The 72089-nt window shown below is 43.8% G+C and overlaps 1 protein-coding gene across 2 annotated transcripts; it reads right to left on the bottom strand.

Annotated features, from left to right (window-relative positions):
* Positions 1 to 32106: 32106 nt before the first annotated feature.
* On the bottom strand, positions 32107 to 71740 carry TAF4 (TATA-box binding protein associated factor 4). Of its 2 annotated transcripts, XM_010302501.2 has the most exons (16): positions 70922 to 71740; positions 67904 to 68992; positions 49682 to 49848; positions 49016 to 49135; positions 47116 to 47235; positions 46249 to 46371; positions 45130 to 45219; positions 43741 to 43992; positions 42206 to 42350; positions 41732 to 41846; positions 40914 to 41083; positions 40182 to 40312; positions 39417 to 39542; positions 37652 to 37708; positions 37451 to 37570; positions 32107 to 32983 (listed from the first exon to the last, which is right to left on the bottom strand). In XM_010302501.2, the coding sequence occupies exons 1-16, from the start codon at positions 71235 to 71237 to the stop codon at positions 32816 to 32818; spliced, it is 3309 nt and encodes a 1102-aa protein (XP_010300803.2). In that variant the 5' UTR covers positions 71238 to 71740; the 3' UTR covers positions 32107 to 32815. The 2 variants fall into 2 exon arrangements, 1 of the variants encoding a protein (XP_010300803.2); XR_012838004.1 differs by lacking the exons at positions 32107 to 32983; positions 37451 to 37570; positions 37652 to 37708 and having other exon boundaries at positions 40182 to 40310; positions 40911 to 41083; positions 70922 to 71267.
* Between the last annotated feature and the right edge of the window lie 349 nt (positions 71741 to 72089).

The raw sequence follows: 72089 nt of genomic DNA, 5'->3' as shown, positions 1-72089 counted from the left end.
CGGTAAGTCAAATAACGGCAGGAACCATGGAGAGCCCAGACCCGTCTGAGCAGGGGAAAGGGGGGGCTGCCCAAGCTGCTCCCGCAGCCCCTGGCTCCCCGCAGCCCCCGGTGCTGGCCGAGCCTGCGAGCGGCTCCCATGGCCGGTCGGCTCCTGCCTCCTCCCGAACAGCCTCTCCTCCTCCTCCCGCTCAGGGGAGGTGGCTGCCTGCAGAACGGCCTGGTCACGGAGCAGAACCTGCACATCCTGTGGGAATTCAATATTTAAAGCAGCAGCAGCTGCCATTAGGGGCATGTTTAATTGTTAAATCACTCTGTGTAGGAGGCTCCTGATATGTTTTCCTTGGTGAGCAAGATCTGATGCCATGGACTTTCCTGGTGCCAGGTGCTAATTTGTCATTTACACCTTTAAAAAAAAAATCTACCTTCAGAGCTGATAATAGCAATATGAAAGAATCATCACCTAACACTCGGCAGCCGTTAAACCAGGCAGCCCCACGCAATGCTCGGGCTGCGAGGTGAGACAAGAAGGATGGAGACCAGGGCTGGCCGTGGCCAGCCAGCATCATTTCAAACTAGTTCAAGCCTACCTTGGTTTGGAGAATTAGGTTTATGCTTATCCATTTTAGCCTCCAAACATTTGCAAATATAAATCAATGGCTTGACACCCACCCCAAAATAGCAGTTTTTTTCCTCTGAGAGACTAAAGTCTCTCTCCTTCTGTGCTGGAAGCTGCCAGAAGTGGCTTGTCAAAAATCCCTGGGAGGCTGCAGAAGGAAGAAGGAAGAATCGAGTCTCTGTCAATATTTCCATTCTTAATAAACCAGATTTATAATATCCGAGGCCTCATGGAAGCTTTATCACTGAGTACACAATGGCCGCGCCATTAACCTGTGCTATCTGTAGCTAAACTCATTACTTTATGAAGTACTTTGAGTTACCTTGGAGTACAAAAGGTGACACAACTAATCCTGGTCTGTGAAAACCATATTGATTGGAATGTAACCGCCAGGTAATGCGAGGAGCGTTCGTAGCCCTCTGCAGAAACGCGCTTTGAGCGCTCGTTGCTCCGCGCACAATACCCAGCTCTTTGCGTCGGGGTTTGCCACCCCGTCACCCGGCTTCAGGGCACAGGCAAGGCGGGGGGAGGTGTCATGCCGTACCCCAGGCTGACGTGTGAGGTGAGGTACAAACCAGTGCCAGACGGCGCTGCTGATGTCTTGTGCCAGGAGATGTCGGTGCTGTGCAAGTGCTTTGGGTTCGGTCAAAGGCAAACACTTGGCTGGTTGCTTAAAGCTGTCGGATACATTTTATGAGTTGCAGACACCTTGGTTTACAGCCTGAGCTTCCCAGAGCGCACGCTCTCTTGCAAATGCCTATGATGAAGTTGCTAAGGCAGTCACTCATCACCCAATTACTACAGCTGGCGTATCAGTAAGTGCAAATTAGACATATAACTGTATACATTTGTGTATAGACTCACTGGTCCGTGCCTTCTAGCTGTTCCCAGTTGAGGTCCCTGGCACCCAGGGCACAGGCTGCCGTACATTTATCATCATGAATCTCCTTTCACGTTGCACCTTGAGAAGAACCAAGTACCTTGCTTTAATATAGTGCTATTGATCCTGAGAGCTTAAAACAATAACCATTGTATAATCAGAATTCACAGGTTTCCAGGAACTGCGATTGAGTTGCTCTTAGCATTTTGCAGAGACAGAAAGAAACTCAGTGCCATCCCAAAAAGGCGCATGAGACCCCAGAGAGGAGAGGATGCAGGAATCCAGCCCCACAAATGGCCCCAAACCCCAGACCTTGGACAAAAAGCAAAGTATGTCAAGAAGGCAACACATCACATTACTATAGTACTGTATAAAATATTTAACTTTTGAGTACATTATCAAAGTGGTTTCTTTTGACATTACATTTGTGTCCTTGTAAAAGACACGGAGCCGAGAGCAAATATCCATCCCGGAACAACCAAACATCGCTGCAGCGCAGCGGCCACGTTGGCTCGGGGGACCCAGGACAAGGCTGACACGAAATCTGCATTACCTCCTGCTCCCGAAGAGGGGCCGTCCCAGGTCTGCCAGCGCGAGCTGCCACCACCACCATGTGCAGTGCATCATCACAGCCATCGAGCCCTGGCTGAGACACACTCCTAAGTACATCAGAGCAGGAAAACGCGCTTGTACAGGAGACTTCTGCTATTTAAGTACCTCTGATCAAAAGCATTTTATCATCTTCCTTGCCTTAATGCAAGGAAAAGTGCAAATAGAAAGCAAGGCTTTACTGCAGGTATTCAACCCTCTGCAAGCAGGCAGCGCCTCGCTTCCAAACCTTATAATAAATAGAAGAGGAACAACCTTTTCCTTGCTCAAAATGGTTCACTAAATATTTCACTGAGCATCTTCGTTTTCCATTTGTCCTGCTTCGGTTCACTGCTTGTCTCTCCCATTTGTTCTTATACTTCTGCAGCTGCAGAAGGACCCTGGTGGCACTGAGGCAATTGCACATGCAACAGGAGAGGGGACCCGCTCAACTTGCCATTTTGCAGAGAAAGCACCATTTCAGCACAGCAACCTCTTCACAAAAAAAAAAAAAAAAAACCAAAAACCAAAAAACACCACAAACCACAAAACCAAGCACCCACCCCCCCCCCAAAAAAAAAACCCAGCAAAACAATTCTAAAAAAAATCCAAAACAAAAAAAAAAACCCCAAACCACTTTTTGACGAGACTTAGGAAAGAACCAAAAAAGTGAGACTTCAGATAAATTGGAAATGATGTCCAGTCATTGGGAGCACCCCTGGCCATGCCACCCCTCTGCAGATGGATGCTCAGTCCCCATTGTTTGGGCTTCCTCCTCCTCAGGGGAGGCTGCAGTAAACCTACAGACTTCAGCCCAGGCAGAAGAGAGTTGGTTTTTTTGGTGTGTTTTTTTTTTAAGAGAATCTCTCCATTTCATTGCCTAAGAACAGCACAGATGAACAATGAAAGGGCCAAGGCCAGGCTCAGCCTGCCTTCTGCAGGAGTGTATCAGGGCAGGGTCCTCAAGGATCACTTGTCTCAAGGCATCCTAATAAGCATGGCTGAACAATGCTGAGGCTCCTTTGCGGGCTGAGCATGGAGCAGAGGGCAACACTGGATTCATCTCCAGAAAGGAGATGTCTTTTTAGCACAGTTTTTTAAGAAAAAGCAGCCTTGCTCTGCTTGCATCCCCTTCTCCTGCTTCCCTTCTGTTCCACACAGACCGTTGAACTCATTGACAGGGAGCAGCTAAATTGGACAGAGCCAGAAAGATAATTAAGTCCCTGCACCTTTTGTGAAAAATAAGGGGCCAAAGGAGAGCTTTGTCAGCTCAGATGCTTCATTCAAGGAGCAGATAAAGCAGAATTTATATAGGCAAAAAGAAGTCTCCATGGCAAAGAGACCTTAAACCTGCCCGAACTGGGATAAAACCTCCAAGAGGACTCACAGCCAGCTACAAGGAACCACAAGGAACCCAACGTCTCTTTGCATTGGCACTTGTGAAACAACTTGTTTCCTACGAGGTCACCATCCAGCATCCCACCAGGTGCTCAGAGCGCCAAGTCGCTGCTGGAGAAGCGAGCGAGACGCCGTGGCACGGGGCGTCTGGAGGAGCAGCGCGTTGGTGGGCTCGGTGGGATGGGGAGGCAGGGCAGGACCAGGCAGGGTCGGTCATGGCCGGGCGCCTCCTGGTTTCCCAGCTGCTCCCCAAGCTGTCAGAGGGCCCAGGGTATTTCAAATGCCCCGTGCTTCTGAAAATCATCCCATGCGCTCCATCCTGGTTATTTATAGGAGCTTATTCTTGAAAGTTTTGGTGGGGACTGGAGCCCTGCTATGCCAGATCCTGTACAAAGACATATTAACAGACCCCAGACAGGGCTTGCTTCTCGAGTTGTGATTTAAAGTCCATACAGAGATGGCAAGTCCGAAGCAGTTCTTCCCCAGGAATGTGCTGCAGACCTTGAAATATTCATTGCTGTCTGTGTTTTGTTGCGGGTTTATACAGCTCTCTTCAGAGCGAGTTCTGGCCTAGGCAGGGTGATGCCAAGGCATCCAAGGAACACACTTGACGGCTGATAATGTAATCTCTCTGCCCAAGAAATGCAGTTTCCTGGTGAAGACAAAGCGGCCGGCACTGGCTGGGTAATCCTGCACAGGCAGTGCGCAGCTGCCCGCTCCCGGGACAGCCTAATGCTGCTACTTGCAGACAGAAGGTCTTTCGGACTGATTGCATTATAATTTAATCCATCCTTCAGCGATTTTAGCTCTCAAGATTGTTGTTATTTTACACCTCAGCAGAAGTTCATGAGGAACAAAATGAGGTTGCAATCCTCTAGGGGAAGCTGGCAAGAGTCACAAATCCATCTTTGTGGAAACAGATTTAAGCTTAGGTCCAAATAATTAGTTCTTTACCCAGGCCTTAAGCTAAGGAGATGTTGAGTTCATCTGCAGAGGGTGCAGAATAACTTCCTGGAAAGCTGCGTTACGCTCACGTTTCTTTTGCACAGTCATTTATAAAGCGGAGGTTCGGAGCGGGGCTGGACTCAGCTCGTGGTTGGGAGCCACAGCACGGTGCGGGTGGGAGGATGACCCAGCGCTGCTGCCTGCATTGCCAGGAGGGGCTTTTGCATGGGGACCAGAGAGACCTCTGGCTCCACATTGAAGATAATTTGGATAAAAAGCTTTTTTTTTCCCACCTTCTGTCTTCTCTGGGCAGCCTCGTGCTGCCGTAGCATGGCGGGGGGTGCCTGGTGCCATTGGCTCATCGGAAAAAAGTGCAGCAGGGTGGGAGGAGGGAGGCTGCACGCACAGGGAGCCGGGGAGATCTGACTGCATTCCCAGCACCAGATCTCCACCTTTGGAAACTCAATGGCGAATTAACAACATCTTTGGCACTTCTAATCAGAGACACAGCTAAGAAAATTCTTGCCGATGCAAACAGCATGAAAGCCTTGGGAGAGAGAGAGTGGAGTCATTCCCGTCCTCCCATGAGTTGCTCCCTGCTCTGGCGTCTGGATAACCTCTTTATGGAGGAGTCCATGGTGCAGAGCCGCTGTGGACCAGTGAAATGCTGGGCTTTAACTGGGCTTTAGCCTATTGCCACAGCATCCCGGTTCCAGACATAGCCAAAGCAAAGGCAGATCTGAAGGATCTTCATGCACCAGCTGTAGTAACAGGTATGTGCTCAGAAAACAATTTTTCATCATTGCTTTCCTCCATCACAACAGTGACCAAAGCTCTTTGGGGCGGAAGATCACAGTGAAATGGTGCCGAGGAAGGAAAAGAGGAAGGAAACCATCTCCTGAAAGCATGCAAAAGGGAGGAAATCAGCCCGAAGAACAGAAAGTTAGCTACAGAAATTTCTCAAACTCACAAAGCAAGGATAAAGCTCAAACTTCCTGTAGGCAAAGAGTAAAAGGATAAAAACAGTCCCATTACACTGAGCCACTTAAAGCCATTTGAAAGATAACAGCAGTTCCTACCCGTCAGATGGCTGCTGCACGGGTGGGAATTCCCCCTCGCATTGACTGAACCTTGCTCCAGGACCACGTACTGCAGGATTTCAGCTTGCGGGGCTTTTACCCCTGACTGTACATATGTTTTTCCCTCTGCGCAGGAGCGCTGCTCGGCTTCATGGGCAGTTCCTATGGAAGGGGAAGAGCTGGACCCCTGCAAAACTCCTCCTGTACCACATGCAGACTTGGAGAGCCCCTCATGTTGGCCCAAATTTAAGGCCAAACCTTTGGTCTTGAGCATCAAGCCTTGCATCATCATGGGGGAGACATGGGCTGAATTTACCTCTCCCCACCCCAAATCCTAGGGAAGACCCCAGCCCCCCTATAGCTGGGGAGCTGCTGAGCCCCCCCAGGCATCACTGGGACAGGGGGTGTTTGCACCCATGGGCACACTGGGGGAGTGGACTGGGCCACCCAACAGCCTCTGATAGCCCTTTTGCAGAGCGCTCTGCTCCCCCCCCCCAGCCCCCAGCTGAGCCCTTCCCCTCCATCGACACAGCCAAGTCCTGAGAGCCCAGAAGTCCCTCCTTCCTTCTCACCTTTCCTCAAATCCAACCAGGACATGTCCCACCTGGACCCCCCAACCTGCCCCCCCCCCAAAATCTCCTCTCAGAGGCTTTCCAAAAGGGTGGAAAATAAATCCGTCAACCTACACAGGAGCTTTAATTCTCCCCTTGCCAGGCTGCCAGGGAACATAAAACCACCATGCTCCCCACATGGGCTGCCATGCCGGCCAGGGAGTCTGCTGTGAGCTGCAGAGACCTGGCAAATTTGGCTCATGCATCATCCTTTCTGCTCCCCCCATGGCCCAAACCCATCGGGAGGTGTTGGGAAACCCCAAGCCTCCACTCTCCCAGCTGCAAGGAAGGGGAGCAGCAGCTGCATGGTTTGGGGGCCGTGGGGACACCATGGGGACGCATTTCTCACACTGCTGCTGCCGAAGCTGCACTCGGGAGGAGTGATGGCTCTGTCAGCTTCCCTCTGCCCACAACCAGCTGCGCCTTCTCTTATTTATTCCCCACTTTGAGCTGCGGTGTGTGGCTGCAGAAGCATTTGGAAGTTTGTGTAAAGGTTTTATTGCTTCATTTTTAACCTCTGCACAAATGTCTACATCATTAGCTTGAGTTTTTTCCCCTCTGTATCACCCTCCCCTCCACACTTTTCTCCTCCTGGCCATCTTTGTGCTCCTGCCACCTCTCAGGCAGAGCGGGATGGGGAGCTGGGGAGGGAGATTTATTAGCGCTGAGGTTGTTTTGCTGAAGGAGGGAGTTGTTCCAAAGTTTTTCAGTGCCACATGCAAAGATGTAGACCCACAAGGTCTGGTTCTCCGCCATTCACTTCATTCCCGTGTCTTGACCCCTCAACTGAAAACAAAACCATTCTGGTCCGTCTCCCAACAGCCCATGTGTCGGTGCAGGGGCAGCAATGCAAACTCATCGCTTGCACACCAGCCTCCAAAACCTGCCCACGGAGTGATACCTGGCACCGCAGCCTCATTTCACTGTGAAAGCACCAAAGCCTGGCCTGGAAAGCCAAAGCTGTTACCAAGATCACAGCCACCACTTCCCCGCTCTGTGCCTGTCCTACGGGGCGAGGGGGGCTGGAGGCCAAGGGCATGCAGTTGTCCTTGACCCACAAGGACGTTTGCTGGAGAGCAGACAGGTGGCAGGCCATAACTGAGTCCCAAAGCTAACAAAGTGACTCGTACAGTGCATTACCACTTAATTACAATAAACCGCTTTGAATTCCCACCAGCATGAGGTTGTCCACCCGATGCCACTTGGCTAATGACCGTGATAACCCCTATGGAGCAATGAGCCTACCCTGGAGCTGGGCTGTCCCACCATCGAGGTGTCATCACCAGCCCTGGGGAGAGCCAGGGCCCCCCCCCCGAGGAGGAGCTGTGGGAGAGGCAACCCCATCTCAGCAGTGAAGAGCCTGCATCGCCTTCTCGTGTTTCTCGTGTAATCCAGAGCAAAGTATACCTTCGTGCCTAGTGCAACCGAGGGGTTAAGAAAACGCAGGTGCTGCAAAATTTATCATGCCCTGGCATTCTCGTCTGATCTCTGTGCTTGTCCACAGGCGAGAAAGAAGCAGCAGAGATTTTTCTTTTTCTTTTTGAAGATGCGCTTCTGCAGCCCTGGGTACACACATTTGCCGTTTCACCCTCACCCTGGCTGGGCTTGGTCCCACCTTTCTGTAAGGAAAATGTCCTGTGTCTTCGTCAGCAGGTCCAGCCCCGCAGCTGGGCACACAGCACGTCAGGACACGACAACTCGAACCTCGGCGCAGAACGGGCTCTTCCCCTCGCACGCCGGCAGTGACTTGGCACACCAATAAGCTCTTGACACCTTGGACTTCAGAGGCCAGTTTGCTGCCACCGACGGCAAAACTCACCCCCCAGGAACAGGGTGTTCGGTGTTTCAGATAATTTCAAACCATATTTTCAAGGTGGGGGGTAAGATATGCAGAGCAAAATTCTTTCAAAATAAGAATCCTGCATCTGCAAATATTAGTGATTCAGGCATCGTATCAGAGATTATCCACCGTCATGGCGTGTAGAGGGAAGATGGATTTCAAGATGATAATAGGAATGACACACGTTGCTTTTTCTCCTTTTCTGCTGACACACAATTTAGCAGTGACTGCAGAATTTTCTTCCCATTTAAAATTTCCATTTAATAGCCAAGAAGCTCATGTTAATTCAGATGATCTTTTCCACAGCGTGGTAAGGAAGGGTGCCTCTTCTAGAAGTTTTTTTTGAGTCTCAGTGGTTGTGTCTAATAAAAAAAAAAAAAAAACCAACCTCCTGTGGCTTTGCAAAGACCAAGGAGTACATGTTCTTACCACGCTGTCAAGCGCCACTTGACCCAAGGTTGGGCAGAGTCAACAGTGTTTAAAAATGAGACTCTCCTAGAAGCATCTCCTCCTAAGTGGTGTCCATGAAAGATTTCTTGATCCATTTGCAGGACTGATGGGGATTGAGGTGAGCGTCTGCCACCCCGTACCTGAGGCAGGACCCCATGGGACACAGGGCTGCGGGGCTGGAGCACCCATGGGTGCCCCCAGCTCAGGGCAGACATGCTGCCCCAGCCTCTGCTGCAAACCTCACCTAGGAGGATTGAGCGATGCAGTGTATATTTTAGCTGTGCTGCTTTTTTATTCCAACTTTCACATTTCCCCTTACCTGTGACCGTGCCCCAAACCAAAGCCGTGCAGACCATTGGAGCTGGGCTACCCCCAACCAGACAGCGCTGGCCTTACCAAGAGGAGACAAGAGCAGTGCGACGGCCCCCCGATACCCCACCTCTCCCCCACGCACTGGTGAAGCCTCTGTCTTGGCAGCTTGTGCCAGCTGGGAAATTGCAGCTTGCTTTATTTATATATTTTCCCAATGAAGTGTAGCTTGCAGTAAGGCTAACCCACCGAGTTAACTTCCTCCTCAGTTAAACAAACAGCAAAATCATTACAAAATTATCTCCTGTGCATTAGAGTTGCATATATTCACTTATCCTATAGAGCAGAAACACAGGGCATTGCTTAATTAAAGATGTGGGTGTAGAGGCATAGATTTAGCATGCAAATCTCCGGGCTGTAAGCATACAGCCAGGATACATACAGAGCATATTAATGTTTTGTGCGTCGAGCCCCGCTGTTTAAAAAACAGTGGCTAGACCTAGTCTGAAGGAAGGAGTGCCGGCGCTGATTAATCCTGGGCTCTCCGCTCTTGCTGAACTTTATTTATTTACCTAAAAACATCCCACAGACAGAGCTGGAGAAGTGAGGGCATCTTCACACCAACCTCGGTGAATAGCATCCCCCATCAGAAAGCCACTCCCTCATTCCTCTCCCTGCCCTGAAATAACTATATAAACCCGGTGTTTCCCACTTCTTTTTTGTACAACATAATTCAGGTTATTGCCAAGAACTGCAAATTGTTTACCAGTCTCGTGCAAACAAAGACTCTCGATCAGCCACAGAAGCACAGCCCTGGGGCTTTCCAGCAAGTCTGAATTCTTTAATTACTTAACAAAAGCTCAGTCTTACCTTTTTTTTTCCTTTCCTTCGGTTGTTACCTTGGAAAACCACAATCCTGGATGCCTTCCATACCGCACGCTGCTAAAAACCTCATTTAACGATGATTTTGCCAAAGTAGTTCCCAAGCTGAGGTTGAAGCGGGACCGAAGCCGTGCTGCGGCGGGGAGAGCTGCGTGGCACGAGGACGCTGGCATCGGCATAAACTTGCCTGCTGGTAAAAGCTTCTCCTGAACACACGCGTGTGCTCGTGCACACACATCCCTGAGAATGAGCATCTCCTACAGCTGCAGACCCAGTCTGCCAGCTGCCCCGCGAGCACCCCGGGGCATTTCTCTCTAATTTTATACCTTGACCTTTGCTCTTATCTGGTTTTGATCACCAGGACCCCAAAAAGTGTCTCGATGAGACGCAGACAAATGACTTTTCACGGGTGTAAGTGGAAAGGAGAGCGCGGGCAGTGGGAATGCACGGGGCGGCTCTCGCAGGCAGGGCGAGCAGTCCTGCAAAATCCAGCTGTCCTCCAACAGCGAAAGGAGTGAGAGCGGCACCTGCCATCCTTCAGCTCTCTCCCAACATCTGCACTTTGCCACGGGAGTTAGGGAAAAGCGAGGCAGGTGGAAGGTAGAGTTTACTAAAATTTTTTAAACATGGCTTGTTTTATCCATCTCGGAAAAGCCTCTAGCCTCTTTCATTGAAAAAATAATCTGCACATATTTAAAAAAATCATTTTTTAATAAAGAGGCAAAATTTGCATTGCATTAACTGAGTAGCAGTTCAAGGTGCAGAATAATTCACTGTCAATCTCAGGAAGGCGTCTGTGGAGGGTAAATAAGCCTCGTGCACAGCCGGTTCGGTGTAAGCTGTCATTGCAGCCAATGCATCAGTCAGGAGAAAAACATAACGTTGGCGGATCTCTGAATACATAAATAAAACATGCTTACCACTTGCCATCAGCAAAAAAATTTAAAAAAAAGTAAAAAGACTGCCTTTCTAGCTCCCCCCTTACCCCTCCCTTATCTATACCACTTTGCTTTGTAGCATAAATTCAGTTTTCAACATCTCTGTTTTCAGACATCCAAATGGGCTCTAAGGAAAGGGGGGCGGGATGGAAAACAAAGCCAAAAGTTTGGCAAAGCTGAGAAAATGCCAACTCAGCACAAAGGGACCGCTCCAGCCTCATCCCACCCCAGCCCCTGCTAGCGATACCCGGGTTTGGGAAGAGCAGGAGAGGCACGGCGGGGGCCGGCTGGGGTGCGCTGAGCCCCCAGCACGCCGTGAGAGTCATAGTTTTCCAGCCTGGACCCCCGGACAGCCGTAATGCCGATGGCAGCGGCATCTCCCAGCCCTCTGGCAAATAACCCCGTCAATTCTCAATCAAATCCCTGGCAGCGCAGATGTCGCAGTCAAATGCAGTAAATTGATTTGCCGTAGGTCATATTTTCTGTCTCAGCCATAAATGTGTCAAACCCAATCTTTTTAACTGTAAATAATGCCAGAAATTCTCCCCCCCCCCCTTTTTTTTTTAGAAGCCTCCACTACAAAACCTCCAGCAGAGAATGGAAGTGCTCTACTAAAGTGTGGGGGTGTTGAGGTTGCATTTATAGAAGCGATCTGAACCAGACAAGTTTTGCTTCATCCTCTGGGATGCACCACAGCCAGGGAAGCCGAGCAGGAGGCAGGACGATGGCAGCTGAGGGATAACGCCAGGCTTCGCGCTGGAGGAAGGTACAGGTGAGACCCCCATGCACAGCACTCCCCAGCTCTCCTCTGCAAAGAGAGGAAGGTCAGAAGGGAGAACTGATATTAATTATTTTGCCTTGGGTTTATTTGTTCTTTGGGTCTTGGGGGAATTGCACACTCAGCACTGCTATCAACAGCCACGAGCTCACAGATGCCTGATGGTTTTGGGAGGATTCAATAAAAAGCACAAGGCAACTGGCTCCGAGATGGGCTGCCAGCACCTGCCTGCTCTGTCCCCATGTCCTGAGTGTGGTCAGTCCTTACTTCCAGAGCTCCCTGCAGCTGCTGGATCACTGCCCCACAAACAGGGATTTGGGCAGCTCGTCCCTCACTGAGGCCATTGCTTCCAGTTCGTTCAGTGTCTTAGTTCCCACTAAAGCACCCGGAGCACCACCAAACCCAACACACTGCCTAATATTCTGCTCTACATCACGTCTGCAAATCAAACACCTCTGTCTCCAAAACACACTCCATGGGCTGCTGCGAAACCAAGGAGAGACAGGACTATAGTAATTGATGTCAAACTGTCCTTTCTGCCAGCGTTTGGGGGGCTGATCTGACGATACTAATGGAAATTGCAGCTTATGTTTAAGAGAAAGCTCTTCCTGAGGAGACTGACCTCCCATCCTCACCCTGCCTATTTGAGCAGCAGTGGGAAACATCTGCCCCCGCACCATCACCTCCTCCCAGTCTGCCAGGAGCATCTTGGCAGCGCTTCTCACCTCCCCACTCTCTTCCTCACACTCTTCTTTTTCCATCACTCTTTGCTGACAGGACCAAAGCTCTCCACCAAAACCCATCCAGTTAATCACAGACAATCATCCCCATTTCCATGGAATTACACAAGAAAATCAGGGTATGCGGCCGCGGGAGCAATGCTTCCCTCTAGCACGTGGGTAAGGCCACTGGTCCCTTCCTCCAGCCCTTCCCAGCCTCTCACTGTCCCACCATGGGCATCACCTGCTGAAGCAGCACATCCAAATCCATCCCACCTAATGACACACATGGCTGGAGGTAGCGGGTTGATAATGAACATGGGTTACACCATCTTCTCTTCCAGCTTTCTGCAGTGGCAAGCTCAGCCCACAGCCAAGAAGACCTCTACCTTCATCACAGGGCTTTGCCTCCAAGGTCACTGGTTGATCCCACTCCATTGGCTCTGCATTGCACATGGAGCTCACCAAGGCATCCATCTGGAGTTCTGTCCCAACCACCGCCCATGGCCATCGCTGCTGGCTGTCTCACTGGGCTGTCCCACCAAGGCTTTTGTTCTCACTGGCAAAAGCCACCTCAGGACAGGGTGACCTGAAATTTCCTTTCACCTGGCACAAACTCGATTTCCTTGGGCATAAGGCACGTTTTGACAGGATCTGGGTTTCTCCTGCCGTTACACAACTGCTGAAGCAAAGCCAAGCTTCTGCTGTAAGTGCAGGAGATGCTGATGCCACCACGCTGTCCCACAGCACGGGCAGTGTTTGTGCTGGAGCGAATGGTTGCTGTAGACATCAGCATTTTGGTGCCTGCCTGACCCTCCTGCCTGCCCCAGAATTTGCTAATGCACCATTGGGGAAGAGCTGGTGGATCAGGCGATACGGTGGTGGGATTGTTGAGCACAGCAGGAGGGTGAACGCACCAGATGATGAACCATAGCTTTTTGCATGCAGATTTGTAAGCACCATCCCAATGCACTTTACCACCGGCAGCAACCCCAGTACAACACCTTCTTGCCCCCAAGAGTCTGCTTTAACACCCCCATCACAGCTTTGCAGCTGAACCATCATCCATCCTGCAACCTCACTGCCTGGCTCTGGGTTCCCACCATGTTATTAAATTGCAGGAGCTGCAGATTGAAAAAATTCACACTGGAAATCAGAAATAAGGGCATCGTTTTGTGAACTTCCAGCTCGCTGGTGCTTTCTCTGATCATTAAAAGCCTGCATCCTTTCAAGCCAAGCACAAACCTCCCACTAGCCACGCTAGAAACCAGAAGGTGCACAACGGAGACAGCAATTAGGAGCAATTGCTGCATAGACAGAAAAATAATTGATCGGTACTTCTTCGGATGAGCCCAGCACTGGGAAAGCAACCAAGCTGGGGTGGAATGGGCTCCCTGGCCATCCCTGTGATTTGGACATTTTTCAGTTTCATACTGGGATAGAATTAAATAAAAAAGTGTCTCTGTTGGGTTTTGTTTGCTAAGTATTGGAAGGTGATAAGCAACAGAAGCCTTGGGAAAGAGCACTCACTCCAGGTGGGAAGGAGGGGGTTTCTCTGTGGTAAGCAGACGGTAATGACAGTTTCAGTGGGTACCTCCCTCTGTAAATGCCACCTCTAAGTACCTGAGATGCTGCTCCAGTGGGGCAAGCCAGGGCCTGATGCATCGTTTATTTATTTTTGTAGCAAGTTTTCCAATTTGTGTTGCACTCAGCATCTCCTGGGGCTTTGGCTGGGATGTCAGCGGCACAGCAGACTTGGGGGGTCTGGCCTCCTCAGGAGCACTCGTCAGCATGGGATGTCCCTCACCTGGAGCGAGCTGGCTGCCCAAATTACAGGTTGCATATGCAACAGCAACACTTTGTCTCCTGATCTCTAATTTACTCGTGGTCTCTAGTGGATCCTAAATGGACTTGGAGATTTTTAATAAATGGGACATTGATATTCCCTTGGTTTTCCACATTCAGCAGTGTCAACATGTTTCTAGTGCAAACCCTTTGGCAGAGCTTCCCGATGAGCCTGGTCCAGGACACCTCTCCTTGAGTCAACACAATGCCGGATCTTGAATTAATCTTCCTGCTCTCCTCTGCTGCATCAGACTGAAGCCAGTCTGCCATAGCCAGCCCTGCATGGGAGGGGTATGAAACCCCAAAAAAGCTTATGCATTAGATCCTCACAAGAGCAAAGCCTTTCTTCAAATCAAATAAAGACGACAGCCCCTTCCTTCCATCCGCTAGCAAAGTTTAAACTACAAGGATAACGTTTGTCACCAATTAAAAAGAAAAAAATGTCCTGTGCTAAACGATGCAGAGGGGAGGTGGATGTAACATAGCAGTAAGGGAAGAGCGTGCTTGGACGCTTGATTCAATTTAGACTGAGAATTACACGCATATCTACACTTTTTCCCAGCTAAATGAAAATTTCATAGCTTTTCACAAGTGGCTCACGGACGGTTACCGAGGTACCCGCTTCCAGCTGACCCTGACAGCACCGTGGGCAGACCTGCAGCGGGGCAAAGCTTGGGCTTGCTCAATTCCCAGCTCAACGTGGGCTCATGGGTGCATCATGGTTCAAGCCACCATGGAGCCAGAGGGCAAGGACAAGATCAAGCGGTTGTCCTGTCTTGATGGCATCTCCCAGGAGGAAGAAGAGGAGAGCTGCAGTCCCTCCTGCCTCCCTTGGCACTCCCGCACCTGGAAATGGCCGTATGGCTGAGAAACAGCCTAATGCGAACACTAATTACTCTAATTCTGATACAGTCTAAACTTCCTGCGCTTGGCTTTGTAACGGTAGCGTTTCTTTTCCATCATCCAGTTGGGTGTGATTCTATTTAAGAGAGAGCGAGCACAAGAAAGCGTAGCCAAGCTGTGTTAGAGGCACTGCGTGTGTGAAGGAGTTAATGCATTAGAGGCTCCTTTTGTATTATCTTGCCCCTTAGTCACTATATAATCAGACATAAATCCAATATGTAAAAGAGGCACTACATAAAAAAAAAGCACTTGAATGTTGCTTATAGTTTTGTTCCATACAGACAGCATTGATCTCTGAAAACATGGGCATTTCAAGGTGCAAATGAGCCTTTCCTGCCTCTTACAGGCTTTTCTAGCGCTTTGACTTCATGTAAGCGAGGTTAAAGAAGGTGTGATAGGCATTTAATTACAAACACACCAAATTCCTCTGACAAGTTCAAATGAGAGTTTGCCTAAGCAAGAATCATTTCAATCCCAGCGCAGAGCCACCGCATGCTCTGAACCATGCACGAGGAGGTGAAGGCAGAATAATTTAAATAAGAGTCAGGGAAAACAAATCCTTTGACTGCAAAGTTCAGCATGGAGAGTTGCTGTTTTTATACAAAGCTACTGATATTGAGGGGGGGAGAGTGTGCAGATTCAGTGAGGGAGAAATGCAGAAAATTTGCTCAGAAGTCCGAAACACAGACTCAAATTAATAGAGTGCGGGAGCTAACGCTTGGGTGAGTGCTGCAAGAAATAGCCGCTGAATTTTGAGCCTGAATTTTTAAATGAACTCACCTCATTTAGGCTTGTGCCTCTCTTCGCATTCACTTCCCATGAATATTCAAGCAGAGCAGAGAATTCGCTGGCAGGAATATTAGCGAAAGCAGTGCCAATATCAGAGCATATATTAGCCGGTACTGGAACGTATTCACAGGAAAGTACATTTCAGAGCCGTAATTGCACTCGACGGCGCCCGTTCAGCAAGGCCTGGCAGCACCCTGCCCGTGCTGGAGCTGCCACCGTGCGAGGAGCCAGGCAGCCCCCGCGGCCGAGCGCCGGCACCTCCAGGCACACCGAGCATCCCCGAAGATGGGGGCTGCGTCACCCGCGGGGCTGGCAGCCCCTCTCGGGGTTAGCTACAGCCAAAGGGTACAAAAACCAAGAGGGGGAAAAGGAAGATGCGAAACAGAACTGGGGAGGGACTCGTCCTGGGGTGGGGACACTGGGAGAAGAGCAGGAGACACGGTCCCCACCGTGGGGACAGGAGCTTGATGGCCCCATTGAGACATTGCTAAAATTGATGAAGATGAAACCTGGCAGGTCTTTAGCAGATCCCGTTCTCCTCAGACAGGAAGGGAGCACATTTGTCCCCCCATGGCAGCAGTGACTTATTAATGCCCTTAGTGCCTTTCACCCAACACACTCCAATTTCTTTACCCAGCCGAGTGCTACCTGGAAATGCAAACTGAAAACCATGAAAAACATTGAGTGGGACAGGGCTACACCGAGGGCATTGCGTATTAGATTAGCTGGGATGGGCAGAGCAGGACTCAAAAACCCAGCAATCCTGGGGGTACCAGCAAACATGGCAGGAGCGGGGGCCAGGCAGAGGCACCCGCTCACCATGATGGGGTGGCAAAACCACCTCTGCGGTGCGGCCATAAATCTCCAAATGGTGAGAGATGCGGAAAGCCGCGGAGGACCACCCACGCCAGCCAAAGTGTTATCCTCGCAGCATTCACAGAAAGGGGTCCGCAGAGCAAAATTTAGGGGACTTGCTCATGAGTGGCATTTAGTGGTTGCCCATCAAGCCCACTCCCACCCCACCTCCTCCTCCTCAGCCATCTGAAAATGTGTTTCTCGCTGCAGCAGGAGGAGGGTTTGTCCACCGCTCCCTTTCTTGGCAATGTCCATATATCTCAGGAAGCCTATAGCCAATGAAATACGTGACACACCGAGGGAAGTGGCACTGAACATATGGCTCTGCGGTGTAATATATTCAGAGAAGTTTGATTTAAACGTAGCAGAGAGGTAGGTGGAGGTCCTACAATCTGTTTAGGGGCAGCCGTGCCCTTCAAAGGATTTTGAGGTTATTTGTGATGAAATCAAATGCGACACCAAGTCAAACTCAGTGACACTGGTGCTGAGAGCATGGGGACAACATCAAAGAAACTGTGGGAGATGCACTGCTGTTTGGGTGTTTCTGGACCACTGGGCTCAGACTGGACTTTTCCGCCGTTCAGAGGTCACTCCACAGCAAGGTGCCCTGCTCCTGCTCATGCTAAAAGGTTGGGTGGATGCCGAGCAGCTTTCAGGGCCTTTCCTGAGCTCCCAAATCTTAACACAAGCATCACAAGAGACCGTGTGGAATGGCCCCATGCATGCTGGCTCCTGCTCTGGAGCAGGAGGGAGCTGATGCTGACACCCCAGCCTACAGCAGGGATGTGCTGGTCTGACACCAGCTACTCCATGCAAGGTTTAAAAAAAAAACTATTAGGTAAAGTAGTTTAAAACAGACACAGCAGCATCCTGCTGGTCAGATGACCTTGATTAGCCTGTAAAGTGGGGAAAACATTAATAGGAAATGATGCCTGCCTGATGAATAAAATGCATTGATCTCTAAGTACCAAGCTGGACACTCTTTGGAAGAAAATATAGGATTAAAAGTAGTCCAGATGTAAACATAGCACAGCCCCTCATTCATCTGCTGTAATACAGATTGGTCCAGCTGCACGGAACTACAGGTTGGTTTTATACAGAAGCTTGGGATATAATTGTCCTTTCTGACCCCAAAGCTTGAGTTTGTGCAGCCATCAATGTCCTGCTGTTGAGGCGGAATGAGATTTCCTTGGGAAATCCCATTTGAACTCACAGACGTCAAAACAGGGACGTCTTAGCTCACCTGCCTGTATCACGTATATATTGCAGCTTGTGTTAGGAGCAATCTCAAAAACTTGACGCAGTTCCTCACTGGTAGAAATGCAGCCGCTGTTTTCTCAGTGCTTTTATTCAAGTGGCCTCAAAGCCTGGAGGGTCAATGCAATGTGCCAACGTGCTTCAAGGGCACCTGGGGCTCGATGGAGCCAGGTATCTAACACTTGCACATTGCTAGCCTGGCTATAAACTGATCCTCTGCAGAGCCAGGAGTTCATTGCTGGAGTTGTTCACTACAATTACGTTTTCTAGGGCACGTCTGTGAGAATGAAGGTGAATCTCTGCAAGAGCAGGAGAAAAGAGGGTTTCAGCGCTGGTGCATCCCTGGGGCTCCGCAGGTGGCTTCCCCAGCGCAGGATGCTGGCAGCAAAGCACACGCATCATCTCCTTCATCCCACACAGCGTGGCAATGGATTTCCCCCTCAAAGCCCTTAATGGTGCTGCAATGGCTGGCAGCATCCGCACGCCGCTGCCCCTCTCCATACGTGTCCCAGGGGAGCATGCATTGGTGGGGAGGGGGGTAAGCAAGCGGGGAATTTATTTTGTTGGTTTTCCCATTTAAGTAAAGCCATTTTCTCCTCCACACAGCTGAGGAAGTCATAAACTCTTGGCAAAATGAGCCAACAGCGAGCAGGATCTCCTTCACTGTTCAATATGTATGCCGTTGCCTGTATTCACAGGGGGTTTTGCTGGCCCCTTCCCTTCTCATTTCGCGGTTTCCAGTGTCCTTTTACCTGTCCCTTCCACTCCTGTGTCTCTTGCAAAGCCAGAGGAAACCTGAAATCACCCTGCACCCCGTACCCCAGCGTACAGGCTGAGTGCCGAGAGATTGGCAAATACGGCATCGACATCCGACTTGTGGGCTACAGGCAAGGAACCCGGACCGGTATGTCCATGCATGTGTGCTTTCAATCGCTCACATCCCTCCTTTCCACCCAGAAGTGCTTTCTTTGAACTGCAGTATTGTTTTTACACAACACGTGCTTGGTTTAGGATGTCTTTTAAGGAAATTCTCTGCAGAACTATATATTACATTTCTTTCCAATTCCTGCTCGTTTTGGTATCAGAAGCGTGTTATCATACACCAGATGGAGCTAAATAAAAATACCACGAGTGCTGCAGTATACTGATGTGATAGATATATAACAATTAGGATGTGCTGTAAAGCTATTAAGGCTGCAAATCTGAAGTATCTATTATATTTTCTCTATTTCTATTTCTACAACATTTCTCATAGCACGGTGACAACTAGAAATGTTAGCAACCAAATACATCTTTTTAAGACATACACAGACTGTAATATCTGCAGTATTTATCCTGGTGTGACTCTGTCTATCTGATAACAAGAGAATTAAAGCGAAGCCCTCTCCCTGCACAGGAGACAACAGCAGCGCTCGGGTCTGGATACAGCAGACCTCACTGATTCCTCCTGGTCGGTGGGTGTGGGAGCAGCAGAGTATCCGCGTTGTAAGGATGGGCAGCGACAGCGCTGGGGTGTCCGGGGATGACAATTCTGACTGTGGAAGTGTCCCCGCACACCGGCCAAAGGTTTGCAGAGAAACCAGCGTGGGGACACTGCTCCCTGCTTGCAGGCAGCAGGAAGACAAGCTCCGTGCTGCCGCCTTGCACGGGATGCCAGCGGCTGCTCGTGGCTTCCTCAGAGTTGTACGGCCCGTTGCACCAGCACAGGGAGGCTCAGCGGGAAGTGAGTGGAGATGAGGAGGAGGCAACGAGGGGCAATGAGCTCCCTGTCTCCAGCAGGTCCTCTGGAAAGACATCCCTGAAACGTCGCACCTCTTCCGCATTTTCCCCTCCAGTAGCCCTTAAACGAAGGGAGCAGCACCCCCCAACCTGCTCCCGATGGCTGGAACAGCAACAGCAGCGGGGTGCTCAGGGGAACAAGCTGCCAAAATATTTACCCAACTTCTCCGGAGAGACGGCAGCTGGCAGGGAATGCCTTGGCCGAGGCGGCAGCTCCAGAGCACCCACACGATGTGCTTCAGTGCAAACCCACCCGCCACTCGTGGTTCTCCTCTGCTCCCGTTCCGCTCAGGGCAGCTCACCCCACAGGCACGGGTGACGTTGAGCAGGGGAGAGGCATGGCCACAGCTGTGTCCTGCACATCCATCCTGCACACCAGAAGTGCCCAGACTTGCACTTTCCTGTGCCAGAAACGTCATCACCCGCTTCACTTCTCTGTCCCTGTTTCCTGGCAGGAGGAAGCCAGGAAGCTTCACAGCCCAGGTTGGTGCCGGGCACCAGCCCCAGCGCAGCCCCCCCCACCCTTTACCCACCAGCTTTTCCAAGTGCCTGGGGGCTGTTGCGTTGGTGTTTCTCTCCTGAAACACTGGATTTTATAACTACCCTGTCATCTACAATGAGTGGAGTCTATTTTTAATTTCTATGGTATTCAAATAAAAACATGCCACCCAAAAAAACCCAGAATGAAAAACCCCACAGAAAGCCGCCCCAGGAGCACCGTACCAGCACCACGCAGCGCAGCAGCCAGTCTGTTCACCCTGAGCAATACACACCAGAGCCCGCTGCCTGGGTGCCTGTGCCCCCACCACCCGCATGGCCTCCCTGGGACTGTGGCAAATACCGTTTTGCAGATGTTTTGACCGGTTCACCCAGTCCTTCCCACCTTCCCAAATTGTTTTTCTCCATCTGCACGGGTGGAAAAGCCACAGCCAAGCCCCTGCAGCCACGGCGGCTGTGTGGGGAGGGTGTGCTGATGCTCAAGAACCGCTGGGCTTTGGGCTGCGATTGCCAGCCCGGTTCAACCCCCTCTGCAATTGCTGCAATCCCACCGGGGCCACTGCCGGCCCCCCCGGGCTCCTGCCCCTGCAGCAGCGTGGCCCCATCCCACCTTTCCCAGATGGACAGGATCCATGTCAAAGCCCCAGGATGGCCAGCGTGCAGGGAGGGGTGACGGAAGTGCCCGCAAGCTGCAGTCACACCTTTCCAGCCGCGATGGGAAACAACCGACCACCAACCACTGCTGACACAGCAGCTCCAGCCGCTTCGCTGACCCAGTGCTTGGCGGGGCCGGATTCAGCCCAAGGGACAGACGCCTGGGTTGGTGGAAAGCCGGACAAGCGGGTGGCTGCCGCAGGGGACAGGCATGCAGAGAGGCAGCACAGACGGAGCTGGGGTTACAGGGCTGCAGCCATCGTTTCTCTGGAGCTTTCGTGCCATGCAAATAGCTTATGTGCGCGCAGGCTTTCCTGGACGCAGAGCAGAATATCCGTATTACACAAGCCAGTGATTCCCCTTTCCTCCTGCACTGCCCTCCTGGATTTGAGATGAAACTGAAGCATAAGGAAGGGTTTCCTTTGATTTTTAATTTTCTAATAACTTGAAGCACAGCGATGAACAGTGGCTCCCCCAAGACAGGGCTTTGCCGTGTGAGGGACGTACAGGGCGAGACGGCCCTTCCCAAACAAGACCACAGCGTGATTCAGGTAGGAAGACAAAGATAAGAACAAACAAGCACAAAATCATAATTTTCAGGTATGTCTCATCAGCTGCTTTTTGCTAGTCCTGCCATCGGGGCTGCAGCAGGAACGGGGTTACAATCTCCAAAGCCCACCTAAACCCACCTGCCCACCTCCCTGCTCAGATAAATAACTGGCCATAATTAGCTTGCAAATGGCCTCAGCTCTAACTCACACACTTGACCTCCTCACGCACAGCAATCTCCAACTATTTCATTATTCCCCAAGATAGTTCAGTTTGACCCCCCAGTTCACCCTGCCGTTACCACATTAACGTCAGCGAGACGAGACCTCCCCATTTCCGCTGGCCCCCTGCTCTGAGCTGCTAATTAACAATTTTTAGCAAAAGTAAAGCAATGTGACACAATTCAATTAAAATGACAAAAGGAGGGTAGAAATGACATGTGTTTCCCTTGGTGATTTTTTCCCTCGGTCTAGGCAAGGGATGAGCCCGTCCCTCCGCAGCGTCAGCGCCAGGGATGCAGGAAAGCCTTCGCGTGAGCGGGGCTGGCGGTCACCCTCTGTCTCCCTGGGAAAAAAGCTCTTGGAGCTCTCTGCTCTGCACCCCCAAACCTCTCCTGGGTTGTAGCGGGGATCCCCCAGTCCCACTGGAAATCCCCCAGGTCTTTTCCCCCAGGTGGGGGATAGTGTGCCGGGGAAGAAGTGCTGACACCACCTGTTCTGGAAGCGGCGGATGGAAGGGTTTTTTCCTACCTGTTTAATTAAACATGTTAAGAAACTGCAAGGGGGAGTTTATTGGATTATTTTTCCCCCCTTTCAATGCACTGAAGCTCATTAAAAAATAAAGGGGAGGAGGGGTGTTTGCTGCAAATACAGCTTTCAAATAAGTCTTAATTTAAATAATTAAACAGCCAGCATTTATTTTTCGTGTTGTTTTTATTTTCCTACCAGCTTCCTTGTCAGTTTAGCTCAGATTTAAGGTGCTTTGCAGCGGCAGGGCGGGTGCATGCCTGTGCGATGCTGTGGGCTCTGAACGCTGAAAGACGCTCCAGGAGCTCAGCACAGCTGGCCAAGACCCATCAGGATGGTCCCACCCCACCTCTCTCAGATGATGTTTCCGCCCTGGTAGGACACATCCGACATCCCCCCTCGCTGCCGGTCTGCAGGGGCTGTGCCGAACCAAGCAGCCGTCCCTTTCCCCTGCAACTGCAGCCAAACCTCCAGAGTTTGTATTTCCAGTTTTTAAAGAGCTTTGGGATACATTAGAGAGGATAAAAATTTTATAAGGGAAACATTAGACACTTTTATATGTATAACCCTCATGTTTCAGGATAAAAGGCACCTTCTAACTGCCTGGGGTGAGTGGGAAACTCCTCCACTGGGTGCATTAGAGTCTAATTGTTTGTTATGGATGTTATGTGTTGCCCTGTAAGTTTTTACTAAATCCTCCAAACTTTCCTGAACACGCACACACACACACAAAAAAAAAAAGAGACTGATTTTTCATACTCCTGACTCCTGCCTCAGCTGGGACTTCCCAGGGGACGTGGCTCTGAAAACATACCTTCCAACATCTTCGTCTCCATCTCCTTGCTCGTCCCCACAGCCACGTGTCCTCAAGCTGCCAGGGCTGGCACAGTTCCCGCTCGCCTTTGCCATTTTTCCCTCCTCAGCTTCCATCACCGGTGCTGGCAGGTTGTGCCTGTGCAGCTCTGATGGCCCAAGCACGGCATAACCCACTCCGAGAGCCCCAGAATCAGCAAACAAGCAATTCTCATAAAAGCCTAGTTATTTTAGCACCAGCTCCTTACTAACAGCAGCCAGTGGATGAGAAATGTGTGGTACGGAGATGGCTGGTGGCCATCCCAGGCACCGGGCTGGGACAGAGTCCTCAAATCCTTGTGAGAGGGTGCCAATGAGCCGCTGCCCCAGCAAATAGCACAGCCCTGGGACTTTGGGACCGTTCCCCCAGCGGGTCTGTGGAGGCAAGATCTCAGCTCCCACAGAGACCTCCAGGGAGGCACCTGAAGCCAGCAGGCTGCCCCTGGACCCTCACCTGCAGGCACAAGCCCCGCTGTCCTCTGCCTGCCCGCAGCCGGGGGGGAGAGCCACCACCATTTCCCTCTCCAGTGACAGACAGAGCCGGGGGGGGGTCTTTCCTTTGGACCATTTCCACTTTCAAGAGCATTTCCTCCTTGCTGAGACACAAGCAACCTCTTCCTTCAAAGAGGTGATTCCTCCACACCTCGTCCTCCGACGCAGGTGACCCTGCTGCAGCAGCTGCCCTCGGTGCCACGGCAGGTCCTGCCCACGGTGCTGCCGGCTCCTGCCCGCACTCCTCCTCCCCCTGCCCTTGCTCTCCCCGGCTGCAGCCTGGTCTGGTTCTGCTCAGCATGGGCTGACCCTGATGGGATGACAATCCTGGTTCATGGTCTTTGGTGTTGACCCAAGACAAGGGGTTCACCCAGTGTCGGTGTGAATCAAAGTGAGTAGGAAAAGCAGAAGATACGCTGAAGGCGAGACACCATCACTTGTCTTTCCCTGATGGAAAGCACTGGTTGGTGTTTTATAACAAAGTGTTGAGCTCCTATGGAAAAAAAACCCCTCTTTTGACATCACCTTCATGAAATTAATCTCTTCACTCTCATGGGACAGGAGACATGGGCTTGGCTCATGGTAGACATCAGCCACAGTGGCCTGGAAGTGACTGCCCATGTGCCCAGGAAAGGGCTGTGGCACTCGCTTGGACATGGTGGAACCAGGAGTTGGAGGGGCTCAGATGGGCTAGCCCGTCCCCGACATCCCAAGCAGGATGCATCCCCACCGCAGGGAGACGCGTCCCCTCCCTCTCCCCAGGTAAGCCCCCTGCCAGCCTTGCCAAACAATAGCGTCAACTAACACGTTTACTTTCGAATTGTGAACGGTGTCACATCCCCTAAGTGTCTTAAAGTAATACTTGATGATATTCTCTCCTTCAGTAAACATATTGATTAGGTTACAAATAAGATTACCACTAAACACGGCCCTTCGCAGAGAGCAAGGCAGCACCTCTGCTTCCTCCTGTCAAGTAGGTTCGAGTTCATTTGTTACAGCAGCTCTTGATTATTGCGATTTAATGCAACTCTGCTCTTCCTCCCTCCCAGGGGCATTGAACAATTAGTGGCTGCATTTTGGGGTGATTATAACACACCTTAGGGGTGTTCAGGAGGTAAAGAACTAAAGAGCAGAGGACTTAACGACCTAGAAACCACAGCAATTCCCTGACACGCTGCTGCCCGTGGGGCGGTTTGACCTGGAATCCGTGTGGCAGTCAGGGCCCGGACACGACAGTTCTGGCAGCCAGGGCTGAGCCAGCTCTCGAGCCGTGGGGTGACAGTGGAGTGTGGTTTTGGGAGCGTCTCAGAGGTCTGTGCTGACCCAGCCACCCAGGGGGATGGGAGAAGGGGCAGGCTTGACCCTTCGCACGCCGCCAGCAGCGTGGATGGATGGGATGGAAGCGGGGTCACCTCGCTGCTGGCCCTGCACCCACCTCTCCCCATCACAGCATCCCCCAATGATGGATGAGGGGGAAATAATCCCACCACTGCTCAGCTCAGCACAGAATACCAGGAATTTTGGGCCAGGAGCCATAGGGAGCCCGGCTGAAACCTGGGCAGCAGGGAAACCCACACCAACCCTCTCCTCCATGCACAGAAGTTGTCCTGCAAAGGCAAGAATCAGCGGTGAAGCTAATCGCAACAAGAACCAGGACAGAGCCTGCTCCGCAGCAGTGTCCTCACCACCCACAGACCTCCCAAAGCACATTCCTGAGATATTTGGGATTTTCTAACTCCAGCAGCCACAGGTCCTGGTGTCAGCTTACCTCACCCCTCTTCAAACGCATCTCCTATTTAGCCTTATAGATTTGTAACTTGTAGAAATCACAGCACTTGAAAGAAGGGGGAAAATTAAGAAGCAGTGGTTAAAATGTTGATTCTGTGTGTACCATGCTTTTTGACACTGATTTTCTTACATCTTGCCATCACCACAAGTTCCCTTTGAACATCGGTGTTCTGTTTTGTAAACATTTCTAATCAGCAGCTCCCTTTCTTCTGCACCTCGACTGATTCCCGTGGCTTGTACCTGCCTTTGCACTTGTAAGCTCACAGACATCTGCCACACTGGGTGACTGTGCCCTCCAAAAGGACTTAAATACATAAATAAATAGTCTGGGGCACCCGCTCTGATCAAAGTCTGCTGAAGTACACAGGGCTGTCCTCTTTTTTTGTCTTTATTTTTTCTTAATTGGAGATTTGGTTTTCCCTACCACATCAACTAAGCTACATCCCCCTTTCTCCCCTTCCCACTTTCTATTATTCAGCACTCAGCAAATGAATAATTTATCCTTTGCATTAAGCAGAGAAGCATTCCCCCACCACGGCCTGTGATTTCAGCAGGACTGTATTTCACCGAGGAGGGATGAAGGAGGGATGGAGGACTTGGTCGCGGCGTAGCTGGGCTCAGAGCACCATCTGCCGCCCACCGAGCCGAGCTGGCTGCCGGTGCACGGCTCCCTGCGCGGGGAGAGACAGATACGGCACCGTATGGATGAAATAACAGCAATTACGGCGTGTTTTCCAGCCGAGGGTTTCCAGGAACTCAGCTGAGGCAGGAATGGGATGTGGTGTTAATCCCCTCTGACAGGTGAAGGCACAGGACAGTGAGGATCAGCCGCCTCCATGACCCTCCCAATCTTTTTTTTTTTTTTTTCCCCTCCCCAGAAATAATTATTTTCTTCTCCCTCAACCACAGGGCAACGAAACCCTAGGGCTGACGTGTTTGCTCCCTCCCACCCGACTCCACCCTGACCACAATTTTCTGCCATTAAACTCATGCTGAGTATTGAACTACTTTGCCGACACTTTTTTCCCCCCCTTCAGCTTCTCAGACTTCCCCTTTCGTCCCCTTCCAAATTCAGCCACAAGATACTCTACAACAGAAATGTCCACTGGTTACAGAAAAAACGCAGTAGATTTTTCTTGAAGTAGCACCCCTGTCCTCAGAGCGAGCATCCCATCGCACACACCTTTCCTGCACAGGGTGAAACATCAAAGAGGCTCCTTGCTGCACAATTACAAAATGATTCTCTCTTAAAGCAGCTTTGGGTGACGACTTACACGCCCCGATTCTGCAAAATCGGCTTTGGGCAGGAGCAGAGACACAGGAGACCTGCTGGGTGACAGAGCCAGCCCCGCTGTGGGGAGAAGGGAGCTCCCTGCAGAAGAGACTTTTATGCTTGTGAGCAGACCTTTTAATTTTTATGTATGTATATATATGTATGTAGGTGTATGTATGCATGTATATATATGAATATATATTCAAAATATATATACACACATATACTATATGTATGTATCTATATGTAAATAACTAGAGCAGGCTGGGAGCAGGGGGAGCCACAAGCCGGGCTGCGGGCAGCGGCTCGCTGCAGCCCATGCCATGAGGAGCCCAGCGTCACGCAGCATCTCCCGACCTTCCTCCGTGCTGGCAGAGCAACTTCATAAACTCACAGAAGAATCTGTCTGAGCCTCCCCAAACCAGCAGATTCACATCTCAGGGATGGGATGCTGTCACTGGGCTGGGAGGGGAAGCAAGCAAGCCCTCTCCTCGTCTTCCCCAGGGCTGGGCCCCAGCTCACCCATCACACACAACCCTTCCCCACGCTCCCTGCCTGCTTCCGTTGCCAAGGAGATGGAGGATGCTCACACAGACCTGCTTTGTGTTGTGTAGGTACTAGGTACCTGGTTTAGCTATTTTTTAAACGTACAGGCAGCCTCAGGCACGGTCCCATGGGATGAAGCTGCTCAGAGCTTCCAGCTCGCCCATCCCCGCTGCCTCACATCTCGGCTGTCCAGTCTGCCGACGAGGGTACAGCGCTGGGGAGAGGGGAAGGTGTCTTGTTCCCTCCTCCCAGCCACCAGCTCCTGCTCTCACCTCTACCCACACGAGCTCTCGGGCGTTTTGTATCAGGGAGCTGAGGAGTTTTGGGGAGTTCTGCTGGGTTCAAGCCGCAGCACAACTGGCTTTGCAGGGGCAGGGGGCACAGACCCCCGCTGGGATTTAGGGCAGGAGAGCAGCTGGATGGGAATGGTGCTCACCTCTGCCGGCAGGCTCAGCTCTGCCAACACAACTATTTCAGGGCTGTGCTCTAAACGGGGACCCCAAAATTCCTGCATCAAGAATAAGCATACATACACAAAACACATTCTTACCATTCAAGAATAAGGAGGATGAAGAAAAGCCACTGTATGAAGGAAAAAACCCCACAACATCAAATCACACACCACTGCTGTGCATCAGTATGAAGAGTGAGAACATCTAACTTTTTTTAGACACTTAACTCTTATTTCTCAAATGAGAATGACCAATCCCACCAACCCCACCACTGGGTGAAGGGCCTTACCCACAACTTACCCAGATTTCTCCTGTGTCCCTCTCAAAGTGGAGTAAAGTAGTCTGGGTACTAAACGGTGGCATGCCTGAGGTGACGTTAGGATTTTCATTTTCTGTTAAAGAGGCTGTTTCTAAACATCACCACGTTGGTCTCCTGGGAAATTAGATATATTGTTCTTCAAAGCCCAATCTACAATAATCGGGCAACGCTCCAATGTCTTTGCTTGAAATTAGAGCACCAAATACATCACAGTAAACTAGAAAGCACTTGCAAATTTTTTTTTTTGGCAACTTAATTTTGGTATTGGATTGAAAAGTACATAAGCACTCAAGTAAAACCATATAGTACTTTTACAGTGCAGTAAAAGCGAGATTTGTTATGCATTTATTCAGTACTTTTACAGAAATGCAGTACATATCACAGACCAAATGCTGCTCGTGTTGTTTTTACAAGTCGTCTATTGACTTCAGAACAGGGAAACTCCCAGGAGGAAACCAAACAGGGTGCAACCCAGCTCCTTACAGAAAATAACAGTAAATAAGCCAAGCAGGAAAACAAAGGGAAAATATACTGTGTTTCACAAGGAAAGCTATTTCTGACGTAGCAGAACAAAAGTAAAATCAGGTAGTGGCTGTGAAGTGCGAAGCCTCCCCCAGCGCTCCTCCTCGCACCCCCACGTCCGCGGCAGCACGGAACAAGTTTCTGTCAGGAGCCACAGGAATACAAGGACCGTGACTGAATTCCTAAAAGCAAGTTTTAAAGAACTGACTTGCTTTCTCACAGCTTGGTACGTCATTGGGTAGTAACACCACCACAGAAAGTAAAGGAGTCCTGGCTTGCCCCGCTTGGTCTCTGGTACGAGGATGGTGATGGGAGAGTCGAGAGAGCAGGTTTTGGCCACAACAGCTTTGTAGGGGACGGACAGATCTGTGCCATTAAAATGCATTAAAAGTACAGTCCCGGTTTGCAGCCTGTGGGATATTCTAACTGGGAAGACTTGGACACTTGCCTACAGAGGCAGCACGTATAGGGGAAATTAAAGGTAGGTCAGCAAGGCAGAGGAGGTGTTGGTGTGCTGCCCTCCCTACTTACCCCTTCAACAAACAAGTATCTCCCAAATTGATCAGCCTGGCAACTTTCACAAACAGGGAAGCATCACTTGCTAAATATCCCAAAATCTTGAGAAGCCAGCGTTATACACAGCACTGCTTGCGTGACATTTCCAAAAATCTAACAATTAGGATCAACCTGTAGTACCTTAAACCTTTTCCTCTCCACGCTTTATACCATATTTTAATACAGCTGGTTGACTTGCACTTGCCTAAAGCCCTGACGTGTAAAATTCCTTGCACACAAACACTGGAAGTATTTAAAGAAGGGACTCCTCCCACCTTCAACTCACAAGCATAAGGCTTTGCATGCTTACCTGGACACACGGGTCTACGTACACACTCCAGGGAAACAACTACTGCTGAAATCATCACTACAGTTGTGTACCCAACCCAGCCGCCATCCTACCTCACTTATCCCCAAAATTAAGACTCTTTTCTGCAGATGGACAAATAACTGTAAATGTAAGAAAACGGTCATCACTGCATTAGACATCTCATACCATTATTTTTAATTTAGACAATCCCAGAAATACGGGAAAACTTCTTGGATCACATTAAATTCTCCAATAAAATCTTAATTACTGTGAGTTTGATGGCATTTATCGGAGCATTCATGCATGCATCTCTATGTATTTCAGTAGGTTCCCTGAAAATATATCTATTTAATTATACACCTGTGAAATATGAAAATCAGACTGAATTCAGACTGCCTTATTATACACTATTTGTTCTGCTGAATTTTTGTGCTAGAAAAAGAATGCTGTCAATAGTTCAGGAACATTACAGCTACGCACAGTCTAATCAAAAGTGTTAAAATATACGGAGACATCAAGACTCCTGTAAAACAGGGTAGGGAGCCCACCTCTAAGTCACACATACAAATGCTGGTAAGAGAGGCAAGAGAGAAGCAACTGTCCCTGACATGGGGCTGAAAGTGTGATAGAAAAGGTATGATAAAACATCAGAGTCCCACGCAGAGGGAGCCTCCCAGCCACAGCAGTCTCCAACACCCGCACCTCTGTTTTTGAGGGCGCTACAAAGAAGGTGCATCACTCTTTGGAAGAGGGAAGGGACAGTCGTTAACCCTTGCACATTGACCTTCGCTCTTTGGTGGAGCTGTGCAAGCTTGGGGCCAGGAAAGAATGAGTTTCTCTCCTTACAGGTCACTAACACATGAGAGAAGCGCTGCTGTACACATGCAGCGCCCTGTAACTGCCACCCCTCCTCAGTTATGACTTTGCTCTGAAACGTAAAGCTGCTGAGCAGCTTCAAAAATACCTACCATTTTTATCATTTAAAAAAACCCCAAACCCACAAAGTCCACAAGTGATCTGCCATGAGAACATCCCCTCAGGAGTATGCCCACTGCCACATGGGGCTGTGTTCACTCCAGCACCAACAAGAAAGTAAAGTGCCAATGTCCCACTCAAAAACTACATGAATTTGAACTACTGGCGGGAGATGGACACGATCAGCTTTTCAGACTAAAACTTTTAAAAGCTGAGAAAAATTATATGGAGCAAAGGGCTGACTGTGCACTTAAAAATCATGTTATTTAAACCAAAACCAAGAGCTACAGTCTTACAGATCTCTCCCTCCTCCCAGCTCCCTTGGCCTCTCCCGTGTATTTCTAAGCTACTACCTCCACTGAAGAGGGAGTGCAAAGTACAGCACACTGTGTCATACCTTTGATTTTTCAAACATGCCTTATCCCCAACTTGCTATTGAAAATGACACCTGAAGGTCAAGCTCTTCCCAACTTACCTGCCACGGCTCTGCAGATCCAGTGCTCCATCGCTGGTCAGCCAGTGGCGATTGACATTTACAGCCAACACTTGTTAAAGGAAGGCTACGACAATGTTTTGGCTAAAAGTCAGAGTCATTTCTTTCCACTTAATAACATTACACAATTTGAAAGACAGTTTGGAGTTCACAAACAACTAAAATCTTCAAGTAAGCGTCACACATGGTGTCAGGTGAGTACATCACTTCAGGAGCTAATCCGTTTGTTCAGAGACAGCCGGTCTCCGCACATGGACCAAGTCAGCGCTGGGCTGGGTGCCAGTTCAACAGTAGTGTGCCTGGGGCAGCAGCCTGTAGATAGATTTGTCTGTATGCAAGAAATAATTATCGAATTGATGTGATTTTTCTATTAATCTAATAGCAGGATTAGGCCCTCACAATTGTGAATTATTATATTTTTAAGTTGCCCATGACAGGGTAAATTAAAAAACAACAACAAAACAAAAGCTAAACATTCAGTACAGAGCATCAGAAATACACCTTCTCAGATTTTCATGTTAATAATCAAAAGCGTGCCCCTGATTATACTCTTCTATAGTTGTGCTCCAAATTCTGTGATTTATGTCACACCTTCTTCTGAAAACCATGGCAGTTAATTGTGTTTGAGGGAGCAGGTTGCCCTCAGGGAGAGAGTGTTTTATTAAACCTTCACTAGACAAAACCAAAACACTTCTAAGATCTCTTCAGAAACTTCCCCTGCTTAAAAAACAAAACAAAACCCACTATCCATTGATCTTTGTCCAAGACCCCTAAGACAATGAAATTTCCAGATTCCTAAAGTTACACACCTCCAAAACACTGACAAACCAAAACAATATAAAAACCCCAAAGTGCATCTTTAGGAAACAGCATCCCCTCAGGTAGACTACGCTTTTACCATACCAAGAAAAATAAATTCAGGAGAAGAAAAGATTTAGAGAGGAAAAATACATTAGCAAATACAGATAAATTTGTTTTTAATAAAGGAGTTAATTTTCTTTCAATCCTATATAAAACAATAGCAATTAAAAACTTCATTTTTGAAAGTAAAATATTTACATATGAACAAGTAACTGTGCAAAATTTACATGAAAAAAAATGGAAAGACAGGATTTCCTAAAAGACAAAATAAAAGGGGTGTAACAGTTGTCAGGTATTGATAAAAATACTGATCAGCATTCAGTTTACACGCAAGAGAGTTAAATTCTACCATGAGAGTTCACACAAAGAAAGCCAAAGTATTTACAGTCATAAAAGTACTATCAATAGACAATTTAATACAATAACCTCTGAAAATATAAAGAACCAATTAGTATATTTGTAATAAAAAAATAGGTACAAAGAAGGGACTTTGCTCTGGACATCTTTAAAGTAGGCCCACAGCTTGCATACAGTCTTTTAGCAAAATAATTATAGTTTACATAGCCATTTTTATGTTATGTGCCAAAAATTATGTACAATTACTGACAAAATACACCAACCATTTTTCAACACTTGATTCACACTGAGAAACAGTCTTTTGATGATTCCTCTCAACTTTGATTTTATTTAATCTAAGCTTTCACTTTAGCTAAAAAACACAGTGCAAGTAAAATATATTTATGCTGAAAAGGTTTCTCTTTTTTTCCTTTTTTTCCTTTTTTAACTTTACAGCTTTACAAACTATAGCAAATAAAATGCATTTTTACAGATGCTGCTAAAACATTCAGAAGTAACCCTCCTTTATGGGATTTCAGGGCCTCTAATAAGCAATAATGTGATTAAAATTGAGGTTATGTTTAAAATTAACTGTATATCCCTCTAGATTTTGAACATTTTGGGGAAAGATAAATATTCTTAAAAAAAAAATCAGTTTGCTTTGCTAACTGACCATTTTAAAAAAAAAAAGCTAAATGAAATGAGGTCATCTGCTGTAGACATATGCCTATATAATTGATTTAGTTGAATAAAACTGAACTAAAATGCACAATTAATGTCGAAACTGCTACAGGGCTGACAAAGGGTAGCTAGTTATTTGCTAAACGATTCCATCAGTCTTTATATATGGCTTGTTTGGCAAGAAGGCCACTCAATCAAAAGATGAGTTAAAATTTAATTGTCCTTTTATAGTATCCACAGGCCTTGTAAGTATCCTCACTGTTACAGAAATGTATTTCTCTTATACTGAAGAGTTTATTTATAAACAGGAATATAAAACTGTTCCATGTAAAGAGGTGGTTGTTTCTTAAACAATATCCCATTTGCTTGTTACAAAAAGGCGTAATTTGCAAATATATAAAAAATGTCCTCAGGCATCTCTCCGTCAAAAATACCTTGATCTTTTCCATTTTACTTAAGGAATGCTTTATATAGCAATAGTGAATGGCTTGTCTCTCGCTCATTTTCTAAACAAAATATGAGGTCCCTGAGGTTCACCCGCGTTATCCTTTGTCGCGTAAACTGTCTGGTTGTTCCAACTCCAGAGCTGCCTGGGACTGCTGCACTTGAACCAGATCCCTGAAAATGAGGAGAAAAGATAAATCAGAACATGTCAGCACCCCCAGGTATTCCACAACTTTTCAGAGAAAACACGCAAGGTAAGAACTAAGTGACTGCGTGCAGGAAGCTATCAAACTGTATGCTGTATGCTACCAGATCAGAGATTTCTTTTCAATTCTTATTTATAAACAATAGTTGAACAAACAGAAGTTTTCGGTGACATTTAATATGGACAAAAAAACCCCTAAAGCACTGCTGTTATCTTTAGGAAGACACTAACAATAGGCAATCCCAACAACCAAAAAAACAGAAGGGACAGTATTCTTCGCAGCTTCAGCATACAGATCCCAAGGATAGCCCTGGAGCTCCTGAAGAACTGGGGAGCAGGCCTATCCCCCTGGATTGTGAGGTCTTGAATAATGTCCTAGACCTCCCCCCGATCTTCATGGTAGGGTGTCACGAGCTTTCCTTGTGGTGACAACAGCTGTAACCAAGAGCAGGATTAGATTAAGAAGTAGCTATCCTAGATGCAGTCAGATATTCTCTAATGATCTCTGAATTTCTCTCCATCATTCAGCAACACTTATCCTGTGGTACACACTGGTAGTTTTCCCACAAGTAGTATATTATTACATTTGTAACTTCAGGAAAAGCAGAAGAAAAAAAAGTTCAATATCTTTAGATACACCCACATCCTTCAGCTGTTTAGACATACATGCCTGGGAAGTGAGTTATAAAGCAAGTCTGCTGGGGCTAACTCCAATGCATTTTCACTTGCAGAAAACACAGTTCTGATAGGATATATACCATTAACGCAACTCTTCAATGCCTGTTACGCTTTCTTTTATACAAGCAAGGAAATTCTGGAGTGCTTTAAAGTCATCAGCCATCAGAATTGGTTACTATCCAGTAACAAGGTGCCTGTTCCAGTGAAGACTGGGATTTCATCATGTCCTGTAAGCACGCACCAGAAACAGTTCGGTAGTAAGAGGGGTGCAGTCTGGCCTGAGGCTGGCGGAAGGGCATGGTCCAGCAAGGACAGCCGAAGAGGCCAAAGAGCAGCATGGCTCAGAACAGCAGCCAGCAGAACCACCCCGAAGCAGCCTCCCTGCTCCTCCTTGCCTGTGGCAGCACTGAGGCGCAGTCACCAGCAGATGGCACGCAGAGACCAAAAAGCCAACTTTCACCTCAAATTTTAATGTGGGGAATCTTTTTGGCAGTTGCCTGTTGCTGATACCTTGCTCTCTATGTATTTATGTAAATAATGAAGGTGTTCTGAGTAATTAGGAACAGGTTATATTTCTGAGGCTCATCTATGGATTCTTTTTTTCCTCCAATTTTATTTACTAAAATAATGTTTTCTTTTAACAGAACTTCAATACTTAATGACATCAGAAGGTACAAACACACTCCACTAGTGAATAAAGATTTATCTGCGTGAGAGTTTGGAGAAGTGAGAGTTTGGAGAATTTTAAAAGACTGTTCTAAATAAGAACACCCCAGACTTGAGAAAAGCCAAAATTTGTAGTAGTACAAAAGCCACGTGAAGAAGCTGCCAAGGCTCACGCTAATACAGTCCTCTCTACATATGAAAGTAGTATATTTACGACTGGTGTACATTATTAAGAAACCAATCCAAACTTGTGCTGGAAATTACCATCTCTGGGTTAGTAGTATACTGCGTTCACTGCAGGTGTTCTTGCTTCACCACACTACTAACAGTGAAGTCAGACTTTTGTTTTGCAAGCAAATCACCTCGCATCAAATCACTGAAATCTGTAGTTAAAATGGTTTAAAGGCTGGATTTTCAAAGGATATTTTAACTTAGGTGCCTAATTTCCATCAACTTCAATGGAAATTAGAAGATGCAGGAGAGCATTAGATGGGAACTAAATTTTCTCAAATACAAATATGTGACAACTAACAAGACAATAGAAATAATGGTTGGAAGGGTTTTTAATTTTTGGTTTTTTAAATATTCTTTAGTAGAAGCTCAAGCCTGATTTTATTATGTAGACTATACTTTAAATGCAAAGGTAGAATTCCAGGAGTCTTTAAAGACACAGAACTACGCCACTCCTGTAGGCATGGAGTAAGTTAACAAGCTTTTGGTAACTCTCAATAAAATCACATGGATATAAAACCCTAAAACTGACAGCAACCTGTTTTGTTGAATTTTGAAACAAAACAGTACAATTACTACTTAGAAGTGATGTTACATATAATTAAGATTCAGCATTCCTAGACATCAAAAGCTTACATTTACAAATCTGTGTCTAAGTAATGACAAACCTTATTTTCCACACTTCTTGTAATACGCCTTAACTACAAACTGCATACAAATGGTGACAAGTGGAGCTCAATTTAAAAATGTCAAGTGACACAGCAGCAAAAGCACAGCTGTGAGTCTATCAGATCAAAAGCAGCTGGTTCTTAATTTAACAGACAAAAAGATTAGATTTCCAGGGAACCTGTAGTTAATTGGTTAACCAGTAAGTGATTAATCTAGGATAACTAAATTAGTCAGATTTAGATGAAATACAAACAAGTGTTCACAGTAGATGTAAAATACATTCCATAACCTAAGTGACATTAACAGACTATTAACGTTGCACGGTTAAGCATGCATAAGTAAGTAATGCCAACATTAACGCAGCATGAGATACTTCAGCATATTCCTCAGAGACAACTTCATTTATATACACATCTATCTCTGTAAAAGTGCCACATTCTGCAATTTTTATAATTTTAAACCACATTCATAAACCCTTAATACAGTAATTTGTTAACTTATATGTCTTATCAGTAACAGGCATTTTAGTAAATTTCAAAACTCAAAATTACTTTAAAAGATACTCAAGAGGCTTCATTTTTTTATAAATAAAAATAACTTTTACTAGCATTCAGATCGCTCTCTAACATTTTATATCAAGAACATGTCAATTATTGCTTCCAACAATTCAGGATGAAACAAAGTGACTTCTTTTGAAACAAGAGGCTTTTCTACAGTATAAGTGCTTTAGCACTAAAAATTTTGAATGCTCAGGGAGTAATAAACAGAATTATTAAATTATTACTATCATGTAACTTGCTATCAGATACAAAACTCTGCAGGGAAAATCCTCAGATTATGAAAAGAGCTTTTGCCCTGTAAATGACAAGTTTCAAGAAGATTTTGGGTTTTTTTTAAACACTACAGAAATCCCACATTAAATGCATTCCATGAAGAAAGCAATTTTATACCATTTCATGTTTATTAACTTGTTTAGAAATACAGCAGATAACCTACCAATCTACCTGAATTTAACTTAATATTGAGCTAATCAGATACTGAACATACAGATACTTAGTCTGCAGAGAAATTTTTAAAAGACCAGATTGAACAGTAGAATATACAACACAACAACCCCCTGCAACGCTACAGTTTTGGGGAAGAGTGGCTGGAAAGCTGCCTGGCAGAAACGGACCTGGGGGTGTTGGTCGGCAGCCAGCTGAACATGAGCCAGCAGTGTGCCCAGGTGGCCAAGGCGGCCAACAGCATCCTGGCTTGTATCCAACATAGTGTGGCCAGCAGGACTAGGGCAGTGATCATCCCCCTGTCCTCAGCACGGGGGAGGCAGACAGAACTGGGTTGTTAGCCCGGAGAAAAAGGAGGCTGAGGGAAGACCTTATCGCTCTCTACAACTACCTGAACTGTAGTGGCTGTAGCCAGGTGGAGGTCAGTCTGTTTTCCCAAGTAACAAGCAATAGGACAAGAGGAAATGGCCTCAAGTTGCACCCAGGGCAGGTTTAGATTGGATATTAGGAAAAATTTCTTCACAAAAAGGGTTGTCAAGCACTGGAACAGGCTGCCCAGGGAAGTGGGGGAGTCACCATCCCTGGAGGTATTTAAAACATGCATAGATGTGGTGTTTAGGGACACGGTTTAGCGGTGGACTTGGCAGTGCTAGGTTAATGGTTGGACTCAGTGATCTTAAAGGTTTTTTCCAACCTAAACCATTCTATGATCAGATGGAATTGATGAAACTGGTCTGCTACAAAGATACCAGAAGTAAGACAAATTAACAACTGAAGAAATTAGGCAAATTCCTATAACCTGAAGCTCCTGCTAAATCCTTAGCCACGATTCAATTCTACCACTGCACTCACCTCAGCGGCATTGCTCTGCACTCTTTAGTTAAGATTGGCTACAACCACAATCTTCTCCCAAACTCTGGAGGTCCAAAAAAGCAGAGACTTGAGAGAATGGCAATGGCTTTTTTAAGCTTCCTCCAGTTCCATGAATTGGGGAACGACAACTCATTTTATTCCCTATGCCACTACACAGACACTAAAAATTTATTCTGGCCTTGGAGCAAGCAAATCTGAACACAAAATACACTTCTGCCACTCAGAAAGCTTCCACAAACTAGGGAAGAAGCTCTGAACAGAAAGGTTTTTACAGAGGCTGACACAGCAAAGCCAAAGATTACAATCACACTGTACCTCCGTCCCTGATCCAGATCCCGGTGAATCTATTTTCCTTTTCTTTCTGGGACCAATCGCAGCTAATGCAGTCAAGTTGGCATCCCTCTGTCTCATCTGTGCTAGCTCCTGTTGCTGCATCTGCATTTGCCAGAACAAATACAGTTAAGTACTTTTCTTTCAATTTCCAAAATAAAAGTTCATGTTAAGGTGAACACTTACCTCCTTGGCCTTCTGTTTCAACCTAAGCTGTTCTGGATCCTCTTGTCGAGATCGAGACTATGTTGATAAAAGATGAATGTGGAATGGTTGAAGAAAAAGAAAAAAAAATCAGTTAAAAAAAGCAGTTAAAGATCACAAGTTTTACATAGCATATGAAAGTTCTTCTCGAACTTCAGCAGGAAGTGGAGAATACCTACCACTCCTGGAGAGGGCAACAGGGGAAAATAATTTTTAGAAACAAAGAAATGGAAAACTGCTTTTAGTTTCAGGTATCTATTTTCGAAAAAGCATCCCTTTTTGAGCTTTGTTAAAAGTAGCAAATGAAGAGCTAAGCATTTATGCCTTAAATAAAACCATTACGAGACACAAATTACACAGATCTGAATTGAAATACCCACACTTTGCATATGAAAAAAGGAATTAGACCTGTACTTTTTGGAAAAATTCCTTCCCTGGCTGTATAACTATGCACTTACTAAGAACATATCTTTCTGCTACACCAAAACATACAAGTCAGACTCCCATTTGAACAAGCTGCAGCTAACTGACCAACAGACCATTTACATTAGCATTGTGCATTTCACTTAGGCACCTACAATTACTTGTGCATATCATACTTTTAGAAGTAACAACATATAATATCAGCAAATTTTATTGTCTAATAATATTAACACACATCTGCCAATTAATTTTTTTTTGCTACATGTATCAATTCTCTTAGTTTCTTGTTTTTTTCCAAGAAGTCGACAAACAGAAAACAGGAAGAACTTCAAGACAGTCTTTCATCCATACTCTCACATAAGGCAAGACCAACTATATTCAAACAAATCCTGACTGCTGTTAATCCCATACATTCTTTAGACAAATAAAAAATAGCAAAAATAAATTATTTTAATTCAATGTTCAAGTACCCTTAAAATGTTAAGCTTTTCCTAATGACTAACCTATGTCTTCCCTGCTGCACTTTAGGTGCAGCAAATGCAGGGGATTATATGAATATGCAGAATAGTCATAAAGACTTATGTCTCACCCTAGTCTTTTCTCTTGTGAAGTAAATGGATTTACTGGCTAATCTTACTTCATAGGTCACATTTTCTAGACCTTTAAATTGCTTTCCTTCTGAAGTCTACTTGGTGTAGGGCCCAGAAACTGGATAAAGTATTCCAGCTCAGGTCTAACAGGAACCAACTGAAATGAAGGTGTTCGCTCACAACTTACATGCGAACGTTACACTACAAAAATTGGATTTTGACATTATTGACTTATACCAGATCATGCACCCAACACAAACCTCAAGTTGTTTTGTGAATTATTTCTAGAGTGCTCCTGCCTAGTTAGTCGTATTTGTTCTGTATGCTTGCATTTGCACTTACATCAACTGCTTCCTATTTATTTATTTCTCCAACTTGCAAAAATCTTTCTGAATTCTATTTCTAGTCTCCAAAATACCTGTAACCTCTCTATTCCATTTAAGAGTACCACCAAGCTATAAAATGCATCTTTTTCACAATGCAAAGTGCAAAACCTAAGTTTTAAGACCCACTTTAATTTGGGAACATGCAATGAGACAGATGAAGAAGCTGTCTCACATGCTTTACCATGAAAAGCAGAACAGAGTTCTAGCTAAAGAACATATTCATCAAGCTCTATCTTTGAAGATTAGAGTCTTCCCCTCCCCTGCAAGTGCTTTAGAATGAAATGAAACTCTGCAGTTTTGACGTCAAAAACGACACTTTGCAAATGTGTGTGAAATCCAAGCACTTGCCTTTGCTGCGCGCATTAGAATTTCCCTTTCTTGTTCATCTTTACGCTGCTTTTCTATTTGATCAAGTTGTTCAAAGAACTTGAGCTGTGCCCGAACGTCACTTGCTTGTTCGTATCTTTCATCATCCTGAAAACACGCAAATATGTTTCTCATTACATTTCTTAAAAACAAAGCTGTTAACTTGTACTGCACCATAGAAGAACATATACATTTAAAGCTCAAATGTTCACTTTGTCCTTTTCAAACAAATAGCAAGTGTATATTTACACCAGTCAAACCAGCTAGAATTCTTAAAAGCATTTTGTTCTATTCCATGAATCATCAGATTTTGACTTCTAAACTAATATCATCACAGCTTTAACCTCACAAACATATTTCACAGAGCTGTGTGGTTTTTTTAAACGCTGTTTAGGCATTTGCATCTATGAAGAACACACATCTGTCAGATAGCAGTCTCTTCAGAATTCAAAGCAGTGCTTTTATCTGCCTGATTGTACACTCACTCACTCTAAACATTTTTCATAATAAATAAAGGGGAGGGTACAGTTTCTCTTCATTTGTTTTAAAAACATTTTGTATATGCAAGCTGAAGAGTTCTAGTCATCCATGTGTATTAATATCTTAATGTAAGATGAATCAGTCCAAGAGAATAAACAACCTAACTTCACAGAATGAACAACACCTGAAGTCATGCGTTATAGCCAACACGATAGCCTGCTGAAATCGTGCAATTTTGCCATTTTATTTGTGCCATTAAATAGGTACCTTGTAAGAAATATTCTTTTGTTGAGCAGTCTCTGATAATTTTTCCACGAGGTTTTGTAGTCTTTGTTGTGTAGCATGTGATACGTAGCTAACTACATCAGGATGGATTTCTGTTATTCCATGTTTTTTACCTGTGATCAGGACAGAAGTCAGTTGTAAAAAAATGATTTCACAATACAGCTAAACATGTGGCTAATCTCAGTCATGGAAATTTAAATGCTGTTCGCAAAATAAGGCTTTCAGGTATTTCTCAGACAAGCATTAAACAGGAGATGGCAAACAAAAATTCACATCAGCTTAACAAAATTTACAATCTATTAATAAATGCTCTATATTACAGTATAACAAATAATTGAAGAATGCTTTTTGTTCTACCATCAATTCTAAACTAGTAAGTAAATATGCTAAAAGCACTTCTGGATTTATTTTTTCAAAAACAGATGTCATTATTTTTGTTAAGCCTTATCAGTTTATACAGTCAGAATTTTAACCAGGTCCAGTAATTTTGATGTTAAACTGCCATCATTTTAGAAGGCAACTCTATAGGTTTGCTATCCCTTAACATTATTCTACTTTCATAAGCTGAGTGATTGCCCACAAGCATCAGAATATACAACAGGTAACAACTCTAGCAATTTTAAACTATTCAGATCGATTTCTTTGGAAAATGCCTTCAATTAAACCTAAGACTAGTGAAATATGCTTATTAAAGTTCAAGAAAAATCAACATACCTATTTCTAATATCCTTCTTTGTAAAGGTGCTGGGAAAAGGAAGGTTTCGTCTTTACAGGACCTTGTTAACGTGCCCACTAACTCAGAGTTTGTTGCCAATATCCGAGCACTTTCTTCTGACAGGTTGACTCCAGCCATTGATGCAACATCATTAATGTCATCATCATCCCTTAAGAAGGGAAAACTCATTACAGTCATAACATTTAGTGCTTATCTGCACACACTGCTACAATACCACAGCTGCATACAATGAATTCCACAGTAAAGCTAAATACTTTATTTCATTTTTGCATTTCATTTGCTTTTATTATATGATAAAATAAAATGAACATAATTTGATTCCAAAGAGCAGTAAAAGTATTTTGGCATATTTGTACTTCCCTTTTTCTCAAGATCCTTTCTTATGTAGTGTTTCAACACCTTGAGAAACAAGAGAGCAGACACATCACTACCACAAAACCAATAATAAACTGCCCTCATCTCTGTAAGACAGGCTGTACGTCTGAATAACCTGAGCAGTGTTGGGAGGAGTGAAGGAATTAATTCTATTTGCTTGTCCATGCAAGAATTGTTTGTGAGATTTGATATTTATCCTTAGTGCCAGCTATATGCTAAAACGAGTCTGGCACAAGTATGTCCACCGATGTTTGTTAAAAGTCTTTATTAAAGTAGCAAACCTGTCCACAGAAAATCCACCTCTAGTTCTTGTGAGTTTACCCCGCCTGGTTCAGCACCACTGGAGTACACTGAAAGGTTCCCACTGAGTTCGGCAGGCTGCCCAGGCAGCACAAGCACAAATAAACATATAGTTCCTCACCTAAAAGAGCCTCCCCCAGGTTCTTTCAGTTTATTCTTCTGAGCAGCAGCTACTTGTGTTGAAACAGTGGCAATAGCTTTATTTCCAGGTAATACTGCTGGTTTTACCACAGGTACTGCAAGAGACAGACAAGATTTGTACTCCATCAAATTCGTATCCGAGTTGAGATTTACAAGCCAGTCATGGGTAGCAATGGGTACAGGTCTGGTGCAAAGACTTTACCTCCATAGTTTGCATCAGCATTTCACCCTTCTCAAGCAGGACCCTCCCACACAATTCCAGCACCCAAACAATTCCTCCATTACACATGTGTATCGCCAGCCACTATGGCACTATGTGCCGAACATTTTAGCAGTAGTGCAACAGCCATTGTTGTACTACTAGCGTTGTTAGCACTTAAAAACTGACATCAATAAACCAGACTTCAGTTAATACTATCACATATAGCATATACCAAGTATCTTGACCTCTTACCTGTCTGAAGTTGATTCAGTTGAATTTGAGGAGTAGTGAGCATAATACGACTATGTGGTTGCCGCAGTGCTACCATTGGTGTCTGTGTCAACGTTACCTGTGGAGGCCTTATCAATGCCCCTGCTTTTTGAGACTGTTGGATAACCTGGAAATAATATGAAAAAAAAAAAAAAAAAAAGAACTGTAAACAATCTGAGAAATACCTAAGACTAAGAATCAGGTGAGAAGAACAAACCCTAACAAATCAACATGAAAGTCATTATTGTCTTAGCACATCTGTTCATTGATCTAGAATCAGCACATTTTAAGGTATTTAACAGTTTCTTCAGATTATACCTTACAGGAAAATTAATGTTCCACTTTCTGTGATACAAAAAAGAAATTAGTAACCTATTTCTATTTAAAAACCCAAAACAACGACAAAATCTATAACCACAAAGGTCCAGTTAAAACTTTCTACATGTGGTTTCTACACTAGAGATACAAACTAGATCTACCTGAACAAACTCTAGAACTAAAAATAAGGATAAAGATAATCCAGCTGTTTCTACGTACGCTGTTTTCATCCAGAACCAGCATAAGCTACAGTTGTGTAGCTTTGTACTACTGGATTGTTAGGTTAGACCAAGTCTCAGGCAACTGCAGCTGTACCGCATCTGAACGCCAACTCATAAACATAGGGTTCCACTGCAATGCTACAATCAGAGCCACTGATGCAAACTCATCTTCTGGCCTCAACTACTTCTCAGAAACTTACTTTCAAACTACTGTAATCTACCAACTCTGCCTATTTTGCAAGCTCCATTTCTATAACTCTGTAAGTCTTTCTTTTGCTACTATTGTATATATTTAAGTTAAAGGCCAAACTTTACTTTCTTGTAAATCCAGCACTAATTAGTCAATGTTCAGGTTTTACTCCTTCTCTAGTTTTCTAACCTCTTTCTATAATACCTAGGTTATAAAGGCAGCAAGATCAATATAATCACTAGTTTACCTCTCCAGGTAAGTGAAAAATGTTTGTGGATTGACTAAAAAGATCTCGCCTTTTCATTTCATATGAAAATTTCTGCACAGAGCAGCTCAGATGAATGCCAAACATTCTACAGGGAACGTTGAAGTACTAAGTAGCAAAAACCCCCTAGTAATTTAATGATGTATTTTAATACACATCCTAGAAAAAGCTTACACTCAAACACTGCTTTGCTATGAGAAGAGGGGAAAAAAAGGTGCTGCTGTTCTTATTTGGTTTATGTGCAGGCCCGAAAATGTTGTTCTTTCTCCTTTTTTGGAGAAATCTGTCAGACTTATGATATAGGAAGGTTCCTCCAGCACACTGCGCTCTCATGGATATGGAAGTAATATAGTACTTTAATCAAGAATGGATTTTAAATTATACTGCTTTTTTTTTTCTTAGTAGCTAGTTTTTCTAAAGAGGTCAAAGATCTCTGAGCTAAAATATCCATTTCGGAAGAAAAGTCACTGTACTATCAAAAAATCCCTGTGCAATAACAGATGATGCACTTCAGCTTACGTACCAGTGGTGTAGACTGCCCTTGTTTACTAACACCAACTTGTGTAGGCTGAGTTAGGCTGATTACAGGTTGTTGGAGAGTACTCGTTACAGTTGCAGTCGCCTTCCCTGCTGTGCGCTGAACTGAGGAGCTTAGAAGCACCGTCGCAGATGGAATCGTTGCTATCGTTGCTTGCGTTGTTGGCTGCTGCTGTTGACTTTGTTGAATGAAAGCTGCAGAGTCTGGTGTTAACTGTCTCAAGGCAGGTAAACTCCTCTGAAAAGATGAAAGGAAAGCATTTGCTTAAGTACTTTAATCCTAGATCACACAAGAAAACATTAATTGTAAAAAGCAATGCATTTAATTTCATTCCATTGTATCAGTCTGCGTGTGCCTGAGAAAACATGACAGCAGCGCACACAGAAATACCGTGCCACTTCACTTTTTTTAAAGCTAGGCAGAGTGACAGTACCTTTAGTTGTGGAAGCCTGGATATCAGAGGCATCTATCTAGGTTATGCAAGCCTATCTGGAACCCCCAGTAAGTATTTAACAATCCAAGCCCATGCTGCCTTCCTCGATTGTGTTCCTACGTAAATACCAAGCTATAACATGTGATGGCTTAAAAGACATACTGGAGGACTGGTGAAGATTTCAAAATAGCCCAGAGACCACAGTGTTTTACCGGATTCTTACATTAGTTGTTTTCTTACGGCAACAATTTTTGTACTCATGAACAGCTCAAGGTTGAACAAGCATTTAAGAACCCAGAAATGTCACCACACACCTACAACTATATCCCTTAATCATACATTAGTCAAGTAGAGTTATACTCTTACCATACAGTGCTGTTGTACTTTCTCTGATTTTCAGATGGTAAATGTTTTGGAATAAACATTATTTTGAGATGTGTCCAATTACTATAAAATCTATGACAAATGAGATTTATTATTGCGAGGTGACAAATTTCCTGTTTATCCATACGAACAGGTATACAGCACAGGCAAAAGAATATGAGTTTTTCCAAAAGGTACAGTTCTCTGTATCATTCAATCCCTTGCTTACTTTCCAAGACTAAAAAGAGGACAACAAATCAATTCATAGGTTTGGTGCCATGGGAAGAAACTGCTGATAAGTCATAGAAAGAAAACTTTACAGATTTTTCAGAAGAGCTACAATGTGACACTATGCTAGAAATTACGTTATTGACTGTGCCAGTGAATCATACTAATAAACTCTTGGAACTAAGAGGCAGAAATATTTTTTAAGGGAGCAAAATTCTGACCAGGCACCATTTAAAACTTCCATTTACCCCATTTTGGAATTCCATCTATACTGGTAAAAGATGTGCCTGTGTTCATTGCTGCTGATACATAAACACAGAAATATATAAGGACTAGTGAACACAAGTTACCTTCAGGAAAGGCACAAGGTAAGGTTGAGGTGAAGAATTAAGTTCTCTGTACAGCCTACTGGTAAAGTCTTCTGCTTCAATTTTTCCATCCTTCAAAACAGAAAGTCAAATGAATGAACTTGTAGAAATTAACTTTTACAGATATTTGACACGAAAAAAAAAATTAAGACTTAACAATTCATTGAAAATGAGTTGGTTTATCATCCCTCACTATTTTTAGTTACCAACAGCTTTATGGTAGTACCTAATTTTACTTCAAATTTCAAGTAGTAAAACCTACAGTCCCATCTTTCCTTTTCTTCTTCCTGTTTTTCAGTTATTTATAAGAAACATCTTCAGTTGTTCTGTTACAGGAATGTCCCATCTATACATCAAAGAGCCAGGTGGAACCTACAGGAATACTTCATGTGATCTGCAATCAGATCAACTATCAGATGCCCAGAACAGCCAGGCAGCCCCATCTCTGGTGCTCTCTTTTCCAAAGGTACTATAGTTCCTCCATTTGAAATAACTAAAGTTGTGCCCACACTATGCTCAAAAGGCAGATGTGTCTCACAAAACTAAATGTATAGCTCTCATGGGAAGATACACTTTGAATTTTAATCTTGTGATAACCTCTGGTTATCATGTGGTAACATCTGGAATACACAGCTCTACCTTAACCAAAAGGTTGCTAGCTAGACTAAGTAATACTAGTAGTCATTCTATAAATATTATGTTAAGCTTTCACATTAGCTTCAGACACTATTACTTTTCTGTAAAAATTTGTGATTTCCTAGACTCAGCTATTGCACTAGCTGTACTGTCCTCCCTCAAGTACATAATTCAACTTTTTTCACTTTTTTTTTTAAATAAAATTGTAGAATTTAAAGAGTCGCCATTTACATTACTCACACTTCAATTTAACTCATGTTCTCATGCATGAATATGAGCAGAAAAGTCTCATTTACAATCTTAAAGGAAAATTTATGCACGTATTTTAATTCAGAAGAAGCAAAGTTTCAATTTGATTTATCTCAGATGTCATCATCTCCTTCCTCTCCCAAAAAAAACCCCTCAGTCTTGAGTCTAAATTTGCTCAGATACTGTTTCTTACAACTTGTAATGAACTTTTCTTACCAGCAGGTTCTGTACCAATTCTTTCACGTTAGCCGCAGTCTCTGAAGACTGTTTTCCAGATGATGCCAGTTTTATTAATGTGGAAAGAAAGTTTTTGCATTTCTTCACATTTTCCATAGTTTCCTGTTGCAGCAGGAGGAGGGGTAGAAGGGAAACAGTCAGAGAAGGGAAGATAAGCTCTTTAATACATGATCTGACCAGAAATAACATCCTTCTCAAGTTCATCATTAGTTCATCACTGCAGAATAGTATTTTTAGATTCATGTCCCTCACCACTTAAGACATAATCAGACTGAAATTATTATTTTGTTTCATATATGCATCTGTATTGTATATTTTTGTTATCAAAATTTAATAAATTACAATTCTTAATGAAGTTAGGAAACATCAAGCATTTTAAGAATGGCATGTTGGGTATGGGAAAATGTGTGTTTTAGCAGGACAACAAATAGCAAAATTCAGTGCACAGATTCTCCCTGTTGTGCAGTCCTGGAAAGATGCATCTTGAATGAGTCATTGCCAACTTCTTATCCCTTCACATACTGATTCTACTCTGCAGTGCTGAACAATTCACTATTCTATAAGATACAGCTAATATATTTTAAAATAAAGGAGTTCTTTACAAACTGTTCCAGAAATCAAAGTAAATACCTTGACAGCTGTCAAAATTCAAGTGACCTGTGTTCACTTTGTAAATTATATGGTTCTACTAAAAGCTTACCTTTTCAAGACCAATAGTTCACAGAACTCCCGCATCTTTATTATTCACCAATCTGATCTGTGTTTATGTGTATGTATATGTACATGCACACATGTATACGTGAATGAACAAAAAAAAAAAGATTCTAAATGCACTCAGTGTCTTACTGTGGCAGCAGTGGAGGTTGCCGTTGATCCTTGCACTGTTCTCTGAGGAGTTCCAGTTTGTACAGCTGTTGCTGTCCCCAACGTAGTTGTTTGTGCAGTACCACCCAGGACAATCTGAGGCTGCAGAGAATACAAACATAAGATTATTTTACCTGGAACGTACCAAAACCTGTTTTCCTGAACCATCAAGCAGAAACTGAGCAACAGGACAGTAGAACACCTTTCACAGCTACTATAAAAAGAAGTTACTTATCTGCTGCCTGTTGCAGTGGAAAGAGCGAGCCACCAGATGGCACAAAACACTACACATTCAAGACTGAAATCGTAAAAGTTGATTAAGAATTGCATGATTTTTGGTTACTGAATAAAATGGCAAAATAATACCATAAACATACCCTCATACACTACGGTTTCAAAGCACAATTAAAATGAGTACTAAATTTCTGTGAATGCAATAGCTTTTTCTGCCTGTTCCCTTAAATGCTACTTTCAAATGGAAGAATTTCTAAAAAGGCACAACAGACCCAAAAGCTCAGATCCTATCTAGGTCTTTTGGATGAACAATGGGACAGAACATTTTTCTAGTTTTGTAGACAAGTTGGCAATTCAAGGTAAGAATACCACCTTTAAAGAATCACCATTGTAAACAAGAACTTTTCACATACGCAGTTCATTCATGGACTTCCAACACAGTCTAATTACTAATGACAATCAGAGAGACAGTAATTCTTACCAAGCTAAAGCTAGCTCTCAGAATTTAAAAGAAATCATTTGTAAACTTGCTCTTTATATAAAAAGATGCACAAGAAAAGAGGCTCCAGTGCTGCCAAAGCTAACTTTATTGGTTTTTTGGGAAACAGAAAAGGAGCGAAGGATTTAATTTGTCTCACTTTTTGAAATTGGGATAAATTAAGTCCATGGTACAGCAAAAAATATGCAGATGGAATGATTTTTTTTTTTGTCCAGTGTAACAGCAGTACAAATTAAGGAGACTCAGTTAGGTAAATTAACTCTTAGATCTGGAAAGATCACTGACATAGGCAAAGGCTCTCTGAGGGGAAAAAGGTTAACTGGATGCATAGCAAAACCTGCCTGTTTTAAATTAAAACTCTCTAATCCCGTCTACTCAAAGGATGAAGAAAGCACCATGAAACAGATTAGGCGACAGCAATCATATTGTGTCACTGTTGCCTGGAAGTCGTGGAGAATTTCACACTTTTGCACTGTGTTTTAAACTCACACCAACACTCCCTCAGAAAAAAATCTACAAGAAAATCTATCATGAATACAGGCCAGGCTATTAGAAGAGAGCCCACATACTAAGACACCACTATTTATCCTTGAGTTATCAGAATCTCCCTAAGTACTTATGCCAAAACAGAGACTCCTGTGAGAGGGAGAAGGCTTGTGGAAGGGAAGGCTACCAGCCTGGTTTGTTTTTGTTGGGGTGTTTTTTTTTGGGGGGGGGGGTTGCCTTTTTTTTTTGTAATTGTAAATTTTGCCGCAAAATTCAGAGGACTACACATTCATCACAGGAATAACATCACAGCTCCAAAGGGAACTGGTGTCACTTTTTTGAGGCAGAAAGCATAAAGGTATTTTATTTTAGTCAGGTCTGTGATTATACAGACTAATAACAGGATACCTTTAAATATATATGCACACAGGTGTATGAAATAATAGCATACAGGTATATGAAATAATAATATACATATAAAAAGTTATACATATACATCCAAAATAGAAAGTAATTTGAGATCTGCAAATGTTTTAAGATAATCCAAAATCTATTACTTCCATGCACTTAGCAATTATATTTTCTAGATTTCTGTGAGTCTCAAGCAGGTTTTCAGCTAACCTTAACAACTGATTATCTCACATTACTTTTCTACAAACTCACTTGCACAACAGGAGGACGCTGTAGCGTTGTTGTGGGTTGCACTGTTGTTTGAGCCTGAGACACTTGCTTGATAATAGTAGTTGGTGTCACCTGTCGTGCAATAATAGGTGTTCCTGGAGCCTGGGGAAGAGGAAAAAAACAAATACTTTAGATGCTATATTTAAATATAATCTAATTTACCTAGTGTTCTGTCTCTGGATAGTTACCATTATTACAGATACAAAAGAACACATCTGGACCTCTATAAAACTGTGAGAAGGATTTTTAGTCTTAACTTATTGCAACTATGACGATGTCAGTACACATATACTCATAACCACTTTTTTCTTTTAGTCTTATAGAGAATAATGATTCTTTGGGGAAAAGAATTCTACAAGTTAACCATATAAGGTTTTGAACAGTCATCTTCATGTCAGAGTTTTAAACTTAATGCCATTCAGATAGATAAAAGATTTTTGATGAGTAACAGTAACTAACAGAATTAGGAACAAAACACCATGCCTATGCCATGTGGAAAGGCCTGTACAGCACCAGGTTGGATCAATGGCTTCTTCAAATCACTAACTTTATACCTTACTTTCTAGTATATGCTTCACAGGAGGGGGAAAAAAAAAAAAAACAAACAAAAAACTTACAGTTTTTAACACTACAAATTACTGAACTAACCTGCACTGTCGATATCTGCACTGGAGGAGCACTGGTAGGTGTAGCAGGACGAGGAGTCATAGTATTTTGAGGCTGAGACTGGGCATGTGCCTGTGCTTGCATCTGCGCCAAGGCTTGTTGAGGGATCATCAGTAACTGCCCATTCTCACTACGCACAAGGACCATGCCTGTTAAAAAAGAAATTGGTCAAGAAAACATACATCCTTTTCAAATATGAAAGAACATATTTTTTCAGGTTTTTTTATCCAAGTTGAGTACATACGGAATTAACGCACTGTTGAAGGACTACACAACTAACAAAAGTGGTTTAGAATAAAAGCAAAATACCCAGGTACATTATCACATTTTGTCTAGAACAGCTTAATTACAGGAATGTTCTGTCTCTATCAAAATGCTCAGTATGGTGCTCATCAGAACACAGGAGTAGTATTTGCCCCAACCAAAAAATTCTATGTGACTAGAGGTTAAAATTAGCAATCATGTAAAAAATCTTACCTGCTCTGTACTAAGCAATTTGTTTTATGAAACACCGCAAATAAAAAAAACTCGCCATTAGGCAAGAATCTTGTTAGTTTTTCTTTAAGAAGGAAAAAAATAAATATATAATCAAACATAGGCTTCACCATCAACAGGAACACATTTGTCTAAGTTCTAAATTAATTTCCAATAACAAATTTAGTAATGAAAGTGGCTATAAAATCATAATCTTTCTCATGTGCATCTGCAACCGACTGCATTGTGCCATGTTACACCCCAAAAGAAAAATAAGAGAGAGGGAAATGCAGCAGTCGTTCCCTGCTCAGTCACTCAGATCAATAGACTTAACCCCAGTGGGTAGCTATAGGGAATCAGATTTTAACAGGCAGATTTTCAGATGATAGTCTCTCTTTCTTGAAGGCACAGACAGGATCTGGACAACATGAACTGTTTTCCAAGAGCTCATTCATTCAGCATGCCTCAGTCAGTCCATGAGAGCCTCAGGACCTCATCAGCTCTGAAAAAGCCACCTCAGGAAACAAACTGGGCACTCAAAATTAGTTAGCCTTTCTGAGCAACAAACTACAAGAGGAAACTTCACCATGAAAAAAAATCAAGAGGCACTACTGAAATCAGAAAGTTTTTCTTAAGTGTGGTTCAGTGAATAAAAAGCCTATACACGCTCCCCAACAATATCTGAGATCTGGTCTATGCCATCTCAGGGCATGACTACTTCAAAAGCAGCCAGCTTTTATTTGCTTTTCTATTCAGATGAAGTGCTGAAATGTTTATAGACAATGCCTTAAACAGTTTTCTTGGACTGTTTGAAAATTAGTGCTAAACTGCAAAAATCCATATACTGATTTCTACAAAAATGTGTTCAAAAGAAAAACAGATTATACTGGCTGATTTGTCCCTAATTTTTTCCTTACCTTCTCTACATTAACTCTCTTTTAATGAAGCACAGTCACACAGAGACATTAAACTAGTTTACATCAAAAAGGTGACTTTCCATTGTGACTTATTTAAAAGTGTTAAGGTAGGACCGCAATGTGCTGTGGACAAGAGTTATATCTAGAAACAAATATTCTCAAACTGTTTTTCTGTAGGAAAGGAGGAGGGGGGAAGCTTATTTATAATCTTGCAGACTGTAGAAATAAATACTCTTAGTTTAGCTGTCAAGTCCAAAAAAATATTTTTCAAGCCATCCCAAAAAGAAAGGTCTTTTCTCCTGTAACTTATGTAAGGAGAAACATTTTCATTAAAACAGCAAAGCTATACACCACCACCACAGCTTACAAGAAATTCAAAAACCTCAGTAGTGAGCTTGACCCTGTCAGCTGCTCATTAGAACCATCACTACTTTCTCACCATCAGCCTCACGCTACGGCGAAGGGGCTACTGACAAAAAAACCAGAGAAATTCAGTATTTTAAAGACTAGAGAGTGACCTGCTACTACATCAAGCTCATTCCCACACAAACAGTACTTGGCATCCTCTTCCAATGTGCAAACATAGAATCTTGGGAAATGAACTCATGTTGCCCATTTCTGTCATCCCTCATAATAACCAGCTGAAAAAGTTAAATACTGAATCAGTGGAGATCTTCTGTATTATTATAACTGAAAACATCAGTACAGTGGAAGTCTGATTAGAGGAGCTATTTTCAAGTCAACATCAAATATTAAAGCTTGTCAATTACCATTTAGTTTTTGGCAATTGAAAAGGTCCAATGCAACTATGTAAGCCTGTGCTTTCAGAAGCCCTTAAATGTCACAGAATTATACTGACATTCCATAAGAAACTTTTTTCTTAAAATTCACCATTTTGGGGGTTCCCTAGGATATTCTAGGGCTACCATACCACCCAAATTCTTTTGAGTTATATATTTTTTCCTTCCAGAGGCAACATAACAGATACTAACTCTAGCTTTGTGTTTGGGGAGAGGGGTGTTGTTTTTTAAACTAAAGTGACAAAAGTTATTTTAAAGTGCCAACCCAAAGCAGCTCATGAGAACCTTCACAGCATCAAGCACCAGCACACAGCTCTACGCTACCTGTCCCAGTCTCCAAGCTCAAGAAATGGGTCTGCACTACACATTAGTGTCCTGCAACAGCACAACCACCCTTCAGGACACTGATACTGTCACCTCATTGTTTTGTTCCCCAAAATATGAATGTGAAAAGAAAGAAAAGGGAGATAACTACAAAATGAAGGTTGACTACCCCTGAAGAGTAAGCATAATGTCTGAACAATGAAATATTCTCCCCGAGCTACATGCAAAATTAGAACATGCCTACACATTAACATAGCACAACTGCTGAAACAGACAGTTGAAAAGCATATTAATGTGAGCTTTAGAAAACATATCAAGAAAGTTCAATTTTTGGCAGCAGACAGACAAAACAATCATTTGTAATTCAAACCCTGACTCTAGGCACTATCCTGCTAGATGTCTAACTATGGGAAGTTTGAACCTTCCCTCAAGTATTGAAGTCATATTAAAGAAGTCATTCATACAAAGCTACGTTCATATCTACCCCTTTTTAAATAGTTCTTTTATACTGCACTCATATTTGATATGCAGTTATTTTCAATTTATACAGTTTCTAACATGTCTTTAAGTTAGGGTCTACCACTGATAGATAAATTGCTGTGCACTTAATGGGCTATACACAAACATAAAGACAATTGCAAACATCAGACTAGTCTTGCATAAACTTTAATCATGGTATGATGATACAAGACATTTTACCTGCTTGAAATTGTATCTTGTTAGTATATGGGTGATTTCAGACAAGGTGTAAAAATTCAGATTGTGATGAACTTTGTTATTGAAATTTCTGTGCAGAAATTCACCAGTAATACAGTGTGCGGGCAAGTAATTTTGGACTGAATATTTAACACCTCTCCAGCCTTGTTGAACAGTCTTTAAGAAGGGAGTCGGAGCTCTCTCAGCTTCTCTCCCCCCAGCCCAACTACAGACTCTTTTCCAACCCAATTAGCTAAAAAAGAGACTCACTAACCCAAAACTGTACCCAAGCTGGCATTAAGTAGATTCCCAGTGAAGTTCAGAAAGCCCATTGGAGCTAACTTGATTAAGAATCAAAAATAAAGTCCCATTTGTTTCCCACTTCTAAACAGAGTCCATATAGGACCATAACAGCCCCCTCTCTCCATATGTACATTAACCATCTCTCAGCTGATTCATTCATTGCAAGGAAAAAAAGAGGGGCTGACAGGCACATGTGTAGAAAAAAAAATATCTTCTTTCTCTAATGTTCCAAAACTTGTATTTTAAATATTTAAATACAGGTAAGTATCATAACATCAAACTCCAATGCGTAAGGGTGCAAATGCTGCATGAACCAGATCAGAAATGACTACTAGGTCCTAGAAGACAGCCAGAATTGTACCAAGGTACCTCACTTCTCTAATTAGATTCAGCAACATATTTGAAGTAAGGATGAAAAATATCTCTATTTCAAGTTTACGTTCCATAAATGGATGAATTGCTATTTGAGACCAAACAGCTAATAAAGATCATTGGAAATGTTCAATTAGAAAAAGGTGACAATAAAACTTGGCCATTTTAAACATCTCTTTGCCTTCTTTTTCCTAGAAAGTCTGATCATGTGTACTCTAAAATCATATTCACTATTAAAAATGCAAACATTCAAGCATTCTTTCAAAGTCTCTCATTAAAAAACTAATTAAAATTAATTATCATTTTTGTTAGAAGTTAGAGGCTTAAGACAATCCTGAGAGAGACTCATATTTTAGTTTGAATTAAACAATTCATCATGACTCCAAATGAAGGATTAACAAAATTGAGCTGGATTGCTCCTTATGCCAAAAAGACTTGTGCTCCTGACTGGTACAATGGTCATCTCACGTGTTCTTGTTGTGGAGACCTTCCCAGATCTCTCTTGTTTTGAGAGTGTTTGGATGGAAAAGTTCATTATTATATGATGTAGCTGCATGATTCTACACTGTGTCGTCTTTGCCTCTTGCTATTTGTATTTCCATTTCCTAATGGCATTTCCATTTACAAAGTGTTGTGCTTTGGGTGGTTGGTTTTTGGGGGTTTGGGTTTTTTTTTTTAATTAATAAAACTTGTAAAATCATGCACTGGAATAAAAAGTTAAGAGCTCTGGCCATATGACATGTCAGAAAAACACAAACCAGGGTTTTTACTAATGCCTTCCTCTTCCTTCTTTCTTTGAAACATGGCTGGCTTAGCAAAGACTAAAGAAAACAAAAATCAGAATAATAAAGAAAGGAATAAAAAAATATTTTGTAGCCTTTCAAGACCACTGATTATTTGCGTAGCTACTGAGACATACAGCCTTCTTGCTAGAGAACCTCTACATTCAAAAAACACAAACCGAAAGTTTTTCCTGTTTTGTTACTAGTTTTTGCTGGTAAACCTAGATTAGTAATATTTATAGGAGCTGGACTTCCCAATGACAGAGTTAATTTTCTGCAGATATAGCAGGCATTCAGATTACTGGTCTGAGGAAATACACGGTCCAGCAAATTACCACCTCTGACAACCACACCTAGCAGGTAGCCACTCAAACACCAACATACCCAGGTGTCATCCTCTCAGAATAAATCTCCATTTCTCAGGGACTTGATTCATACAGTAGGTGCCATACTGAAAGACTTCATCTACAGTTAGCAAGCATTTATCATGAGCACCATAAAAAGGTGTGCCCATGCTTGTCACTGGGCATACCAGCGTGCAAGAATGAAACTCTTGCATATCTGTGAAATATAAAACCTACAACGTATCGTATCAGATCACAAGTGACAACATCTCTCTCTCTGATGCAGATACAGAACAGAAGGTTCAAGCTTACAGATTTTGCTCATTACCCACAATGCAGCTCATGGTCTAATCCAGATCAATTCAGAACCATTATTAAGGAACCTAGACTTTTTTAAAGTTGTGAGGTTTTTTTGTTGTGGGCTTTTTTTTGGTTTTTTGTTTGTTTTTTGTTGTTTTTTGGGGTTGTGTGGGGTTTTTTTTGTTTGGTTTTTTTTTTGTAGCTGAGACATGACAGAAGAATTAATGGATGAATGATCTTGAAATTGCATGGAGAATACCCTTTTCCAGTCTCCTGAGAAAATTCTCCTCTTAAAGTAAAAAAGTACCTGAACTTTACAGAGGAAAAAACGTGAGGGTCAGGGAGAACTGTTAGTCAGGAAAGAATCACCTTCAATACACACACATGCTGATGTTCAGAAAGAACATCCAAGCCTGAAAGAATAACTAGAGGATTGATGCTTCTGGTGTAGGAAATCAAAGTCCTTACAAACATCTCTAGAAAAAAAGAGTTATTGATCATAAAGTCCACCAACATCTGACAAATCTTCAAATCCTAACTAGATTTGCCAGAAAAGTTCACTAAGAGGTTATCTTAACGTCAAAGCAGTTTGTGCCTTAAGCTCTCAAGCACATACTCATTTGTGGCAAGAAGCTGCAAACATTTGACATGGCAAAAAAATCTGACAGTAATCATAAGCAGGCTGTGCCATATTAGCAGAAGAAAGCTTTATAACAGTATCCCTTCTGTATTGTCAGAAGAGATTCTGTTGCAACAAAAAGGAAAGGCAGTGTATGTAAGGTTATGCAAGTTGATATTATACACACCACAAAAACCATATAAAGCAAAGGGGATGAGTCAATGCTCTCTAGATGATTGGATCAGGCTATACAGAGACCCTGGAATGAAAAAACCTTTATAAAAGGACAAAGTTTCTAAGATTTTCCTTAAAAGCTAGAAGAATACTGGAAAGACAGCTGGAGAAAGGATAGCTGCCTATACAAACTACAGGAAGAACTTTCAGCTGAAGTGATATATATGACAGGACCTCTTACTGCAGAAAAGGAAATGATAACCAATGCTGTCCAACAATCCACCACTCCTCCTCGTATAACTGACCTGCCTGGAAAACTTCTCACTCTATAGGAATGAAAGACCAAGAAAAGAGGGAAGAACCTATCAAAATCTACTAGTCCACTGCAGCTCCATGAAAATCTGGGTAATTAAGGGAATCTTTCCTAACATGAAACAACTTTTAGCAAATTTAGAATTACTTACATATGTCAAAGAAGAGCATCTGTAATAAACCAGCAGACATGTAGCAGCTCAGGAAGGACAATCTATACACCAACTCATGAGAAACAGTGATTACAAATCAAGATGAATAGCACAGAATTTTAAATAGCAACACAGCTGTGGATTAGATGTTATTGAAGACACATTATTTTGTACCTGATGAGGGATGTGCACCACCACATCAGATGCACTGTCTTAATTTAGGTGCTCAAAATCTCAGGTGATCTGTGCTGCACTACAAATCCAGAAAAAACTTTTACTTGAACTTTCTTGCCAAAGACTTTGATACCATCACTGATCCAGGCACTTTACTTTCATGAACAACTGTGGTTGGTTTGTGACTTCTATGAAGGCATCTTAGCTCTGCCAGGATAACCACAGTGCAGGTATCAGCTCCTGCAAACCCACTAGCTGAAAATGAACCCACCACTATCTGTGACTTCACCTGCTCCAGAAGTGCTTGCACTGTACTGGCATAGATGAGGTCAGCCTGTACAAACATGAGTTAGTAGTAGATACGTTCCCTGCCGAGTTGCAGGTCTACAGGCCATAAAACTGCCAGGCAGCGATAGAGCTGTCCAGCACGCTAGAGCAACCTGAGATACTGTACCAGATTCCCTCACATCCTGTTTCAGAGTAATGGGCACCCTAAAGCAACGAACGCTGAGGTTTTGCACACAATTGTATGGAGAGTACACACACACACTGTGCCGAACACATCTGAAAGGTGCCTGTTCAACATTCAGCACCTGTTGTGCTTACAGTGAGCTACAACTTGGCATAAAAAGACATGACTGTCAGGTGTTACTTCAGAGCATCTCTAATACAAAACACTCGGAGTCTCTCCTGACAGGCACTAAACATTGCACCATCATGAAGACTGGCATGGCACAGGATTTTTGGATAAGAACTTACTACGGAGCTACAAAAGCACATCACTCCTTTAACTTTTCAACTCACATCGTTCTGGAATAAAGCCAATTTTTACCCAGATACAATGCCTAAAAGTTTTGGTACAAGATTAGTTTACTACAGCACTCCACTCGCCTGTCATCACTCTCCCCACATGCCCAATCTGCACACACAGATCACAGATCATAACTAACGGTTATGGTCTGTGAAATACTAATTCTTGAATGGCTGGTTTACGATTATTGCCAACATAGATGAAAGATACATTCTCAAAAATCATCAAGAATCCTGACTGCAGTGCACAGAAAATGTATTTTGTAGAGACCAAGTACACAACTTCACATTACAAAAAACTGCTTTTGTTTTTCTTACTAAAGAGTCAAAAGACAATAGAAACTCAACTTCATAGTAAAAGCTTTTGCTTACTCTTACTATGCAAGAATTCAGTTTCAAACTACAGAACTCTACTGTGTAAAAGGGGAAAAAGTAAATCATTTGTAAAGTATTGATTCACAAGTCCTTTAAGAATATAGTTAAAGGAATAATGTCATGCTGGAGTGCCAAAAAGCCACTGCATTTAACAGTGATCCCATATGGAAAAAATCTTACCTGCTCAGTTGAAAAGGTGTGTAAGAAGTGTTCTGGGAAATATGTCATTTTATATAGCAACAATTGACAAGCGCTTCAACAACAATGTGACTTGAAACTATTTTGACTTTTCTGGAAAGCTATATTCCTTGAAAGTGTGTTAACATTCCTTTCTAGTCAAGCATACAAAGCCAAAACACCAGAGTGCTCTGTCAAACTGCAACCCAACCATCATACAAAATCTGCCTTTAGCCTGATGCAGAAAGAACTAAGAAAAACACTACCAAGAGCTAAACAAATTCCTTTAATTATTGATCTCAAAGTGATTCAGATTTAGCTCTGCCATTAATTTCAATATACTTACATCACACAACAATGCAGTTATACCAATACTGATTTGGTTTTGAGAAAGAAAGGCACAAAATAAAGTGTCAGTAATTCTTTTGATCTGTTATTCTAAATAGGAGATTTTAAAACTCAACTAGTCTTCGCTTCTGGCAAACAGTTTGTCTATACCAAAGCACATCAACATTAGTGCTGTTGAAGCACCTGATGAAATGGGCAAGCTACTTTGCATTTACCACAGTCTGCACACAGATACTTAATGAGTAATGCATTAAATCCATGTTATCTTCCTTCAAAAAGCAACACCCTAAAACAATTAAGTACATGAAAATCCATTAAAAAACACATTTCTTAAATTTGTCCTCACTGTGAATGCCCTACTCTAGATATATATCCTTTGTAATTTTAGCAGTGACAAAAACCCTTTGCTGATGTCACCTTTTCACCCGGAGCTGTGGAGACCCGACGTTAAACAGTTCCACTGACTGACGGCTACCCAGGGCAGCCTCAGTGGAAACATTCCCTTCAAACCCTCCTCTGCAGAAACAGCCTGCGATTTTATGGCTCTCTCACTGCCTATACAGAAGTTATGCTGCTTTGAGAATATGCCAAACACTATGCCTATGAGTTCAAATACAAACTATCAATGTGGACATGATATTACATGTCATTTGGCTGACAGCAACACTTATTAAATAGCACTGCTTTTTCAGTTAGTCTGAACACAGAAGTAAAAGTATTTTCACACCTGTAAGCTTGAATTCAGAACACTTTTAAACAAAATCAAGTCTAGTTTTGATTTTTACTAACCATCAAATGCACAGTCCTGAGTAATGACTAAGCTTAATGACTGGGTATGACTAACACTTATAAATAATTAGTGCCTTCTCTCCCCCTCCCCCAAGGAGGATAAGGAAGGAAAGAAAACAAAATGATACACTGGAAAAAAAGGAAGAATGAAAGGAAATAAGAGGGTGAAGTTCATAGCTCTTCTTCCAGTCCACCCTTAATACTACTGCAAATGTGACTGCACATATGTTTATTAAAAACTAATGGCTTCCCATGCTTTTCTACAAACTACTTCACAGTTTAGCCACTCTCAGCCTTCCTACCCCAGATTTTCTTCCAACCTCCTCCACTGACCCCAGAGCAAACACTCTCCTGGTCACCTCCATTGACTCTGTTGCCACAGATGCTGCAATTCCTCAGTGTTACTCCTTGGAGTTGGTACTTCTGACTCATGTGAGTACAACTGGTCCCACTCGCCACACCACCACTCAGGCTGAATGCACCCGATGTTATTACATTCCGACAGAGGCACTAAATCTAACCCTCCCTTACAGAAATATTTGACTAATAAGCTGAAGGAAGGTGTGAAGACAGCTTACTACAGCCTTGCTGCCCCTTCAAACCATTTAAGAAAGACTAGAGCATGGCACCACACCTCATTGCTTAGTTTTTGTTTATACTCTGATATCTAGAGCACACATTTTTCAACTGACTGGCTGGACAGTCTATCCAGCATGTGCTTTATTCTGTACAAAAGTACTGTGATGGCTTTTAACAATTCAACTACTCTCAGAAGCATACATTAATCAAGTTATAATGGTAAGTTAGACCATTTTTACCAGAGAGACTTACTTGATTCAAGACAAATCTTAGAACTGTCAGGCTATCCCTGCAGAGTAATATTACATACAAGTTTTGTTACTAGTTGTCTAGGTACTGGTTACAATGTGTTACTGGGAAAAAAAAAATTAGTAATGCATTCTAAGGAAAAAAGCACCAAAATCAAAAGATGCATGGTGTTAACAATTTACAGTTCTAATTTATAGAGAGTTCTATGCTGACAAGAAGTTACTCATTTTTTATCAATGTACTTTTCCAAATCCCACAAAAAGAGCTTGGTAACTGATTTGAACCTTGCACTAAATCCTGTACAAATACACAGTAAAAAGACTGTCCTTGCGTAAAAGGACTTATAAACTATGCACTTTGCTGAGAATCAGCCTCTTATGTTCAAAGTGTAACTTTCTGATCACTGGTAATACAAGTACAGAAACTCATCTTTTAAAAATGTTATTAAATGCCTGACAACAGTTACAGAGCCAAAGATTATGTACATTTGTACAATGCCTTAAGACAGCTCTACTGAGGTGCTGAACTCTGCCTATACAGATCTCACTGCAGAAACAGGATGCAGCTGTATCAACTCCTTATGATTATCACCTCTTTCTTGAGTATTGATGATCTATTCCATTATATAGTGACGATAAGGTTTTGTTCTTACAAAAAATATTCTATATTTTTAAAACCCTTACAGGCATAAATAAGGCCTCAAGGACAATTATTTCAGTTTACATTAAATATTACACTAAAGACACCTGAAGAAAACTACTCCAAGACAGGAGGCCTTGTGGTAAAAAATTGGCTCTCAGTTCCTTGAGACACCTGTACCTCCAGAAAACAACCAGCATTTCTGGAAGGAAATTACCACAGATTAGAACCAAGGTAAAAATTTCCAGATTAAACTGAGGTAAAACTGTCCTAAAAGGCTTTAAAAACAAACAAACAAAAAACTAAAAAATTAATTTACTCTATTCATGTGCCCATGGTCTCAATGAAAAAAAAGTCTCATCTAATTTGAAATATGAGTGATCACAGAGTCTCAACACCTGTTTAATTACAGCCTGGTTTGTGCACAGCTTTTATGCTTCTCTCAACATTTGAGCTGGAAATGGGACCATTTTGCCACAATAATTTAGTAGTACGTTCTCCAGTGTGGACACAACCATATCGTTGTAAAAGATGCTTATTGTATAAGCTACCTTCCTTACTACTTTCAAGAAACCTGTATCAGTATAAATACACTACAACTTCTTGCATTTAGGCGAGACCTTAATTAGTTTAAAGCCAAATTCAAGTTAATGCATTAACAACTTATAACAAACCAAAACCAAAGCCTGAACATCCCCACAGCCACTGTCTCTGTAAAACAATTCTGTGCAACCTGTCAAAGGGATAGAGACGTACCAAGGCTTCGGTCCCAGAAAAGCACAAGGGAAACTTCAGCAACGTTCACAGATCACACGACTATTTGTACACAGGAACGTCCCTGTGGCCGTGCACAGAAAAAGCCCTTTGTGAGTGCCATATACTGTCTCTAGAGTTTGGCCTTCCTTCACATACAGCTTTACAGTCATAATACAACTGAAATAGCTGTCCACTAAGTACCACTAAAAATTCCTTTCTACCATTGTCTTCAGCTGTAAGAAACCCAATTTTCAAATTTCTTTTTTCATGCCACTACCTCTTCAAATCTTCTTTCACAAGAGATAATATGCCTAACAAAGTTGAACTTGCTAACACTTACTGTCTTCCATCTGGCAAAAGTCGTCTTTCTAACATCAAGCAATGGCATGAAATTCAAGGAGCAGATTCAGACAGATAAATGGAGTTATAAACATTCATATAGTTTCAACCCAGAGAACAATCCTGACAAGAGTAGTTATTTTCAGGTAAAAACACTAATTTCAAGTATTTCTGGCGAAAACTGTGTATACTAACAAATAAAACGTTTAACATGCTGCGTTCTTAAGTGAGTCCTATGTCTAGCTCCTACCAAGCAGACTCCTAGTATTCGATCAGAGTTTTTATGAGAACAGAAAACAAGCTTTCCACAAGCCAATCTCTTCTCTTTGCTAAAAGCCACTCAGGCTAATATCAATATTTTTAACTGTGTTCCTGAACTACTTCATACATTTTTTTAGGATTCTATTTACATATCATTTCCCAAAACAGAGAAGACAAATAGTAGTAAGAGTTTTCATACATCAAAACACTTCAATTGAAGAGAATCTGTGGTACCCACTAATTTGTATCTAATCAGTGCCCAAAACTGTTGCATTTTCATCTCAGATTGCTAACTTAGCTGCAGCATCCTTTGTTAGTACGTGATTCAAGTCCTGGGCAGCATCCAAATTTGTGGTCCCCAAACCAAGACACTGCATTTTAGAAGTAACCCACATAGAACTTCCAGAGATGGAAAACTCGTTTAGCTCACTGAACACAGAAACATCATGTAACTTCTGGAGTAGCAGAGTGCAAAATGGCTCAAAAGAAATAAATCATTCACTTCTGGTCACTGACTAACCACCTTGATTATAAGCCTAGTAATAAAAAAAAAAAAAAAAAAAATCCCAGAAAGACCACAATTTAAACTGTAGATAGGTATATGAACCAAATCCATACATGCTCTTCCAAAGGCTTTTGGGAACAACCATATTTTCCATAACAGAACCAAACAACATGTAGTCAAAGTTAATAGCTTTCCTAGCTTAACGGAATCACAATTATGTTCCCGTTAGATCCCATCACTTCAAGAGACACCCTTATCAGATGTGCAAAACGCAGCATTGGTTTGCCTCATGGCACTCATTTTAACAACACAAAAAAATCCTACTGCCCAGCTCTCTGAGTCTTAAGTTCTTTGGGGTACAAAGCTAAGCATGCAGGATTCCTTGATTATGAAAGTTGCAATAAGAACAAACACAACTTTCAGTCTGGTGACATATGGTAGATCTGATGTAGCAGATTTCAAATAAAGCAGAACGTTCCTTTTGCTGATGCATGATTTGAACAAAATCCACCTCTCACCCAGAAGAGTTCTGCAGAAGAGATCCACAGTTATCTTTCAGAAAGAGAGATACCACATTATGCGCCAAGTATAGGACTCCCAAGCTCTAATCTTGGCAAAATATCGATTCCCTCATGGCCTTGGGCAAGTCAGAACTTCTCTAACTTGCTCTTTCCTCCAGCTCTAAAGCAGTGTTCATACTACTTTATTTACCAACCATGCAGGCGTGTTGCAAGGATTAAGTTTTGTAAAATGCTTTGAAAGTAAAACAGACTATAAGTACTATAAGAAGCTCCTATTATCATTGTGCATTACAGACATTATTTGTAACAAAATACAGCGATGCCAACACAGTTAACAGGCATAATATTGGCAGCACATGCAACATACAGGGAAACTATAATCAGGATATGTTTGAACTCGCTTGCTAGTCAGTGAGAAATAGAAACAACGACATTCCACTACTTCATAGTATTTCTTGCGTTATGGAAGTCTGTAGATTCCCTCATGTACTTATATTCCTAGTTACTTTAGGCACTTCTGGGGTACCTGTTTCAAGAATGCTGCATTCAGTATGAGAAAATAACACAAATTGTTTTACGATGAAAAGATCGTCTCATTCTTCTCAGCCTGCCACCTTTCTCCCTTTTCCATCTACTCTCTTTTGCCCGACAGCCTAGTACCCCAACTCCTTACTGAAGGAAACTCAGCTACTCCTGTGGCAGTTATTTTTCAGTGATTCCAGCTCCAAAAAGTGTGACTGCTCAAGTCAAAAGGACCTGAACCCATGCTTTAAATTAAGCATGTGTTTAGGTAGGTTTCCCATCCTAAAGCCAATCAAGGCCTAAGTTAGAATCATTCTTGGATAGCTAACACAAGCTAAAAATCATTGGTTTCCACAAAAGTTAAGCTTCCATTTAACACGACCTGAAGTTGCCAGTCTCTAAGGCTGTGAAGAAAACCTTGAACGTGCAAACAGATGTAGTCCACCTTCCAGGGTCTGCAGATGTGTAGCACCAATGTTCTTCCAGGTACCCTTTGCTTCTAGAAAGCACCAACAGTAAATTTAAACCAACTGTCAGTACTGTTCAGAACTCTGGAACATTCCATTTTAAAATATCTCCATCAGTTCAACAGTTGGGAAACGGCCCATCCTGTAGTCACCACAGAAATGGCAAGAGATGCCCTCCAGAAAGCAAGCAATGAAGTCTAGTCTCAACCCCTATCATCAGCTACTGACAGATCTGAGTTTTGTGAAAGTAATAGAAGTTTTATTATTAGATACAAAGCAAAACAAACCTGCGACAGTAGTTCTACTACGGCTGTACAACTGCATTACTGCTAATGAGAATATTGGTCATGATCACAGAAGTAAAAAAATTACATAAACTATCCTATCTGCTACCTTCAAACAGGACAGAGTCACAGAATCTTATTTATTCAGGAAAAAAGAAAAAACTAGTCTTTAGGATCAAGCCAGCAAATTTTCATAAGTACTAACATTCATTCAGAAGGTAAAAGAAAAGAGGGAGTTGGGGGAAGCAAAGGTTTCTAGATTTCAGTTTCACCTAAGCTAGTAGGGAAAACCGCCCAGACCTACCAGCTCTATGTTGTTTTTGCTATATACCTACAGCACTCTCTCCAATCTGTTCCTTTCTTTAAGCAGGCACCTTAAAAGCTTATTATGAGATGCTTGTACAGAAAAATAAAGCAGAAGAACAACAACATAAAGCATCTGCAAGAACAGAAACTAAATCTTTGAACCCTCAAGTTGGCAATGCTGCTAAAGTAAGCATAAGCTCATAGATGTTGGGTTTGAAATTATATTGCAGCACTGCTACAGAAGATAGCATTTTGAAAAGTGATTTTGAAGTACAAAAGTTCTGTCATTTTACAAGATGAATCTACCATGTGTCAGCAATGACCTCTAAACACTTTATGAACTCTTACACTGCAAGAGACTAATCTTAGGGCGTAATCTCAGTTACACTTTTCTGCAGACTTTTCTGAGCATCTGTTAACAGCAGAACACTGACTTAATGCTTTAACAAACTCACCAATTTTCCTACCACTTACCATATTATTGTATACAACACAACACATTTCAATTATTGCTTGAAGTACTCTGAAACAAATAACTTCATACCACTTATTTTCAGTCACAGTTTCAAAAGATGTTGCATCTTCAAAGCAGCATTGTATACAGAGAAACTTGTGTTCCCACCCCCTAGAAAATTTTCTGACAATATTTTCATGTCTTTGCTAAGAAGCTATAAATAAGGTTATTTTTGGACCTTCATTACCCGGATCCATCCAGTTGGACCAAAGTTCCAAACACAGGCTCCTGAAGAAAAGACTAAGCGCAATAGTCCTCTTCCTCAAAGATGTCAGAAGTAGAAAACCATTATTAATGCACAGATTCTCTCAACAGTCCAGTTTCTTTGAGAAGCAATATACCAGAATCCAGTAAGGTCGCAACAACTACGGCCCATTAGCTCTTCAAACATCTCTAATTTGGTCAGTCAACGTTTGTTGCACAATCGCCTTGATGCAATACAAAGCATTATTCTAAAAGTAATATATTTTAAAGAGCATTGATCAAGCTTTTGTTCTCTTAAAAAGACTATGTGGAAAATTTGAAACCTGTCAAGGTTTCTAATTTTCAAGTCCCAGGTTAATAACACTTCCTGGCATTTTATATTCTGCTTTCCATACATGTGAAACTATAACTGTATTTTGGAGAGTTAGAAACAGTAATTCAGGGTAAGAAAGTAACCATAAAACATGTGCTGCTTATTGGTCAAATCTTCCATAAAAATTTTCTAAGTGTTTGTAAATCCTGGTGTGAAAAGCAACATGTGCAGTGTATGAACTCAAGCTATTTCATGCACTAAGTCTTACAAACTCTTAGCAGCACACACTACTAACTTTTAAAAACAAACTTGTGCATGCAAATTTGATGCATACAATAGATGCACAGTATACAAGCACTGCAGGTGCAGCTTCATACTACCACACTGCCTTTAAAAATCTTGTCTATGACACTGTAATTTGAAATACAATTTCAAAAGCACAGTCATTTATTGTCCTTTCACTATGAATGTATATGCACTCTACTAAAGATTAAAGCAGTTGCATGTGGCTAGACTTTCAGAGGTGCTTAGCCCTTGCACCTGTGAGATGTTTGTAAGAGCTCAACATCCATCAGTTCTTAACAGTTCTGTAAGAAATGCTTTATGCAAAACATTTTCAAAGTTGGCTACTTTCGCAAGGTATAAAAATGTAAACCAAAGCAATTTAAAAAAAAATAAATCTGTTCCACTAAAAAAATCCTTCCCAATATTAAGTTTGTCTCATCATGCAAGAACCTAATTTCCAATTTCTACGCATTCAGTCATGTATACTTGCTTATTTTAAGAGTCATGCTATTCTTTTGAAGTTATAAATATTTTTTAAAGTGTAGCACAGACAAGAAAAGTGCTTAATAAAAAACCTCAAGTGTTTAGAACCTATATTGTTTTACTTTGATCTATTGAGACCTCCAAAGATGCAATTTATGGTCCAATTATGCTTAAGGACTGGCAACACTGCTTCTAGGAGTAACACATTTCAGTATGCTATGGCAGTTTGCAAACATCAGCTACCTGGAAAAAAGGTCCCACTGGACTCAACAGTATTCTTTTTCCCATCATCAGGTTTATAATGTAGTATTAGTGAAAATGTGGGTATACATGGCAATAGACTGTAAACCTGAAAAATCCTTTGATACCCTGTGGCAATAAATAAATAAATAAGGCTTTTCCAGCCTATCAATTTACCAGCTTCAAATTAAGCACTGGGATTTCAAGGTCCAAGTTTTACTGCTAGTTTTTAAATTACCAGCATGTAATTCAAATTACTCATATAGGGAATAATCTTCTATTAAAAAAAAAAAGTGCATTTATGCCAATTAGAATTTAAGATACACAGAAAGTTTGACAGACTTCATCAAACTGCATGGCATCACATACCATAAATAGCAGATCACACAAAAAGATGGTGTGCAGTAACATAGTATGGTTTCTGGTCTACCTTATATGACAGGTGTATTGCTTTAAGGTTCGTTAGGAGTTTCAATAGATGTATTTTTACTAAGACCAATTGAAATAGATAATACACAACCACCACTGATTTCATCCGGTACTAGTAGTAAAATTTAATTAGTTGTTCTTTGTGTACTGCCCTAAAAAACAGTGAATAGTAAAAATACAGCTATTACTATATATTATTAAAAAGACAGGAAACTGTGTAGGTTCACACAGGTATTTTCAGTCAAAAATGAAACTGGATACAAGTACAAGCCTGGTTCAAAATAATAGAAAATACATAAACTTAAATCTCCAGATCTAGGATATTTAAGGAGGGACAGAACAGTTCTCAGAAAAGAAATGCTTCTCATCCTGCTTTTTACTCACCCACTGAGTTCAGGACTAGATTCCTTGTCCAGAGATGCTCAGCACTAAGCATGAGACTAGCTACTACAAAAGCTGCAACCCTAGACACAACAGGGTGAGGTAAGGACATAGGAAGACTGCCTTTTGTATCACAACTCCAGTGACTAAAAAGATCATTATAAGCTTCATATCTGTGAGATTTTAAGTCGGACTTTGAAGGTATTTAAAGCAAAAGAAGGTAGTTTTCTTGTGTTGTATCTGTTGCTTCTCTATTCATGAGTGCTCTGTGGTGTTGGGGGCATGCAGGGACAGAGAGGGAACTGAACAGCATGCAAAGGTTATATGAACTACTGGCAAAACCACCTTAAGAGTCAAAATGCCTTATGTGAAAAGGAAATAGCAACATTTCATTTGATAATACTCCATTGTCATGCTTTGGCAGTTTGCAGCTTCATCTACACTCACATTGTAACAAAGATACCAGGCAGAATTATTTTCTAATTATTACTGCTGAAAAGACTTTCTGGTCACCCAAAAATCATACGCTAAGTAGTGGAATGCTACTATTCTACTACTCAAAATCAGATGATTCTCATTGCCTCTTCCACAATTCATAATTAAACAACAAGAAGTCTAATTTGGATACCTTCCTTCCTGCCAAAAAGACATTTCCAAAATAAAACCCCTCAATCCTCTTACTTACCTGGCGGTAACTGAAAATTCTGAATGTTTGTTGGATTCTGAGGTGGCTGAGGCAAACGAGGTGCTAAAACTGTAGGAGTCAAAGTTGCTCTGATTCCACTTGTAGTTGCTGTTGGAGTCCTCGGCAGACTTTGTGCCACTGTATTGGCAGTGCCTTTAGCCATTCCCGTGGGGGTGCCAGGAGCTGTAGGAGGTATCCCACCAGGATTGGGAGCAACATTGGAGAGCCCAGCTTGCATAGTTTGCCCAATAATCATGTTACCCCCTGTAGTACTGGGCTGGCCACCAGTAGCCAGCGTCTGCTGTTGGGATACTGCCTGGACTATAGTTTTAGGAGACTCGGATTTGATGACCTGTGTGGCGGGAGCCGCTGGCACAGTGGAACCAGACTGGCTGTTCACAAGCGATGTCTGGAGGGAAACTCCAGATCCCACAGTGGCTGTAGCAACAGCAGGAAAACTCCCCACACTGATGGTTGAATTGATCACAGTATTGCTCCCATTTTGAGTGGCTGCACCAGCTGCAGCTACTGCGGGTCCTGCTGTGTGAATCGGTGGCCTCACAAGCGTTACCGTAGGCGACCCAGTTCCGATGCTCGGTGGTGGCTGTGAGGAGATAACTGTGGGTGAGGAGGAAGATGCAGAGGACACAGCAGTATTAAGGAAAGAAGCCTGGATAACAGTGTTGGAAGCTGATGGCAAAACAGCATTAACAGTATTTCCTTTCCCCACAGATCCAGGTCCATTGTTAACAAGAGGGGCAACAGCAGGTGCAGAAGCGGGGTTCGCAGTCACAGGAGTCCCAGAGAAAGCAGCACTTCCTGTGTGGTGAGAGTTCATCACCACATTACTCCCATTCAAAGTTTGCACTGTTGTGGTCCCAATCTTGCCATTCCGTGTGGACAAGGCCGTTGCCATGGTGCTGATAACCACCGATTTGCCCTGACTGAGGGTCCCTGGAGCAGCAGTGACTTCCGATCCTCCTGCTGCTGCAGTGGTGGTGCTGGTGCTCGTTGCGGTGGCTCCATCCAGAGCTGAAGTCTGGGACCTGGTGTTATGATTAATAACGCCCCCTTGCACTCCTCCTGCTCCTGCAAAATAACAACAAGGTTAAACAGAGAGAATGAGCAAGACGAGAAGTCCAGCGAAGACAGAACGTTCTCCCTCATCACGAAGTCTTCTCCATCTCCCAGGCTGCCTGCCTGGAACCAAAAAAACATGACAGAACGCAAACCGAGGATAGCTTGGAAGATGTTATCTTGAAGCCTCCAATTTCCAACCCAAAAGTGACAGATTCGATATTAATTTTAACATCCCTGCTTTCAACACTACAGTAAGACTAAATAGGGAAAACAGATTTGATATGAAACAAGGGAAGGGAGGAGGAAGATCACCTTAGACCTCTTCCCCATTCTAGAGCCTGAAATCACATTTAGAAACAGGACTGCAACTGCAAGAAGGGAAAAATGGCAATGGAAGACATGTTAATAAGGCATATTCCATATGCCCAGCACACGTTACTCTGTAGAAGATGAAAGGATTAGAGGGTAAGTCAGTTATATCAGGAGGCTCAACAACAGCAAAATATGAAAAAGTGAAAGAAAAACTTCAGCCTGGCAAGATAAGAAGTACTGCAAGGCCTGGAGTAGGTTACCAGAAGATCCTTCCACTTTATTATAGAATCTGAAGTTCCCTCAACCAGAGATAGTCAAAAATAAATAAATAAAAAGCAAAGCTGGTTTTGAGAAGAGACAAGATGATGTAGCTTCTTGTCCTGAATAATCCTCCATGCCCCTTGACAAGGCCTGGTGTTATCACAAGTACAATCACACACAGTCCAGGTCCAGGCCCTAAGGAGACAGAAATGGTAAAAGAATAGTGACAGAGACCGAGATGCATGTTATAAGGGTTAAGGAGATCCTCCTAGAAGACCTTCATTAATCATGACAGAAGGTCTGTAATATCTTCTCATACTTCAGCAACAGAAAAGAAAGAAAAAAAAAAGGGGGGGAGGGGAGGAATTGCAGAGAGATTCTGGGGAGACATTTTTTTTTAATTCCCCTGAAAACCAGCTTCCCTCCATTCCCATGTAGTTAGCCCTTCGTCCCAGCCTTTACGCTGTCCCTCTACAATCTTCACAACACGAAGAGGGAGAATATTCCCAGGTAGCTACGGAGGGCGGGTGGGTGAAAGACATTGTACAAGGTGGGGTGTTGTGGCCTGAATTCCCCCCCTTCCTGGGACCTGGTGTTGTGACAACACCCCCTTGAGGGCAGAGGAGGAATGAGAGGTGGTGAATGCCCCCTCCAAGCCCCTGGAACAAGGGAGGGGGTGGGGGAGGAATATCCAGGCAGGCAGATATGGGGGGGAAGCATTTTGAGGGACTTCCTCCCCTTGAAATCCCCCCTCGCTTCCTCCTCTACAGGAAATAGGTGTCATGATTAATAACACCCCCTTGCACTTCAGCAACAGAGAAGGGGGAGGGGAAGGAGCATTTACACAGACAGCTAAGGCGGCATTATCAAGAGGGAATCCCCCCATAACCTCCACCCCTGGAAAGGGAAGGGGAGCAGTCACAGACGGCATGGGAGGCACAGCCATTACCGAGGGGGTGGGCTCTGCCTCCCTCAACCCCCGAGATTAAGAGAGCCCTTTTACACTCCAGCAACAAGGGCAGGAAAAGAAGAGGGGACCGGCAGAGTCACGGACGGGCACTGCCGGCTTATTCTGCGGGGAGGCTGCCCCCACACATGATAAAACACCCTCTAGTAAGCAGAAGCGAGGAGGGAAAATAAAGGGGAGGGAGCAGAGGCGCGGATACACACCGAGGGAGCATGATGAGGGGAGGCTCTCCCCTATATGATCGATACCACCCTTTGCACTCCCGCTCCTGCCACAACGAGAAGGAGGAGAGAGGGAAAAGGGGGGAAAGCAGTGAGGGAAGGAGGCAGCCGGAGCTGGGGAGTGGGGGGAGGGGAGGGCCCCTCTCCCTCAGAGCCCCCCACCCCTGCCCATGTTACCTGCTTTTGTGATCTCTGGGGCACTCAGTCCCATCTTGCTGCTGCTGCTGCTCTCTGTTTGGGCATTAGCATTGCCTCCTACTACTACTCCTCCAGGGCTAGGGCTAGGGCTGCTGCTGCTACTGCTGCTGCTCACAACATGGTTCCCCAGCAGCCCCCCAGCGGCCCTCAGGGGCTCCTGCGCCTTGTGGTGCTGGTGGTGGTGGCCGGAGGCCGCCAGCTGGGACTCCAGGGAGCCCACCAGGTCGCTCACCACCTTCTCATCCACCTCCGTGTTCAGGAAAACCTCATCCAGCAGATCCGAGCCCGCCGCCATCTTTTTTTTGGAGGGTTCCTGTGAGCTGCTCCCTCCTCCCCCCCCTCCCCTTTCACTCCTCCCTCCCTCCCCCCACCCCACACACACACATTCGGCCTCCCCAGCGCGCAGGCGCGCGCGCCCTGCCTCACATCACCGGCCGGAGAGGGATTCCGCCCGCCGCTGATTGGCCGCCGGCCGCCCATAAAAACCGGGGCAAATGGCTGCGGCGGTTTAGTTAGGAGTCGGGCGGCAGCGGCCCGGCGGTACCGCGGAGGCCGGGGGGCGGGCGAGGGAGCGAGGAAGGCGGGCGGGCACGCAGCGTGGGGCGGCGGGCCGCGGCCGTAGGCGCGGGTGAGGTTGTGGCCGTGCGGGCCGCCGGCGGAGCGGCGGGGGCGGCCGCGGCTCTTTGTCTGCCTCGGCCCAAAATGGCTGCATGTTTCCCTGCTGCTCCCTGTGTCCGGGTCTCCCCCGCCGGCCCGAGTCTGAAGGGCGCCCCACACCTGTGCCAGCTGCGTGTAACTGATCCACCGGCAGCGGACGGGGGGGGGCAGAGGGCGGGCGGCCGGGCCCCACGCCCAGCCCCGGGCGGGGGCAGCGGGCGAGGAGGAGCGCGCCGGCCCCCGCGCCTCCCTCCGCCGCTGGCAGAGGCGGGCTGCCCGCCCAGGTGGCGGGGAGGGGGGGTTGCAGCCCCTCGGTGCGGCCGCGGCGGGCAGCTGCTCCGGCGGTCCGGGCCGCGGGGGCGGGCGCCGCTGCCGCCGTGTGCCAGGCGCGGTCTCCGCAGGCTTCCCTCCGCGGCCTGAGCAGCCTGACTCAGCACGCCGGACCGCGCGGGGCCCGCGGCGGAGGGGCTGGGGCGAGCCCCGGGAAAAC

The sequence above is a fragment of the Balearica regulorum genome, chromosome 16, assembly GCF_011004875.1.
Source record: "Balearica regulorum gibbericeps isolate bBalReg1 chromosome 16, bBalReg1.pri, whole genome shotgun sequence".
NCBI classification, from domain to species: domain Eukaryota; kingdom Metazoa; phylum Chordata; class Aves; order Gruiformes; family Gruidae; genus Balearica; species Balearica regulorum.
This window is presented reverse-complemented; position numbering and strand designations above follow the sequence as displayed.

Coding starts and splice junctions, on each gene's coding strand:
- TAF4 (XM_010302501.2), bottom strand. CDS start 71,237: ATGGCGGCGGGCTCGGATCTGCTGGATGAGGTTTTCCTGAACACGGAG. Junction 42,351..43,740: donor AAGGGCAGTCTACACCACTG/GTACGTAAGCTG, acceptor TATTATTTCCAG/GTTATCCAACAGTCTCAAAA. Junction 41,084..41,731: donor CCTGGGGGAGGCTCTTTTAG/GTGAGGAACTAT, acceptor TCCCTTCTTAAG/GGATGATGATGACATTAATG.